Consider the following 72089-nt stretch of genomic DNA (forward strand, 5'->3'; position numbering starts at 1 on the left):
CTAGAGGCGTCTTTTGGTGGAATGGCCTGGATAGTTAGAAGAACTTCAGGGTTAAGCGTGCTCACTTGAGACAAATCCTAGGATGGGTGACCTACTGGGAAGTTCTCCATGCCACCTATGGGACAAAACTGTGAGGCTTATGGCCAAAGCGGACAATTCCTCTAGTGATTAGAACCCGATTATTACAATTGGTATCAGAGCTGCTTGCGTGTCCTCTTAGGCGATGGTGGGGCAAACCTCAGCGAGGACGCTGAGTCCCAAAAGGGGGGGAGAAAGGTCCCTTAGGCAAATCCCACATCGGCAAAGCACGAAGATGGTCTTGGGTTCAAAAAGTAATGATATAGAAAATGGGGAAACTAATCACTAGAGGCACCTTTTGGTAGAATGGCCTGGAGAGTTGAAAGAACTCCAGGGTTAAGCGTGCTCGCTTGAGAGAAATCCTAATATGGGTGACCTCCTGGGAAGTTCTCCATTCCACCTATGGGATAAAACCGTGAGGCTTATGGCCAAAGCAGACAATTCCTCTAGTGGTTAGAGCCCGATCATTACAATTCATACTTAGTACAAACATGAAACCAGTATCAAACTTAAACTACCTATATACAAGATAACCGTGTTATCTCAGATCAAGGGATTATATGCACTATTATAATATATATGATTATGTATTGACAAGATTAAACTCTATGTATATATCATCTTACGTATTTGGTTTGGCCTACTTATCTTATAAATGCTCAATTTTATTTGTTATATGGCATGAGACTCATCATTCCCTATCATTAGTATCTCATACTAATCGAAGGGAACAAACAAACAAACATGATAGTTTATATGGATAAATCTTATCCTTTGAAGTATCCAAAACTGCAAACCATAATTTATAGCACTTGTACTAGAATGTTCCGTCACTCATATTTTTAAAACTTTAAGAATGAAACATCTAATAAGTTACTAAAAGATTTTCAATTAAATTTAAACCATTTAAAGTTAAAAGAAAAAGATATATGCCATTAAAGAGAATAAAAATTTACGAGATGTAAATTTCATGATACGCTCTAGGACACACTACTAATAAATATGAAGATTCTACAATCATGCAATCATTAACACAACCATAAGTAACACTAATCTAACGTTTGTTACCATCAAAACTTCCTACATTCGCTAAGAACCAACTAGGTTCAACAATAGATATATTAAATTCAAATTTTTTACATTTTGAATTTTATTTATTTTGCAAATATCTGTTTTATATATTTTATCATTATTTTGATTTAATATATTTTATTGTTATTTTTATATTTATTTATATTCTATATTTATATTATATACCTATTATATTGCAATTTTTAAAATTTATATTCTATATAAATTATCTAGTAATATATACAATAGCAGCGTGACTGGTGAATCTCATAATACTTTAAAGTGCTAGTAGCGATGCTAATTAAGCTATAATTATATGCTGTTAATTTATAATGATTAGCAATATATGTACATTGTTTTATTCTCAATTATATTTAATGCCGATTTATAATTTTATCAAAAAGAACTTTATTATGTATAATATAATTTTTTATTCTCTGTTAATTCAATTTTTTTATATTTTAATTTTATATTATTATTTATTTTTATTATATCTTTCATATATTTTATTTTATATATTTATATATTTTGTTATTATATTATTATTTTAATATATATTTATCTTATTATTTATTTTACACATTATTTGATATATATTTATCTAAATAAATAAAAATTATTAAAATAAATAAAAAAATACAAAATTAAGTGACATATCAGATAAAATCGCATCACGAGTAAGTAAGATTACATGATGTATCGGTGGTGCTGTTGAATACATCATGATCGATCCGTGATGTAAACTTACACGACACTTCGCTTAATTTTATTGATACATAATGTAATTTTTTTATTTATTTTAATTTTTTTATTATATTATATTATATTTATTTATATTCATAATATATATGTATTTTTTATTTATATTTTAATTTATTATTATTATTTATTTTATTTTTTATTTTATATATTGTATTATTATTATTATTATTATTATTATTATTATTATTATTACTCTTGTAGGCATTCGTAGAGCGGTATTTGGAGGATACCCATTCAATAGGCAGCTAAATGGGATTAAGGAATAATTTACTATTATCAAAATAATTTTTAATAATATTAGATTTGAGAAAATAAAACTATAAAAAAATGTGAATGTTATTATTACATGAAGTACGATGTAACTTTACATCATGTATCAATAAGATTACATGAAGGATCAGTGGTGCTTTTGGAATTCTAAATTGTACATGAATTACTGGGTACTTAAAAGATTACATTTCTGTTAAATGTTGCAGTTAACGTAAAAATTAATGGGAATGATATAAATAATGGTGCATATATTTTCAAAATTAAATTACGGACAAGTTGATCATAAAAGGCATTCCTATCGAGAAATTGAAGAGAGTGATAATGCTACTGCATAAAAATTATTTTTACGTAAGTAAATTATCTCACAGATTTTTTACATTAAATAGAATGATTATTTAATTAAAATGTAACACCCCTATTTGCATAGCCTGGTACATTTCACTATTTCGGTGACTGGTGTCGGTTCGGATTGTTAAGGTGATTAGACCCACACTTAAGATAACTAAATAAGCCATAAATACAAATAATTAGTAATTGTCAATTAGTTAAGTATAAATAAGGAAAACAGAACATAAGAAGTTAAACGAGCCGAGAGTCACAGCAATGGGTGACCTCCTCAGGAATGATTGTGAGGTCGATTTAAACTTGAATTTCGAGCCGTAAAATGTGACACCGCGGTCCTTAGGACCATTACAAACACAGTGAAAAAGAGAAAATCACAAAAAAGAATTGTTAAGTAGGTCAAATAATTAGATCAATGATCTGGAAGAAATATTGAATTATTTGCAAACCGGATCGAACTGGCGAGGGGCAATTTGGTCAATTGATCCCGAGAGCTGACTCTTGACATAACTGTCAAATAAAATCAGAGAAAAGAAAATTTCGAAGTCGGGAATTAAATTAAAGAACTAATAGAAAAATAAATTAAAAAAAAAAAGAAAAGTTGAAAAAGTTATGACATCATGCATGACATAAGTATGATGCAATAAATTTTTATTTTTAAAATTTGAAATTTTGGGATAATTTCTAACAATTAAAAGATAAATTAAGAAGATAGGGAGTAAGTAAAATTTATGTTTGAACTTTGATAAGAAGATAGGGAGTAAGTAAATCAAGCCAAGTTTGAAGAATTGGAGATATAAATTCTGCTCACTTAAGGTAAGCTAATCCAACCTTTCTTTTTAGTATACATGATTGATTTAGGGTAGAAATGGATGAGATTATATGAAGAAATTGGAAAAAATTTCATGATTATGAAGAGAGGAAATTTTGGCCAGCCATGGTACCTTGAAGTTTTGATATGCTCAATTTAAATTAGACATGAATTTGACATTGATTAAGGTTGAATATGTGATTAGTATAGTAAATTGGGTATGAATTAATCAATTGCATGACTTAGGGTTTTGGGCACCTAGGGTTTGAAAGACGAAAATGTGAGAATTGGTCAAATGGTGTGTTTGACCTTGTTTGAGATAAAAAAATGGTCATTTGTGACCAAATGAAGTGTGTTGGAAGTGTTGGAATTAAGTTCAATTTTAGATTGAATGTGGTCATGCTGTAGGGACCAAAACTGAAAATTTACAAGTCCAATTGGTATGAGACTAATTGGGAATGAAAATAGACACAAAATGACACAATTTTCATTTAGGAATCATGCCCAAAAAGTGACCAAAACCTAGTGAACAAATTGACCAAATCTTGATTTTTGCAGTCTGACCTGTACAAAAATGACCAAATGAATAGTATTTATTTATTTGGCCATAATTTGAGCTAGGCAGATCTAAATAACCTGAAATTTTACCAATGGACAACTGAGATATAGACCTAAAACTTTCATGAAGAACACCAACCCAAATTATGCCCTTAACCAAGTCATTTGGCCACCCAAAATTGGTGACCTAAAATAGCCAGAACCAGAATTTGCCCAGAAATCTGGGTTAAGTCCAATCCGGCAACTATGATTTAAATGGCTATAACTTGAGCTACAAAACTCCAAATAGAGTGATTCAAAAAGGATAATAAATTTAAGATAATAGGAAACATTTTCTATGAAGAAATTTTACCAAATTCTAACAGAAAAATAACCAATGAAACAGTGCAACATAAGACACCAAAACTAAAAATTTGTAAATTTGCCTAAAAGACTTAGAATTTGAGTAAACAACCAAAACCAACAAATTTAGTTACCAAAATGTGGTATGTGGGTGAATTTGGAATTCTCATACCTATTAAGCCTTAGAAAGTCAATAAACTGACTTGAATAGTGTAGTGAATAGTAACTCCGAAACACAAATTTTAAAGAACATCAAGTTTAGCACATTAGAGCTAGGTAAAAGTGAAATTAAATTTATTTTTGGATTTATTCTAAGTTATGGTACTAAAACACTGTGAAACTGTGTGTTTCAGTTGAAAAGAACACCGGGAAAGAACCTGAGGAATCGAGTCAAGGCCAAGAGGCGACTCGCTTAAGGTTTGTGCACAACGTAGAATTTTTGTAAATTTTCTTCTGCATATTGTTTTGAATAATTTGAAATATTGAATTGTGACATCATTGTGATAAAATATTTATTATACTTTTGATTTAAATTGTTGAAAGTTATTTGTGTATATTTGAGATGGCATAAATGTTTAGTAAATTGATAAGATAAGTTTTGAAATTACAGTGTCATGACCATATATTTGAACACCTCACTAGCATGACTAGTGGGGTAATCAGTTTTGAATTTTGATTCCTTCTCTGGCTGAAGTATTGAGGTGTGTGCCAGTAGAATAATAAATTGAATGGATATTCATATATTTGAGCTAGCTAGCCTTGTGATGTGACTTCTCCTTAGCCTCTGGCTATTGAGATTATATTTGTTTCAAATGGCATGATATAACTGTGGGTTTTATGAAATTGGTTTTGACACTTCGAAATGAAATTATTTGGATTAAAATCTCATAATTCATGTTTTGTGTTTAACTCTCATATTCAGTCCAATTTTTTTTGAATAAATATGATTTAAATTCTGTATAAAGATTATTTTAGTATATTGTGCACCACTGAGTCCTAGTACTCAGTGATGGCTGTTATTGCTATCGCAGATTTAGAGACTAGAGGAGCAGCAGAGTGAGCTGCTGAGGATTGTGGAGCAACTTACCTTGAAGTTATATCGGGTATATTTTATACCCTGACTGTAGAAATTTATTTTGATGTATATAATGTATGTAAAGGTATAGACATGTAAAACTGGTCTTGAGCGATTTGTATAAAGTTTGTAATAAATTTTAGTTTAGATTTTCCTAATGTAAATTTTTAGTATGATGTATATAAATTGTTTTATCTTTAATGAAATATGAATGGAAATATCTTATTTTAATTTGAATGAAATTGATTGATAGTATTTTGATGATTACTGAATTTTTGGAAATTGAGAAATGATGATTGTTTAATTTTGAAACTTGAGAAATTGGTTGGGATTGTTGTGGAGTTGTTGAAATTGTTGAGATAAATTATCAGAAGTACTTTTTACAGGTATTTGAAGAACTGTTTTCTCAAAATACAGACAGCACTCTGCTGAAATTTTTATAAAATTTACGGAAAAATAAAATGGGCCAAAAATTTTAATTAGTTTTCAACTTTGAATAAATGATTTTAATACCTATTAGAAAATTCTCACCTCTTATAAAAGTAAAAAAATTGTTGTAAAATCCCTTGTAGGGTACTTAATGAGTTATCGGTAGGTGAAGTTCGGTAGTTCATTAGGTATTCTATGGGATCATGTTATGCCTTACAGAGGGGTAAGGTGTGACATATTTTAGTGGTATCAGAGTAAAATTTTTGAAGTATGTTTTAACTTGTGAATTTGTGTCTTTACTTGTTAAGTACAACTGCTCAATGTCCTTATATGTTACATACAGTGTATTACATCATAAATATGAACTAACGAAGGGAAATCTCCTTGTGTTATTTGTTCAGGAGATACCCTAACTTCATATTGAAATGGAAGAAGGAGATCGCTCAGTCGAAAAATCTGTTGAAGCTGAGGCACAAGGGGAAGCCCCAACTCTATAAAATGTCAGTGGATTAGTAGCACCAGCCTCACAAATGCCGCAGTTTCCTGCACAATTTGCACAGCAAATGGCTGCGATGTTTTAACAAATGGCTGGGGGTATGCCTGCTCAAGCTCCACCCTAGACAGCTGTAGTACAACCACTGCCTCCAGCCAGACAGTATGACAAGTTATTGAAGTATGGAGCTACTGAATTTAAGGGTACAGTAAACCCACTTGAGGCAGAGCAATGGCTTGAAAGAATGGACAGAGTGTTCAAGAAGCTGCACTGCCAAGATGAATTGAAGTTTGAATACTCTGTGTCACTACTGCAAGGGGATGAGTATGATTGGTGGAAGACCATCCCCCACAGCTTAGCTGAACCACCAGTACTGACCTAGAATGACTTCATCAGGGAATTCAGACAAAAATACGTCCCAGACGCATATGTGGATCAAAAGTTACAAGAATTTCTGAGTCTAATGCAAGGGAGTAGATCAGTGGCAGAGTATGAGAGGGAGTTCTCCCGCTTAAGCCACTATGCTGGGAGTCTCCTTTCTACTAGCAAGGAACGATGCAAGAGATTTGAGACGGGTTTGAAGCCCAGTTTAAGGATGCAAGTAGTGGGATTCAAACACAGCAACTTCTCTGAGCTCATCTCTCAAGCACTTGAGCTAGAAAGGATTGAATCAGAAGCGACACCTGTAAATGAAAAATCAGAGAGGACTGAGAAAACAGAGAAAGATAAAGGTGAAAAGTCAGTAGAGCCAAGTCCTAGTGGTACTTCTGGCAAAAAGAAGAAATTTGGTGGAACTAGCAGAGGTCGAGGTGGAAGATTTGGAAGGGGTAGATTTTCTGGACAAAGACCCCCTAGGTCTAGTCAGCAGTCAATCAAGGGTTCATATCTTGCTCGCCCCTGTGAGACTTGTGGCAAGATTCATGGGGGAGAATGCTATTGGGCTACGGGAGCCTGCTTTAACTGTGGAGGCAAGGGCCATTTAGCTAAAGACTGCACTAGTGCTCCTAGATTCGGTCCAGCTCCTACTACTGCAGAAGAATCTATTCAGAGTCCTGCTCCTAGAGGTTCATAATCAGTTGGCAGAGGAAGAGGCAGAGTTAGAGGCACTGCTTACGGCGATCGAGAATCGTTGGTCGATCGGCCAAGGAAGTGCTTCAGCCAGAGTCTACACAATGAGACAACGAGAAGAGGCTGAGACTTCTGATGTTGTAGCTGGTACATTCTCTATCTCTGATCAAGAAGTATTTGTGTTGTTTGATCCGGGTTCAACCCACTCATATGTTAGTGCTAGCATAGTCAGTTCACTTGATGTTCCGTGTGTCCAAATGGGTTTTGAAGTGCTAGTAACTAGTCCGTTAGGACAAGAGGTTCGGGTCAACAGAATTTATAGAGACTGTCCTTTGGTGATCCAAGGACATGTTTTTCTATCAGATTTTATTGAAATGCCCTTCATAGATTATGATATCATCTTGGGCATGGATTGGTTAGCCAAACATCATGCCATGATTGACTGTAGACTGAAGACAGTCACTTTTGGTCTCCCTTTGTACGATGATATGATAATACATGGGAAGAGGCATTTACTACCATCAAACATCATTTAGGCTGCACTAGCCAGAAGGATGATCAGAAAGGGGTGTGATGTAACACCCCGTTTGCATAGCCTGGTATATTTCACTGTTCCGGTGACTGGTGTCGGTCCGGACAATTAAGGGGATTAGAACCACACTTAAGACAACTTGAGAAGTCATAAACACAAATAATTAGTAATGTTTAATTAGTTAAGTATAAACAAGAAAAACAGAACATATAAAGTTAAACGAGCCGAGAGTCACAGCGATGAGTGACCTCCTCGGGAACGACTGCGAAGTCATTTTAAACTCAAATTTCAAACCGTAAAAAGTAACGCTGCGGTCCTTAGGACCCTTATGGACACAGTGGAAAAGAGAAAATCATGAGAAAGAACTGTTAAGTCAGTCAAATAATTAGGTCAGGGAGCCGGAAGAAATATGGAATTATTTACAAACCGGGATGAACCGGCGAGGGGCAATTTGGTCAATTGACCCCGAGAGCTGACTCCTGACCTAACTGTCAAATAAAATAGGAGAAAAGAAAATTTTGGAATCGAGAATTAAATTAAAGAACTAATAGAAAAATAAATAGAAAAAAAAAAGAGAGAAAAAGAATATGGGAAAAGTCAAAGGTGATGTCATAAAGGATTAATTAAATTACTTATTTAATTGGGATTTTTTTTTGTGGTCTTCCATAAGGATAAAAACAAAGAAAAGAAAAGAAAAAAAAATTAAAACCATCTCATTTCTTCTTCTTCTTGGACGTCTCATACCTCTCCCTCCCTCACCACCATTGATGAATGCATCAAGCTTCCATAACTTGATTTTAGCCTTTCAAAATAAACCCTAAACCCTAAAAAGCTTCCAATCTACACTAGAAAAGAAGATTGAGGGAGAAGAAGAAAGAAGAAAGTGAAAGGATTGGTGGATTGTAAATCAAAAAAAATTAAGGTTAGTGTTCTTCCTCATTTTCTCTTTGAGTCTATGTTTAAATAGTTAAGTTATACTTGAACATATGCTTGAATGAAGAGAAATCAATTATTGAAGGACCAAAATGAATTTGGCCTATTGAAGGGAGTATGAATTGCATGAATTTAATGGGTTTGAATGAGTTTAGAAACCTTCCTTAGTTGAATGATTGGCATTAAAACCATTAAGTGTGATTAATTACAATAATTAAGTGAATTAGGGTTTGGAGGCCTAGGGTTTGAGGCAAATTTTGAAGAAATGCATAAATGATATTTTTGACCAATTGTGGACTGAAAAATGGTCAATAATGACCAAAGGAAATGTATGGGAATTATTAGAATGGGAGTCAAATTCGTAGGTCAATTGCAGCATGACCAAACCCACTTTGAAGGACCAAAACTCAAATTTTACAAGTCCAATTGATATGCCACAAATTGGGGATGAAAATAGACATAAAATAGCACAATTTTCATTGAGGAACCATGCCCAAAAACTGACCAAAACTGGGTGAACAAATTGACCAAAGTGAAATGAGAGCAGGCTGCCATTGCACCAAACTGAGCAAATGAACAGTGTTCATTTGATCATAACTCGAGCTAGGAAGGTCAAATTGACCTGAAATTTTACCAGAAATTAGATAAGGTATAGATCTAAAACTGTTATGAAGAACACCACCCCAAATTATGCCATTAACCCATTCAAATTATTGAGCAAAGTTGAGTTACCAAACCTGCAACTCTGCAGAATTTCTATTGAGCAGTAATGTTTGAAGGGTTATAACTCTCTCTAGAAAACTCGGATTTAAGCGATTCTTGAATCGATGGAAACCTAAGACATAGTAGAACATTTCATATGAAGAAAATTAGGCCAAATTATGAACTTAACTTGATCAAATTACTGAACAAAGTTGGACCAAAAATCTGCCAGAACCAAAATCTCAGTATGAACAGTGCACGTGAACAGTAATCTTATTTTGGCTATAACTTGAGCTACAAAACTCCAAATTGGGGTGATCCAAAAATGAGAATACACTTAAGACAATAAAGAACATTTTCTATGAAGGAAGTTTTGCCAAATTCTAACAGTAGATTGACCAATGGAATAGTGCAACTAAGAGCACCAAAACCGAAAATTGGCAATCTTGCCAAAATGACCTAAGCTTTAAGAAAATGACCAAAACCAACAAGTTTAATGACCAAAATGTGGTATGTGGGTGAAGTTGGAGTTCCCATACCTATTAAGCCTTAGAAAGTCAACTATTTGACTTGAATAGTGCAGTGAATAGTAATCCAAAACACAAAATTTAAAGAACGTCGAAATTAGCACGTTAGAGCTAGGTATAAGTGAACCTAAATTTATTTTGGATTTATGTTAAGTTCTAGTACTAAAACATTATAAAATTGTGTGTTTCAGTTAAAAAGAATATCGGGAAGGAACCCGAGGAATCGAGTCGAGGCTAAAGGCGACTCATTTGAGGTTTGTGCACAACATCACTATGCTTTAAAAATTTATTGATTAAGTGAATGAAATATGCATTTTACTTTTGCTTTGAATTGGTGAAAGTATTGTAACCCTATTTATGATGTTTTGATTTAAATTGTGAAAGTTATTGTGTATATTTGAAATGACAATGTTTAGCAAATTGTTAAGATAAGTTTTGAAACCACAGTGTCATGACCATATATTTGAACACCTCACTAGCATGACTAGTGGGGGTAATTAGTTTCGAATTTTGATTCCTTCTCTGGAGAAGTGTTGAGGTGTGCCAGTAGAAGAGGATGTGAATGGATATCCATATATTTGAGCTAGCTAGCCTTGTGATGTGATTTCTCTCTAGCCTCTGGCTATTGAGATTCTATTTGTTTCGAATGGCATGATCTAACTGTGGGTTTTATGAAATGTGTTTTGATACTTTGAAATGAACTTGGTTTGCATTAAAATCTCATCATTCATATTTTGTGTTTAATGCTCATGTTTAGTCAAATTTTTGAATAAATGTGATTTTATTTTTGCATAAAGATTATTTTAGTATGTTGTGTACCACTGAGTCCTAGTACTCAGCGATAGCTTCTATTGCTGTCATAGATACAGAGACTAGAAGAGCAGCAGACTGAGCTGCTGAGGTGTGAGGAGCTATCATCTTGAAGTCTTCGGGTATAATTTATACCCTGCCTGTAAATATTTATTTTGATGTATGTATTACATATAAAGGTATGGACATGTAAAAGGGTCTTGAGCAGCTTGTACAAAATTTGTATGAAGTTTGTAATAAAATTTAGTTTGTATTTCTTTTGATGTGAATTTTGTAAGGATGTATATAAATTGTTTTGTCTCAAATGAAATGATTGTGGAATTATTGAAATTGATAGAGTTTGATTGTGAAATTGAAGTTGTGGTTGAGAAAATTTTTTTAGAAGTGCTTTTTACAGGTATTTGAAGAACGGTTTTCTCAAAATACAGAGAAAACTCTGTAAAAATTTTTATAAAATTTGCGGAAAAATAAAATGGGCCAAGATTTCCAACTAGCTTTTCACTTAAGTACATGTTTTAAATACTTATTAGAAATGCTCACCACTTACCAAAAGTAAGAAATTGTTTTAAAATCTCTTGTAGGGTGCTTAATGAGTTATCGGTAGGTGAAGTTCGATAGTTCATTAAGTATTCTGCGGGATCATGTTATGCCTTATAGAGGGGTAAGGTGTGACATGTGAAGCATACTTGGTACATGTGATAGACACCCAAGAGGGGAGCCCAGCACTCAGGGACATCCCTATGGTATACGACTTTCCAGATGTGATTCCTGATGAATTGCCAAGATTACCTCCAGAAAGAGAGGTGCAGTTTGAGATTGATGTTATGCCTGGTGTGGACCCAATCTCCATAACGCCATATAGAATGGCACCTGCAGAATTGAAAGAGTTGAAAGTGCAGTTGCAAGAACTGCTTGATAAGGGCTTTATCCGCCCTAGTGTGTCACCTTGGGGAGCGCCAGTGTTGTTTATAAAGAAGAAAGATGGCACTCTTCGGTTATGCATTGGCTATCGCCAGTTAAATAAGGTGACAATAAAGAATAAATATCCATTGCCCAGCATTGATGACTTGTTTGATTAGTTGAGGGGTGCAGCTGTATTCTCCAAAATTGACCTGAGATCAAGTTATTATCAGCTGAAAGTACAAGAGCAGAGTATTCCTAAAACTGCCTTTAGAACCCGCTATGGCCATTATGAGTTCTTGGTCATGCCATTCGGGTTAACTAATACTCCGGCTGCTTTTATGGATCTGATGAATACTATCTTCAGACCATACCTCGACCAGTTTGTTGTGATATTCATTGATGATATATTGGTCTATTCGAGGAGTACAAAAGAGCATGATAGACATCTGCGCATTGTACTGCAAACTTTGAGGGAGAAACAGCTATATGCCAAATTGTCAAAGTGTGAATTTTGGCAGAAGGAAATATCCTTTTTGGGGCACGTAGTATCAGTAGAGGGTATCAAGGTAGATCCAAGTAAGATAGAAGCTGTCCTTAATTGGAGGCCACCCAGAAATATCATGGAGATTTGTAGTTTTCTGGGTTTAGCTGGATACTACCGTCGATTTGTGAAGGGATTCTCCATGTTGGCATCTCCATTGACCAAGCTACTTCGCAAAGATGTGAAATTTCAGTGGACGGATAAATGCCAACAGAGTTTTGATGAATTGAAGAAATGTTTGACTGAAGCTCCAGTCCTTACTTTACCTACTCCGGATAAAGAATTAACAGTTTATAGTGATGCTTCTCACAATGGGTTAGGCTGTGTATAGATGCAAGATCGAAATGTCATTGCCTATGCATCACGCCAGCTAAAACCGCATGAGAGGAATTATTCGACATATGATTTGGAGCTTGCAGCTATTGTGTTTGCTCTTAAGATCTGGAGGCACTATTTGTATGGGAAGAAATGCTACATCTACACAGATCATAAGAGTTTGAAGTATTTGGGCACCCAGAAAGAGTTGAATTTGAGACAGAGGAGATGGTTAAAATTAATAAAAGACTATGATTGTCTGATAGAATATCAGCTAGGGAAAGCTAATGTTGTGGCTAACGCCTTAAGTCGTAAGACTATGGCAAGTCTACGGGTTACTCCTTTGTCTATGGTACATGAGTTAAGATCATTACATGCCAGCTTAGAGATTAATGATGAGGGGCAGACAGCAGTTGCGTGGCATGTACAGCCAGTATTGATTGATCATATCAGAATGGCTACTCAGAATGATGAAAGGTATCAGAAGCTGTTGGAAGAAGTTGGGCAGGGCAAGAAACCAGAATTCTCAATAAGAGATGATGGTCTAATGCTACACCAGGGCAGAATGTATATTCCTAATGATGTTGATTTGAGGCAGATCATTTTGAAGGAAGCACATGAGTCTTCTTTTACCATGCACCCTGGTAGCACAAAAATGTATAGGGGGATAAAGGAGCATTACTGATGGATGGGTATGAAAAGAGATGTGGCAGAGTTTGTTTCCAAATGCCTAACTTGTCAGCAAGTGAAGGCAGAGCATCAAGTACCCGTTGGGTTGTTACATCCACTACCAGTACCATAATGGAAATAGGAGAGAATAACGATGGATTTTGTGATAGGACTTCCGAGGACACAGAAGAGTCATGATGCAGTATGGGTCATTGTTAACAGACTGACCAAGTCTGCTCATTTTCTGCCAGTTCGGATGGACTACAGTTTAGAAAAACTGGCCAAGTTATACATTGATGAGATAGTAAGACTGCATGGAGTGCCAGTATCCATCGTATTTGACAAAGAACCTAGGTTCACTTCTAGATTCTGGGGTAGTCTTCAGAGAGCCCTAGGAACTAGATTGAACTTCAGCACGGCATTCCACCCACAGACCGATGGCCAATCTGATAGAGTAATTTAGATCTTGGAGGATATGCTACGGGCTTGTGTGATTGAATTTGAGGGCAGTTGGGATACACACTTACCTTTGATTGAGTTTGCCTATAATAACAGCTACCAATCAAGCATTGTGATGCCTCCATATGAAGCTTTGTTTGGCAAAAAATGTAGAACCCCATTGTGTTGGGATAACGTGGGTGAAAGAAAGATGATTAGACCCGAAATTGTTCAGCAAACTGAAGAGAAAATCAGGGTGATCAGAGATCAACTTAAGACTACATCAGATCATCAGAAGTCCTACATTGATTTAAAGAGAAGAGATATTGAATATGCAATGGGTGAGAAAGTATTCCTCAAGGTTTCCCCTCGGAAGAGGATTATGAGATTCGACAGAAAGGGGATGAGATTCGACAAAAAGGGGAAACTAAGTCCTCATTTTATCGGGCCATATGAGGTTCTGGAAAGAGTGGGTCCCTTGGCATATCGGTTGGCACTACCTCCAGAGTTAGAAAAGATACATAATGTCTTCCATGTGTCCATCTTGAGGAGGTATAGATCAGACCCATCTCATATACTACCAGTGAAAGAAATTGAAGTGAATCTAGACCTCACATATGAGGAAGAACCCATTGAGATTCTAGCTTATGAGGTAAAGCAGCTACGAAACAAGCAGATCCCGTTAGTGAAAGTGCTGTGGAATCATCATTCGGGCCAAGAAGCTACTTGGGAACGAGAGGAGGATATGAGGAGACAGCACCCACAGCTGTTCAGAGATTGATACCAGGTAAAATTTCGAGACGAAATTTATTTTAAGGGGGGGAGAATTGTAACACCCCTATTTACATAGCCTGGTATATTTCACTATTTCGGTGACCGATGTCCATCCGGACTATTAAGGGGATTAAAACCACACTTAAGACAACTAAATAAGCCATAAATACAAATAATTAGTAATTGTCAATTAGTTAAGTATAAATAAGAAAACAGAATATAAGAAGTTAAACGAGCCGAGAGTCACAGCGATAGGTGACCTACTCGGGAAGGATTGCGAGGTCGATTTAAACTCAAATTTCGAGCCGTAAAATGTGACACCGCAGTCCTTAGGACCATTACAAACACAGTAAAAAAGAGAAAATCACAAAAAGATTTATTAAGTAGGTCGAATAATTAGGTCAGAGATTCGGAAGAAATATTGAATTATTTGCAAACCAGATCAAACTGGTGAGGGGCAATTTGGTCAATTGACCCCGAGAGCTGACTCCTGACCTAACTGTCAAATAAAATCGGAGAAAAGAAAATTTCGGAGTCGGGAATTAAATTAAAGAACTAATAGAAAAATAAATGAAAAAAAAAAAAGAAAAAGAAAAGTTGAAAAAGTTATGACATCATGCATGACATAAGCATGATGTAATAAATTTTTATTTTTAAAATTTGAAATTTTGGGATAATTTCTAACAATTAAAAGACAAATTAAGAAAAGAAAAAAAAATTGGTCTTCTTTTCCATTCAACTCGTCTACCCTCTCTCTCTCTCCTATCTCTTTCATTTCTCTCATAAAGCCTCCATTGAAACCCACCTAAAACTCTCTTAAACCCTAAATTTTGCCATGGAATTCCTACATCCCTTAACTAAAATTTATGTTTGAACTTTGATAAGAAGATATGGAGTAAGTAAATCAAGCCAAGTTTGAAGAATTGGAGATATAAATTCTGCTCACTTAAGGTAAGCTAATCCAACCTTTCTTTTTAGTATACATGATTGATTTAGGGTAGAAATGGATGAGATTATATGAAGAAATTGGAAAAAATTTCATGATTACGAAGAGAGGAAATTTTGGCAAGCCATGGTACCTTGAAGTTTTGATATGCTCAATTTAAATTAGACATGAATTTGACATTGATTAAGGTTGAATATGTGATTAGTGTAGTAAATTGGGTATGAATTAATCAATTGCATGACTTAGGGTTTTGGGCACCTAGGGTTTGAAAGACAAAAATATGAGAATTGGTCAAATGGTGTGTTTGACCTTGTTTGAGATGAAAAATAGTCATTTGTGACCAAATGAAGTGTGTTGAAGGCGTTGGAATTGAGTTTAAATTCGAATTGAATGTGGTCATGCTGCAGGCAGCAGGACCAAGGTTCCTTTCAAGGACCAAAACTGAAAATTTACAAGTCCAATTGGTATGAGACCAATTGGGAATGAAAATAGACACAAAATGACACAATTTCATTTAGTAATCATGCCCAAAAAGTGACCAAAACCTAGTGAACAAATTGACCAAATCTGGATTTTTGCAGTCTGACCTGTACAAAAATGACTAAATGAACTCTGTTCATTTAGCCATAACTTGGGCTAGGCAGTCTGACCTGAAATTTTACCAGTGAACAGCTGAGATATAGACCTAAAACTTTCATGAAGAACACCAACCCAAATTATACCCTTAACCAAGTCATTTGGCCACCCAAAGTTGGTGACCTAAAACTGCCAGAGCCAGAATTTGCCCAGAAATCTGGGTTAAGTCTAATCCGGCAACTATAATTTAAATGGCTATAACTTGAGCTACAAAACTCCAAATGGAGTGATTCAAAAAGAAGAATAAAGTTAAGACAATAGGGAACATTTTCTATGAAGAAAGTTTTTCCAAATTCTAACAGAAAAATGACCAATGAAACAATGCAATATAAGACACAAAAACTGAAAATTTGTAAATTTGCCTAAAAGACTTAGAATTTGAGTAAACAACCAAAACTAACAAATTTAGTTACCAAAATGTGGTATATGGGTGAAGTTGGAATTCCCATACCTATTAAGCCTTAGAAAGTCAACAAATTGACTTGAATAGTGTAGTGAATAGTAACCCCGAAATAAAAATTTTAAAGAATATCAAGTTTAGCACATTAGAGCTAGGTAAAAGTGAAATTAAATTTATTTTTGGATTTATTCTAAGTTATGGTACTGAAACACTGTGAAACTGTGTGTTTCAGTTGAAAAGAACACCGGGAAAGAACCCAAGGAATCAAGTCAAGGCCAAGAGGCGACTCGCTTAAGGTTTATGCACAACGTAAAATTTTTGTAAATTTTCTTCTGTATATTGTTTTAAATAATTTAAAATATTGAATTGTGACATCATTGTGATGAAATATTTATTATACTTTTGATTTAAATTGTTGAAAGTTATTTGTGTATATTTGAGATGGCATAAATATTTAGTAAATTGTTAAGATAAGTTTTGAAACCACAGTGTCATGACTATATATTTGAACACCTCACTAGCATAACTGGTGGGGGGTAATCAGTTTTGAATTTTGATTCCTTCTCTGGCTGAAGTGTTGAGGTGTGTGCCATTAGAAGAAGAAATTGAATGGTATCCATATATTTGAGCTAGTTAGCCTTGTGATGTGACTTCTCCTTAGCCTCTGGCTATTAAGATTATATTTGTTTCAAATGGCATGATATAACTGTGGGTTTTATGAAATTGGTTTTGACACTTCGAAATGAAATTATTTGGATTAAAATCTCATAATTCATGTTTTGTGTTTAACTCTCATGTTCAGTCCAATTTTTTTTTGAATAAATATGATTTAAATTCTGCATAAATATTATTTTAGTATGTTGTGCACCACTGATTCCTAGTACTCAGCGATGACTATTATTGCTGTCGCAGATTTAGAGAATAGAGGAGCAGCAGAGTGAGCTGCTGAGAATTGTGGAGCGACTTAGCTTGAAGTTATATCGGGTATATTTTATACCATGACTGTAAAAATTTATTTTGATGTATGTAATATATGTAAAGGTATGGACATGTAAAACTGGTCTTGAGCAGTTTGTATAAAGTTTGTAATAAATTTTTGTTTGGATTTTCCTAATGTAAATTTTTAGTATGATGTATATAAATTGTTTTGTCTTTAATGAAATATGAATGAAAATACTTTATTTTAATTTGAATAAAATTGATTGATAGTATTTTGATGATTACTGAATTTTTGAAAATTGAGAAATGATGATTGTTGAATTTTGAAACTTGAGAAATTGGTTGGGATTGTTGTGGAGTTGTTGAAATTGTTGAGATAAATTATTAGAAGTGTTTTTTACAGGTATTTGAAGAACTGTTTTCTCAAAATACAGACGACACTCTGCCGAAATTTTTATAAAATTTACGGAAAAATAAAATGGGCCAAAAATTTTAACTGGTTTTCAACTTTGAATAAATGATTTTAATACCTATTAAAAAATGCTCACCACTTATAAAAGTAAAAAAATTGTTGTAAAATCTCTTGTAGGGTACTTAACGAGTTATCGGTAGGTGAAGATCGAGTTCATTAGGTATTCTATAGGATCATGTTATGCCTTACAGAGGGATAAGGTGTGACATAAAATTTAAATTTTAACTTTATTAAATTTAATAAAAAATAGTTAATTAATTAAACAGTGTTAAAATTTATTGAAAATTAAAAAAATAAATATTTTCTATGTTCTCTCTCCATCTCTTCTTTCTTACTTTATCCTCTGGAAACCATATCCCTCTTTTTTCATTTTTATGTCAATAAAATCAGTAAACAAACACAATTTTATAAGGTAAATTAAGGATATTGGCGGCCTCATTAAAAAGCTAATTCAAACAAAAAAAATTATTGTATTTATTGAATTATTTAATTTGCTTTCGAAATTGACATTAATATTATTAATTATATTTATAATTTTACAATAAAAATTATAAAGACTTCATTGCAAAATTGGATGAGAAATCAGTTATATATGATTATTTGATTACATATATTGAAAAGCTTTCAAAAAAATAAAAACTCATCGAATGTAATAGTAAATTTAATATTATAGTTATTTATTAATTTTTATTCTTTTTCTACTTAATTGTATATTGAAAATTTGAATTTTTTTCCTAATAAATAATTTATTATTGTATATAATTTTTTTTTTCTTTAAATTAAGCAACAAAAATTTTTGACCCAACTGAATCAAATTCCTAACTCTGCCTCTGCTCAAATGCATGCACTCAGAGAAAAACAGGTCAAGAAGACAAGAGAGTAGCTCATGACACAGGAAAATTTATTTTCAGATCCCATATCAAATACATGCATTCAGTGTAGGAAATCATTTCCTTCCCTCCATGTCAACTTGAATCAAGCTTATCCTTCTTCTTCACAATTTCTCTTATTTGTTCCTCAATTGTCCAACAACTCCTGATTCCCTTTTTCAATCCGAATAGATATGATTAATTGGGCTGCGATTCTAATAATCGTTACAGATCAAGAAAGTTTCAATGATTCAAGGTGCAATTTCTGGCTTTTGTCCCGCCACCATCACCATCATATTGCCATCGCTAACAACTAATTTATAATTTTGATGCAGCTCGTGCCTAGGATTTCTTCTCAATTCCTTCCTCTAGATGAATCCAAGATTTAAGTTTTGTTTATTTCACATTAATATTGCTACTCTTTGGGTTTTTTATGGGCATAGTGATTTGAGCACCAGTGTTCTCGATTCATGGAACGAAGAGGATTATTTTTGTAAAAAAATAAAACAAATTCATAACAGTTCTAAAATAGCTCTATTTTGGGAGCTTATACAAACTGCTGCAGTTTATCATTGTGTGAGCTCTCTATCAGTTACCAGCTAATTTTATAGAGATAGCAAACTGGTTTTAACAGCTGAACTAAGCATCCCTCAATGTGTTTTATAGAGATAGCAAACTGGTTTTTTATCTCTTAGTTTTTATAAGTTAAAAGGTTCAAATCGACTCTTGAAGTATATTCAAAATTACAATCAAGCTCTTTAAAAAAGTTCGAACCATCGAAGTTTTAATTAACATTAATTAAATCCCTCAAATTTTAATTTTGTTCAATTAAACCCAAATTTCATCGCTGCTAGCGCGTGATTAACGGGCGTTAAAAACACACATCCATCTATTTTTGTTGCTGCTTCTTCCATACCCACAATTCAAGCTTCCTCATTTGCAGCCATGAAAACCAATGAACTAAATATCTCTGTAGGAATACAACCATTTAGTCCAATTTGATTCTAATAACTCACCCCAAACTCAAAATTATGAATATACAGCGTTCCTCCCAACATCCAACACAAATTCCTCCATACAATATTATCAAAATTACCCAAATCGATTCCCTTGATAGCAAGGGTATTAATAAACACATTTGAACAAATGAATTTCTTGTGGCATCGAGAACTGGGTCTGTGTACTAGTGGTATGGCGTTGAGATGGGAAGACTCTAAAAATTGTCTCTATGGAAGGTGGTTTTCGTGGGTCTGTGGAGGTCTGGATGAGAAGCTGGGTTTAGGGGAAGGAACCGTTACAAGTGGTAATGAATCAAGGAGGAGCGATTAATAACAATAAAATTGAACAAAGGGCTAGAAGACGTACAACTTCTGGCGGTGCTCAGGAGTGTCGTCGGCGATTCCGATGGCATCAAGGAGGCGACGCGGCGTGCTTGGGGGGTCCTAATGCTTAACTGCTTGAAAGAGCAATTAGCAGCAGTCAGCGGAGCTCATATTTATGCTGAGATGAGTGAGCTGCATGTGTGCCGCGGTGTAAAAAGCATGAATGAAGTCATTCGGGTTTTTATAGCTTGTGGGTATTCTCATGGTAACGTGGAAAATCCATTTCGCCAGCCTAAACCTGGAATGTGGTGGATTATGGGGAAAAATTTTAACTTTGGCATTTCGATACTTTGTTTCTTGTCTGATACTTTATTTCATTGTTCTGTTGTCAAAGATTGAAGTATCAGGCAACATATCAACAAAGCTAAAATGCAGCTTTATTCACTTTGATGATCCTAGTTCCTATGAGTGGATGTGAAGCTTAAAAGTGATGCCAACGAAACCAAATTAAGTAGTAACATTTTTCAATTTAGCTAGCGTACCTACAAAAATAATCTTAGGAGTTGTATCCTACTTTTTGGCCAGTGGAAACTTATCTTCTATTTCTGTCTTTTTCTTCTGTACTCTGTGGTTAAGGGATGTTTCTTGGATAATATCTTTGAAAATCATCTAATCTTTATTTTTATATTTTGACATGGGAAACATCTATGATTGTGTGTCAAAAGTTTTGATATTGTTTTGCCTTCATATTCTGCTTATAAAAGAAAAATATCGATATGGATAAGAGATCCTTTTAAGTTGTGGATGCACTTACATGATGAGATAAATTGCAATGAAAGTGCATAATTGCACCTAAACTGTAAATTTGCCTGTGCTCATATGCTTTCTTCATTTATATGATGGGATTGAGATTTCATGTAAGCTGTTTGATAGAATGCAAAAATGAAACTCTGTTTTATGGAGTAGTGTTGGTGGACCTGTACATTTGAGGTTAACGGACCTATAATCTCGATTAACTTTGGGTCTAAATATTTTATTTAAAAACTTTGAAGGTTCAATTGAGTCCAAACCTTTTTTAAGGACTTAATTATACTTATAAATAAATTTTAAATTTAAAATTTAAACCTTTGACCAATTTTTATATTTGGAAAGATCAATAATGCAATAATTCATTCTATTGATTTTTCATATATATATATATATATTTTAACGATAAAGAAATATAAAAAATGCGGAAAGTATAAGAACCATAGCAATCAAGATTCATTGAGTAATTTCATCAAACGCTAAAACGCCATAATATAGATATTTCCAAAAAAGGAATATAGAGAATGTCATCAAACGCTAAAACGCCATAATATAGATATTGCCAAAAAAGGAATATAGAGAATGTGAAAAGTATAAGAACCATAGCAATCAAGGTTCATTGAGTAATTTTATAGCGTTCAAAAATCTGTATTATGATGTTTTAGTGTTTGATGAAATTACTCAATGAATCTTGATTGCTATAGTTCTTATACCTTCCACATTTTCTATATTCCTTTATCGTTACCAAAAACAAAGATATATATATATATATATATATATATATATATATATATATATATATATATATATAGCGTTCAAAAATCTGTATTATGACGTTTTAGTGTTTGATGAAACTACTCAATGAAGCTTGATTGCAATGGTTCTTACACCTTACGCATTCTCTATATTTCTTTATCCTTACCAAAAACAAAGAAATATATATATAGAATAAAAAATTAAAAAAAAATAGCTGTGTGAATTTACCCTTTTTTTTTTTCCTTTCGTTTTCAGATACTTCTGCAAAATTCAGATTTTGAACGTTAATAATAATATTTTTTATATAAAACATTTTAAGGTGATAAAAATAGTTGTTATTTATAAGTATAAATTTTAATATTTAGCTTAAAAGATAAATAAGGGTAATAAAGGAAATAAATTAATTTAAATTTATTATTAATTTATTTTGAATAAAAATTTTAATTGAATTCTATCATTTTAAAATTTATTCTAAATAAAACAATTTTATTATCAATAAAAATAAATTAAATATTATTAATAAAGTAGAATTCTTTTCTTGGAAGGGATTTGGCTTGGCACGCCTTGGTCTTATTATTAACTCTCGTGAAGCTTAGATTTCAAAAGATTTCAATTGCTATGAACAAGAAAAAAAAATTTTGATTTTCACTCTTGGGCTTTAATCACTCCTGCTTTCAGGTTTTTTAAATCTAGGCTTCATTTGTAGTAAAATATATGCAAGAAAAAGTTTCATTTTATATAAATTCAATTTAATCAATTTTTTTTTCTTAATTTTTATATTTGAAATGAAAATTTTTAATTTTTTTAAATTTAAAAAAATTAATTTAAAAAAATATATAAATAAATATGGTTGTGTCTTTTTCATGTAAATCATTCATTTAAAAAAAAGATAATTTTTTATATGATTTCTATTTTTTCTAAAATAAAACTTTTTAAATTAAAAAAATTATATATATATATATATATATATATATATATATATATATATATATATATATATATATATATATATATATATAAACTGAGGCATACACATAAGCTTATAAATAAATGCTACATATTTAAGTAATTAACTTAAAAATATGTCTTTTATGAGTCAATTGTCATTATTTTTTGCTGATTTACATTAGCTTAATTGGTAAAAAATGCCACTTAATAAAAAATATTAATTAATTGATAATGTCATGTGGTAAAAAATATTTATCAATTGATATGCAAATAAGAGTATAGAGATAATGATTATTTAAAAATTACTTGGGTTAATTTATCTTTTTAAATTTTAAAATTCAGATTAAAGAAAGATATTGAATGTTGATTCTGATTTTTTTTATTCGATAATATGTATATATAAACTAATTAAAATATCAATAATCTATTATTTATTAAATTAAAATTTTAAAATTTAATAAAATTTATTAATACTAAAAAATAAATTCATTTCACTTTTGAATGTTGAATATATTGCTTATTAAAATATTCTCTTTTTCACTGCTGATTTTGATAATTTAATTATTCTTTATATAATTATATTTTTAATTATTTTTTTATCAAAATTTTGATATTTGTGTTTGATATTGTTTATCAAATCTCATTTATTTATGTGCATAAATATATATTGTGTTTCAAAAAATATATATTTTTCTAAAAAAATTTAGAGTTTGATATCGTTTAATGTCTAAGAAGCATAAAGATTATAGCTAATCTCTGTTCATAATTTAAAAATAATATATTAAACACTTTATTTATTTATTCACAATTAAAAATTTTATAATTAATACAATTTTATAATATAATTATAAAAATATAAGATACAAAAATATATATATATATATATATAAATTTATATTATTAAAATGATAAACAATACAACCCATGGGATATATATGTGTGAAAGCTAAACACTAAAAAATAATTAACCAACAAGTAACACATGTATTTATGAATGATTGACACTTGGAAGCATTAAAAAATATAAAATGTTTATAAATTATAAATTTTAAAATATTTAAAATTTCATTTTAATTCAAGATTTTTTTTTTTTTTTTTTTTTTTTTTTTTATTGGAGTGAACGGCTATGGCTGTAACGCAGAAGCCGAAAATGAGAGCACATTCAGGAACAAGGTTGGAAGAAGCTCCGCCTCTAATCCATTAATGAGAAACAGACAATTTAACGTTGTGATTATATAGGCTATAGGCCTCTCTTTCTTCCCAAAAAAATAATAGAACTCGCAGGTCTGGATTTTAATCTTCCAATCTCAATCCAAATCAACCTATAAAGGCACTTGAATTTAGCTGTGAGAAGTTTAGGACCATTAAAGAAAAATTATAAAATTAAAGGCTAATTAAAAGATTATGCTTTAAAAATAAGGAGTATTGGAAAGTACATGTGCAACTCAAAAATTAACACAGTTGGTAAATGACTTTATTTTTCTATTTCAAATGATTTGGGTTTAATTTATGAGATTATCACTCAAGAGAGAATTTCTTTTTTTTAATATATTGGCTAAATATGAAATACGTCTTCAAACTAGATTTAAAAGTGTATATAATTTCAATTGTTATGTGAAGTGATTTGAGCAGCATATTTTAATTAATAAATTAAATAAATAAATATCCCATGATATAAAAAATTAAAGTTGCCTTTGTATTTTAAGATTTTGATTTGAAATTTAGATTTCAAGTATGTAATTTAAAATTGAAATTCATAAATTCGAAAATTTTTTATTTGATTAATTAAAAAAATTTTCAAAAAAGTTTGATTTTAATGAGATGAATTTGAAATAATAAGTTAAAAGTTGTTATTTGAAATCTTTAATTTTTAAACTTCTAATGAATAGATAAAATTTGAACCAAATTCAAATTTATTTTCATTTACAATTCAAATTTAAATTCATATAATTAAATCTCTTAATTCAAAGTAGCAAAAAAATTTTAATTCCAATATGCTTTTTTCAACTTTTAGGTCATTTGGAAGTAAATTTTATAGGTCATGGTTAACATATGGACACAGAATATGAGTCAGAGCAGCATTCCAGCTTGACCCTATCTATCATCATAAAAAAATTGTACAAAGTTGTATGGAGGAACATGGAATAATTGATCACAATAAGATGCTAGGCTAGCCAAAAGGTGTTATTAAATTGTATTTATGTTAGTTCCAATTGATTGAAACAGCTAAAAGCACTAACAATATTAAGAAATAAAATAGGCTTGCAGATTCAAATCATAACTTCCCTTTTAAATTTTAAATACAAATGAGATAAGGGAAGCTACGAAAAACAAATATGAATAGATATATGGTGGATTGAAACCAACCCTATCTGCTCATATTATTTCTTTTTTATTTTTTTTTAATTATTGCAAAAAAATGAAAAGAGAAATGGCTACATATGCAGGTTCAATCTATTGATAAGATCAATAATGCTTGTGGCTTCAGTCCCTAGTTGGACTGGTCTTTGGTCCAATTTCCAGTGCACAATAGTTTCAATTTTTGTCAGACTGGTACATATTTAGTTTATTCAAGTGCCAATTTGAAGAGAAGACACAAAATCAACAAGCTCTGAGCAATGGTTCACCTTCCAATGCCCTTTTCTTTGGGTTATTTCTGACCAATTTTTTGGGCTTCTGTGATAAAATGAGAACCAACGAAGATTAAAAATTGTTAGATTATAGTGTACAACACATAAAACAAAAAGAAATGAGCTGATGACCGATGCAAGTATTAAATAAATAGTACTAATAATATATAATGTCGCCCCATTAACTCTCTGCATCTTCTTTTCAAGCACTTAGTTAATATAAATATTATAAATTCAAAACCTAGCAGATCCCACCCATATATCATTCTGACATATTAAAAAAAAAAAAAGCCCATACGTCAGATTCCTCCTTCTGTACAGCTTGTTATGACTTATGAGAGAGAGAGAGACAGAAGGGGGTAGGTTTTGATTTTTGAAGAGCTGCAGCAGAGAAGGGCCTCTCTTTTCCTTTGTGCCTCAAACCCAGAACAAAGCAAAGGTAATTTCAATGATTCTCTACTTGGGGTTGTATACTTTAATTGGTTTTTAATGATTTATAGCTCTTCTTTACTTCATATGATGACCAATATTATTGACAGAGATTAACAAAACAACCTCCATACAGTTTCCAGTAAATCTGATTTAAAGATCATCTATTGTCTCAGAGCACAGCTTGAATGCTTCCCATCTCCAAGCATTAATGTGTGGACAAGAAGGAGCTATTCCCTCATATGTTAATAGTCTTTTAGTCAAATCCACCTCCAGAGGCAGAAAAATACAGTTATGGGTCTGACTGAGAGGGCCACACTAAGAGGTGATACAGGTATGCGTCACATGCAGATTCTCCTGCATAAGCATTACTTACTGTTGCATTCATCTGCTTCTGGGCTTTGGCCATAGTCTTTTGTCAGAACCACTCACTTAAATGTGTCTGTCAGCTTCAATGTGAGGAAGGAATCCAATCCAATGGAGAAACAGCCAAGCTTTTCTTAGCCAAAAATGGTTCCTGTGAAGCAAATAATGGAGCGTCTTTGTGACCTTCCAGTCTGTGACATTGTTCAGAGTACATCCACCGAGAGGTACTAAGTTTTCTGGTGGAGAATATTGTGAAGTTTAGCTTTCTAAAGAGAAGTGAGATCTACTGCAGATATCAAGATTTGAGAAGCTTCATTCATGGCCATGGATGAAGAAGCATCACTCTCTAGTCAACTTCCTCAGGAACCTCCAAATGGGCTCACCATCAAGATTTCAACTTCTTGCAGCAAAACTGGTAAAGGCATCTCAACTCTCCTTGCTTCTTCAAATTCAGATTTGCCTTCTCCAAACTTAAAGAACTCGATTGAATCATCCCCATTAAACTCTCCTTCCCTAGTGTCTCCACCATCATCAGCATTTGTTTCAGCCCTGCAATCACCATATATATCACCAAGAGCTATAACCCCAAAACCTACTCCACCAGAGAATCCAACACCGGTCACCTATCCATCACCACAGGTCTCATCATATCGGGGCTCACAATCAGATGACATACCAAGCAGCTCCTACACTCTCCCATCAGACCAATACGAATATTCTGATGACCCAGCTGATGCAAAGCTCAAGTACGTGACCTGTGTTCCAGTACCAGATCCTGCCCCACCACGCATCTCCTTCTCATTTCCTGTCCCTCGCATTTCCTTCAAAGGGTCTGTTTCCCCAGCTTCCAATGCCAAACTCAGGAGCTGTGACGTTTACATTGGCTTCCATGGCCAGAATCCTAATCTTATCCGTTTCTGTAAATGGCTTAAATCTGAGCTAGAGCTCCAGGGAATTGCTTGCTTTGTTGCGGATAGATCCAAATACTCAGATCAAAACCACGAGATTGCAGACAGAGTTATCAGCTCAGTCGCTTATGGAATTGTGGTGGTGACGAACTCCAGCTTCCTTAACCATCTGAGCTTAGAGGAGATTAGATTCTTTGCTCAGAAGAAGAACTTGATTCCAATTTTCTTTGGCACAGAGCTTGCAGAAATCATGGGCCTTCTCTACTGCAATTCAATTGATAAAGAATGTAAAGAAGCAATTGGACTATTGAAGTATCATGAGTTCAAACTGGAAACGAATGAGGCAAATTGGAGGAGCTGTGTAGCAAAAGCTGCTGGGCTATTAAGAGCTAAACTTGGGCGAAAGAGTGTGGCTGAGAAAGATGAAATAGAAAGATTGGAGGAGCTTCCATTTCCACGAAACAAATCTTTTGTTGGTAGAGAGAAGGAGATCATGGAGATTGAAACTGCCTTATTTGGATGTGGGGATACTCTTGAACATAAGTACTCAATTCCAATAGTACAAGGAGAAGCCCATGAGCAATCCGGGGACCTTGGAAATGATGAAAGTGAGACAGCCATCACCCAAGGGGAGAGATATATTAATTTGGAGTTCGGAGGTAAGTGCAAAGAACCAGCATTAGAGGCCTGGGTGGAACCAGTTATTGGAAGGAATTCCTGGAAGAGGTCAAAACACAAGAAATCAAAAAGTGGGAATTACAAGTGCCTGGGTTGCAGCAGTGTTTTTTGCATAAATGGCGTTGCAGGCATTGGAAAGACAGAGCTTGCACTTGAATTTGCTTACAGGTATTCTCAGAGATATAAAATGATTTTGTGGGTTGGTGGCGAAGCTCGATATCTCAGGCAGAACATACTAAATCTCTCACTTAATCTGGGGTTGGATGTGAGCGCTGATGGTGAAAAGGAACGAGAGAGAATTAGAAGCTTTGAAGAGCAAGAATTTGAAGCATTCAAAAGAGTCAAAAGGGAGCTGTTCCGAGACGTGCCATATCTACTTATTATTGACAATCTTGAGACAGAAACAGAATGGTGGGAAGGGAAGGACCTGTATGATTTGATTCCAAGGAACACTGGAGGGTCACACGTGATTATCACAAGCAGACTACCCAAGGTGATGAATTTTGACATGATGCAGCTTCCACCATTGCCATTGGCAGATGCAATGATCTTAATGAGAGGGCGAAGGAAAAAGGACTACCAACGCGATGAGCTAGAATTTCTTCAGAAATTTGATGAGAAATTGGGAAGGTTGAGCTTTGGTTTATGGGTGATTGGATCACTTCTTTCAGAGTTTTCAATTTCTCCATCAGAACTCTTCGAAGCAGTTAATCAAGTTCCACCTGAAGATGGTTCTGCATGCTCCTATATGAGCATAAATGATGAACAATACTGTAAAAACAATCCTTTCCTAATGAAGCTTCTAAATTTTTGTCTCAATGTTCTGCAGCAAAGCAATGGGACAAAGAACGTTCTTGCCTCCAGAATGCTTCTCGTTGGTGCTTGGTTTGCTCCAGCACCCATTTCAGTAACTTTGCTGGCAACAGCAGCTAAGGATATGCCTACTATTGGAAATAGATTTAAAAAATGGACCAAATGTCTAAGCCTTCCATTTGCCTGCTGCTCTGGTTGTGGATTAGCGCCCCAAAGTGAAGAAGATTCTGCCATTCTTCTTGTTAAACTAGGACTAGCACGGAAAGCTAACAGGCATCCTGCTTGCTGGATTCAGTTCCACCCCATAACTCAAGTGTTTGCAAGAAGAAAAGAAGGTTTATCAGCTGCCAAGGCCACTGTGCAAGGAGTAAGGAAAATTGGCAACCCGATGATCAACTCTGATCATTTATGGGCATCTGCATTCCTTGTCTTTGGATTCAAATCTGAACCCCCACTTGTCCAGTTGAAGGCAATTGATATTGTTTTGTACATAAAAAAGACAGCACTCCCACTAGCAATTAGAGCCTTCACAACCTTCTCAAGGTGTAATTCAGCACTGGAGCTTCTGAAAGTGTGCACTAATGTGCTTGAAGAAGTAGAGAAGACATTTGTGTCACAAATACAAGACAGGTGCCATGATTCACTTTGTTGGACGAAGACAATACAAGGACATCAAAGAGTGGATGAATATGTGTGGCACGATGTAACTTTGTTGAAGGCTACTTTACTTGAAACTAGGGCAAAGTTGCTGCTGAGAGGCGGGCACTTTGATAGTGGCGAGAAATTATGTAGGACTTGTACAAGTATCCGGACAGTGATGCTTGGCCACAACAATGCCCAAACCTTGGCTGCGCAAGAAACACTAGCAAAGTTAGTTAGAATGAGAAGCAAAATATGATATTCTCTTATAGCATGGAGAAGCTCAGTTTTGTTAACATTGTAATCATTTTAGGTAGAAGTATAAACATAAGTTTTCTCATCATTCAGTTGTCTTTCCCTTTGCACGTTACCACTTTCAAGTTCAAAAGCATAATTTTTTTTCCTATTTATGATACTTTACAAGATGTTTAATTGTGGATGTCTTGATTCTTTGAACTCTACCAATACCAACCATTCAAAGTAAATGATCATCTACAGGGAATGAAATGGACGAGCAGGAAAAATTAAGGAAAATGGTAGTTGAGAATAGTTAATTTCTTTATCTGAATCTGAATGATTAATAATGCAACAGGTCCCATGTAGGATGGAAAGTGCATGGAGGGTGTCTGTTCTAATTCTAACAATGACAGCTCCACAAGGTTCTGAATTTCATATAATTGGATACCATAAATAAAACAACACGTGAGGACACCAAAACTCAAATTCAAACATTATAGAGAAAAATTACATTTGCTGAGTTGAATCAAGAAAAAAGAAATAGAATTTGAGATCAACACAATCCACTAGATTCATCCCAAGAATCTCACACACTTGTACACACAAAAGAAGACTATCAGAAAAATTCACACCTCAGTAGATTGTTGAATATATTCTCTGTCTAAGAACAAAACTAACTTGCAGGTTCATCCAACGAAAACACACACTTGAAAAGTTCATGAAAGAATCAAACAATGGCACAATTTTAAAAGTAGGTTAGTCCGATATAGTAAATTCAACTCGATCGGATACAGGTACAGCTCCATATCCAGCTCCAGAAGCTGAACTGATCAAAGATCTTGATGCAGCCTCTCGTTCATCAAGAAATAGCCCATCTGCGTTCTTCAAAACGGCGTGAACACCACATATCAAAATCCCTATCACAATACCTAACACCAAACTCCAAAAGCCACCGCTCAACCAAATAGCCAAAATTGAGACCAAAACCAAACCTACTAAAACCAGACGATCACTCACTTGATAGCCCCAAAAGACCAGTGGATCTTCTCTGAAAAAGTAGATTAGCAACCAGAGTGCGAAAACGAGGGCAAATAGGATCAGTGCATATGGGGACCCCGTCAGAGACAACGCACCGGAGACGGAGACGACGATAGCGTAGTTGATGCGAAAATAGCGGAGGTTAATGCGGAGGCGGCTCAGGCCGGAGGCGAAGGAGTCGGGGCGGTTGAAGGTTCCGGATGCGATGAGTTCGGGCCACGGGCGAAGGCGGGAGACGAAGGCAGTGAGGTTATGAAGTGACCGAGATATGACATCGGCGGGGGAGATGGGGATGGTAGTATAGATGGTTGGGGCGGCGGGGGTAGCGGTGGGTGCCGACGGTTGCGTCATTTTTTCTTTTGACTTTTTCTTTGGAAGTTTGACCCGTTTGACCACAACTAACCCTTCAATTCTTGAGCTTAATTGATCAAGCTATCGAGGGAGGAAAAGGACGTGGCAAGCGTACGTGTAAGCCATGCATTGGACTTTGTGGGTCCCATTTAATACGGGGTCTGACCGTCGGAACCTCAACTAACCGCCAATAATACCTGAATTTTTGGAGGGTGTAAAAAAATAATCAGAGTATACTTTTTAAAAAATATATTACATATATTATTGTTTGTGTATATTTTCGTAATTTGAAATTGTTTGAGAGTCAAATATTTAAACTTAAATTTCAATAAAATTTAAAATAAATATAAACTTTTAAAATAAAGATTTAAAATAATGATTTAATTATAACACTGCAAATTCAAATTTATTTTAAAAAACTTTAAATTTAAGATATAATATTTAGATTTTTTTTTTTCGCTTCTACTTTTTCAATGCATGTTTTGCTTTATGTGATTTGTATGAGAGCAATGAAGTGTCTTTTGGTGGTTTAAAGCTATATAACAACTAAATACTACCTTGGAAGTTTTTTGCAGCATTCTTCCAGCTTTCATTTGCAGACATATGACTGTGGCTTCTTCTTCTTATTCTTCTTCTTCTTCTTCTTCTTCTTCTTCTTTTTTATATTCTAGTGACAACTCAAATCATATCCAGGGACATTGGATTCAGTTCTTTTGTGTTATCATATTTCTTATATATTCACTTAAAAATTATCTTTTATATTTTGAAGCAATTAATAGTATATAGGATAATTGAAGTTTGATTGTACTACTTAATTACAATCATTACTCATGTGCCTAATTTGTGAATGAGACAGTTGTAATTTTGTGAATTGCATAATCTTTTGGTGAGTTCTTTAACTTTCATGTCTTTTTTCACCAAAAGGGGTGAGAGGGGGAAAGGAAAGAAATGAAACAGACTCAGATTATATCATGGTTATCTTTTAATGATCATGTCCTGAAGCTTCATTTTATCACTAAGATTCAAAAAATAAACAATGTTCTGCTTCATTTCACCAGTTTGTCTCTCATTGTCAGAGTTATTGCTCTTCTGAGTTAATATCTGTTTGCATGAAGGTTTTCACCAATCTTGAATTTCTCTATAAATTCTTAATTAAGAATTCATTCTCTTTTCTACGAAGCGATGGCTCTTGCTTATGTCTATGAGGTTCCAAAATTTCTTATAGATTCCAAGTTTCTGGTCAAATGTTACAGTGATAACAAGGAGATGCTGAAATTTGCCGGAATGTCTACTGAACATTTCTTTGGCTACATATATGCTCTGGACTGGAGAGAATCATAGAAACAGAATATGATTTCTTTCCGGAGAACCGGGACTTGTAGAAATAACAAATTATTTTTGAAGATTTCCGCTCGAAGAATAAGCTGTCTTATGGGAAACTTGGAAGAATAAAATTGATAATTCTTGGGTCTGGTAAGCTTTATAATGGACTACATGAGAAAGTCATCATGAACGGTTTAAAATGGAATTCATCTTGGATAGACCTATTTCCAAGGATCAATGAAGGTACTCGAGATTACATAATAGCAGTTGAAGTGGACGCTAACAGCTTATGTAAACGGATAGAGCCTCTAGAAAATTATGTGCAAGGGAAAGGATCCAAATTCCCATCTCCAGTCATCAGTTTTATCACAGATGGGAACTCAAACATTAAGTAAAAATAGGGCTTCTTTTGAGCCTTGGCCAGCACAAATGGGAAATACTTGAAACTTTAAAATCAAAGAATCACATGGAAGAGATGAGAGAAGCCTTGATATAAATGATCCAACAGTGAAGGTAATTGCAAATCCTTAAATGTCTGACTACTTAGAAAACGAATGAATAAACTGAGGTAAGTGTTCGTAAGGAGAGTGAGATGAACTTATTCGGATTAGGACAATCATTATTAATTAATTAGCTTTTCACTTTTGACCACGCCCAAATGGTGCGTCATTTAGGAGGGAATGACCAAAAATAAGACTTTAACTCAATTATTAAAGTTAATCTGTCAATTTAAATGACTAATATTTAAAATTGGCCTGAAAAAAAATTTTAAGTGTCTAATCTGATTTGATCCAATCCCTTAAAATATAACATTCACCTAATAAACTTAAGTCGGAGCCTTCTACTTGAAAAAAAAAAAAAAAAAAAAAAAAAAAAAAAAAAAAAAGATAAGTAAAACCTTGAGTCAAATTAACAGTTTAAAATGAATAGTTAAAGATATCGTGGACTAAAACTGTTTATGGATTTATAGAACAAAAGTGCTCCTTTATCCGAAGACATTCTGGAAGAGCCACTTCTCCTCATATTCAAAATGCTGAACTTGGAAGACTATAATTACAAAATAATGATGAATTTACATATTACATCATATATGGTACTCTCCAAAGCATTCCCCACCACTCTTACGGAATCTACACAAACTTGGTACACCAGCGTAGAACCAGCATCGGTGCACTCATTCACGCAACTAGCCCAGCTTTATAGGTATTGTCCCACCAAAGCATGCAACCTCCTTTTTATAAACCATCAACCAAGAAAAGAATGAGTCTCTGAGAGAATTCGTTGCTGGATTCAATCAAAAGGCTTTGAAGCTTTTTGGTCTAGATCACAAACGAATTGTCGAGGCAGTGAACAACGGAACTTTGAACCGGCCTTTTTTCAACTCATTGTGGAAAATATGCTAACCATGCTGACAAATCTGATGCAATTGGCTGACAAATATATCAGGCAAGATGATACTTATCATATATCTAAACCGCCATTCGACTCAAAACCAATTTGTAATTGGACAAGTGGTTAAGTCAGACACAACTCATAATTTGAATAGATCCACTTAATGTTATTTATAAGTGATATAGTCTATTCCAAAATTCGGACTCCGGAGGTTTGGATTTGCCTAAGTCCAAGACCGGTTTGATGTGGATCGAACGTTGCTGTAAGTGGACATGAAATATAGAGATCTACAAGCTCTTAAGCTCAGCCCAGAGATCTCAGATCTTGAGAAGATCAATCAAATCGTCTTACTAAGATCATATGAATTCTTAACAAGTTGGTAATTAGGATATCGACGCTACGAAATAGAGATCAAAATGGCGTGGACACGATAAGAGTCATTGAGTATGATAGCGTGATTCTAGCCAGGAATCACACTAATTATATTATTCTGTAACGTACGCATGTACGAGAGCTCAGGATTGGCTAATAGGATCTCGAAAATCATGTTAGAATATCGTTTATCACTATATAAATAAGCCCCTAACGTCTACTCTCAGACAATTTTTACATTCTCTAAAAAAAATTATTTCATTGATTTTCTTCAAATACCATCATTGACTTGAGTATTAGAGTGACTATCAAATGGCAGTCCATTTTCAAATATTTAGTATTAGACAGCCCAAGATCCATAAAGATGACAAACGAAAGTAAATTTGGACTTAAGAAAATTGAGTTTGAATTATAATCATTAAAGTATTTTTTTTTTAATCATTTTAAGTTGCAGTTGATTCATTTAAAAATCTCTATTAAAATGAATTTCAAGTCAAATTTAAAAAAAAAATTGTGAATTATTTTTTTAATTAATTCAAACGAGTCAATTTCAGATCTAGTCATAAAATTCTTAATTAATTGTTTTTAATTGTGTAAATTATTCGTGTTCAAATAATTTTATTTTATATGAATTAAAATAAATTATGTGTAACTTTGATCAAAATTTGCACTCTAATTCCACATGAGATGGGCGCAAATTTGACATTTAACCTAATAAGATGACCAAAAATGACGACAAAATGGAAGATGAGGGAGACAAATATGAGTAGGCAATGTTTGGCGGTGGCAAAGTAATTAGGAGAAAAAAGGCGTTATTAACGTTTTTAAAACTCCAGAAGGATTAGTCAGTGTCATCATAAAATCTAACAGATTCTTCTTGGACACCAATTATTTATTTATATATATATAATTATTATTTTTCTAACTTTTTAAAGGACTACAGTAAAGTGATTAGGAGGATGACAAGGACAAATAATAATGGCTCACACACGCTAACCCAAATTCTTTTTTTTTTAATAGGTTATGATTGAGCTCATTTTCTTTCATAGTAAAAAAAAATACCGTAAATTTGAATAAATTTAATAATTATTAAATTAAATATTTATATTTATATTTAAATATTTTTTAAATATAATTTAATTAATTTTATAAGTCTAATTGTTATAAAGTTCATTCTCACATGTGAGAATAGTAAAAGAAGAAAGAGTGTTGCTTAAGTGCCCACCTTTCACCATGCAAAAATGCGCATTCCTACGTTCCATATCCCAACCCTCACGTTCCCTCAAAATTTAGGTAGAAGGATATTTGAATTTCTTCCATTTTTTTAATAAAAAAAATGTAAAATATATAAAAAAAATTATATTGGAAAATTGAAAATTAGATAAAATATTAATTGGAAAAAATATATTTAGAAAGTTACAAAACTGAGAGAATTGAAATTTTATAAAAATATAATTATTAAGTAAATATTATATAATTTATTTTTTTAATTTAATAATTATATATATATATATATAACTCTTTATTCCATGTGATATGCGGACATAAAAATCACAACTTTATTATATAATTTTTCCTGTTTTAGTTTTTATCCGATTAAAGATTTAAGAAGGGAAATGGAATTCGACTCTTAAGGGTCTACATTCTAGATTGATTTAAAATTGCAAGCCAATGAATGATTTCAAATTTAAATTTAACCAATTCAATTTTAATGCAAACCAAATTTTGAATCGGCCCAAGACAGCGTCTGAAGCTAGATATTGCCAACACAGAGCCCATCATCTTTTGTAGTTTAGTGCTCTTTGACCACACGCGCTCTCTGTCTCTCGCGTCGTCAAGTTCGTACTCTTTCTTCCATTAACAGTACGCACTTTCATACACCATAACGGCTATATTTCATGGTCTCTCAACCGATGCCTATGGCTTCTTGCTTCGAATTGTAAGTACCAAAGCAAAGAAAAAGAAAAGGCCGACGAGAATGACCAAAATCTACAGTGACTGTCATGTGATATTTTTTTTCGCTCTCTTTTTACCCTCTTCCTTTAAAAGGGTCCTACCATCTTTATGCAATTGTTCTTGTCTTACCCCACATCAAATTTATATAATAAACTCTCCCATTTCTTAGCTCATAAAATAACAAAAATATAGATATATATGTACTACAAAATAAAAGAAGAGACCATATAGATAGATAGGAAGAAGGAATATATATATATATATATATATATATATATATATATATATATATATATATATATTCTTTATCAAAGTTCATTAATGGGGAAGACCCCATTATATAGTTCATCTTTGGCTGGACATGATGAATATTAATAAAACGGGTAGAAAAGAATTACTACAAAGTGCATGGTTGGTTCGTGTATCTGATGTTGAACCACTAGTAATATATGACAACTCCATCACTATATTTTGCGTCTTTAGGCACGGTATGTGGCAATCTCTAGTCATATCATAACTCTACCATGCATGCACCTATATATATTGCTAAAATCATGAAGATGACCCTCAAACAGTGTTATTATTCTCATTCTTATCTATCTATCCACAGTGACCTGAGGATCAGGCTAAATGTGTACACAAAAATGTGGCCATATTCATTCCTCTTATAGCTTTAGACGATATCATCTTTTAACTTTGATTCTAAGTTCATCACCATTTCAGGAACAAGGAAGTACTGAAGTTTCATTAATCAGCTAGCTCAATAGAAATTGCCTTGCATGGGAAACCCACTACGCATGGAATGGAAAACAGTGTAGAAGTTCAGTTGAAGATTAAAAAAAATCATGTTACAGAGGTAGTTTTATGACTGATATGTATATTAATATGTGCATTGCCTGTAATAGCATGCATGAGATGCTTAAATAATGGAAAATAGCCCAAATAAAATATAAAAGGAGAAAATTATAATAAAAAAGAAAAAGGTGAGAATTTCTTTATAGGAACACCTGACTTTAGCTCAGATGAAAGCTATATGGGAAAAATGACATAAAATAAAAAGGAAAATAAGGGTGAGAACTTTATAGGAACATTTGACTTCTTTGTCTTCCAGCCAAGGTTCCTTATCAACTATTATTCAACGATTGCTTATACATTATCTAGTCTTGAGGAAACTTTGACATTGCCCAAGCAGAACCCCAAAAAAACTGCTTAAAATGAGACTCGACATTCAGTACATCAGAAATTAATACAAACTTTTCTCTGAGTTCCCAACTGCTTTGCTCATGCAGGGCATCTTCGATCAAACTGCCATTATTTCTGCTAGTCATTTTTAAACACTGAAAGTTTCTGGCATCTTGTATTCTGAGGTAGCAGCTCAAGTCCAACACAAGTTTGATTGATGAGCAACCTAGTAAACCACAATCTTTGCAGAAATGGCCATGCAAGCCAAAGTACCTTGACTATGAAAAGCCTGGAGAATAATGCAGTGCTGTAGATCTTAGATGACCAGGTGAGGATGATGCAGCTGCAAAAGGGCTCCGCTGCAACACAACTGAACCTTCTGAAGTACAACCCCACCTAACGGGACATGAGTTGCCTAGCTTTGCAGGGGTTGCATGAAAGCTGGCATTACGCACAATAGGTGATTCGCCAAGGACAGAATGTTCCTGTGACTGATAACATGAAAAAGGATGTGCACGAGTTGGGTTATAATTTGGAGCCACCGGAATCGGGATTCCAGAAGCAACTACCTGGTTTTCCCTCCCAGGTTCAGTATACTTCACAACATTTTCACTTTCAGGAACATCATCAACAATGATGATTTCTTTTACTGGATTTGTGGAGGAATCAGTATGCTGATAATGGCAGTCAGCAGTTGCTATAACTGTCTCCATATTATCTGTGGGTGATACATTTAACCTGTTCTTTATCCTACTATGTCGGCTTGAAATGTTGCAATCACCTTTGTACTCGTGAAACTCCCTGGATGACGCAAAACTGCAATCTGTAAGCTGGACTTGAAACATGCCTGCTGGTAGTCGAGCATGTACAGGTAATTGAGAATCAGATTGGCTTCTATAACTATTCGACAACCCCCCATCAAAGCATTGATCTACTTTATGAGAGTTCTGACCAAAGATGACAGAAGCTTGGGGCCCCATATGACGTAAGGGATGGCAGTCCTGATTCTCGATATTGCCAGGATAGACTCTGGAAAAGGCCAGAAATGGAGAGTTTTGATGGCTATTCTGAACACGAGGTTGGACCCCTCCAAGTGGTACTGAAGTATCTTCATCTTTGTTGACCACCATTAAGTTCTTTCCCATCAGCCGAAGTATAGGATTGGACGCAGATGGACTAGCAGAATCAGAATCAGTACGAGCTAAAAACCTCACTCCTGGATTGGAAGAATCCTTAAAAGGAATGGGACCTGCAAGGGGCTTAATAACTGGGAGAACCACCTTCTCTGATCCTGAATTTGTGCAACTGCTTGGAGGAACCAATTCAGGTCGCATATCCAAATCTGCAGGCCTTAGGCTGGAGTTGAAATCCATATGCTTTCCACTAGCAGGAACAGTCACTGAAGCCATTTTTCGTCGTCTCAATAGTTGTGAATTTTGAAAATTTAAAGCAACACCCTGAGAAAATCTCTCCTTCCTTTGGCAACAGCATGGCTGATCATTCCTGAAATTGAGAGAGCCCTTCTCAATATAGATTCTGTCAGGTTTCATATATTCTCCATCCAAAGTAGTTCTTTCCACTTCGGCACCTGTTGCCTGTGGAACAGCACCAGCACTTTGCACTGAAGGCTCAACACTAGCACCAGTTGACCCAATCTTCTCTTTAACAACATAAGGTCCCACCGATGATGATGGTTCAGAATGGTTAAAATCAGATCTACCTGCTGTAGAGTTAGAGATGGTGGATGCTGCAGACATTGGCGAATCAGATGAATGTCCATCAACCACATCATGCTGATCCAGAGAAGAATGAACCCGGCTTGTGGTAAGAGAAGAGTTGCCTTGAAAATCTTCTGAGCCAAAATCCCTAGGACTCGGCAAAAAAGACCCTGGTGGTCCTGGAATAGGTATTGGATCAACCTCTGGAAAAGAGCTCCCTTGCCCAACTTCTGAATCCAACTCCACCCCTATATCAGCATCTTGTGCCACCATATCATTGCCAATTTCATCAGCAGAAAATATCTCTTGATCATTGACAAAATCAGGCTCAGTTGGAACTCTTGGTGCTTCATTCCCACATAAAAGCCCTCTGTAATCTTCAACAGATTGAAGAGAATTAGATTGGACCTCCAAGGAATTGCTGGGCTTGTAAAATTCTGAGTCTACCGGCTTAATCAAGCTGCTTCCGCTCCTGCCATCAGAAGTTTTGGAAGACGGCTCAACAACAATGCACTCCGCACATACATGAACCTGTTTTCTACCAGAGTCTATGTAATCAACTTTCTGCAGCAAATCATTACCAATTCCAACTGAAGAATCTGCATTTGCCCGCTCATCATGATAATAACATGAAGTTGCAGATTTTGAGCTCCTCAAAGCCAATGCTTCCTCCCCTTGAGAAATACATGATAATCCTCTTGCTTGCCTAGTTTCCAGGACATTGCTTCTCTCATGAGACTCCTCATCAGCTATTTCTTCTCTTTCAACTTGATTTTCTGCATCCCCATGCATCAAATCATAGTATTGATCAACTTCAGAATCCCAAGTCACTGCCCCTTCTTCTCGTTTTTTCATGAAACGCACTTGAGAATTCTTAATGGCTGACCACTTCTTAATTTTACCAGGCACAGATTCAGTCACAGAAGACCGGCCCTTAGCAGACAAGTTCTTACTAAAGGAGGAGAATTTCATTGCTTTTGTTACAACAGCATGAGCATTCCGTGGAGATTTTGTGCTAGCAATGCAAGAAATGTCAGGATTTTTGTTTGTATCTTTGCAAGTACTAACTATCTTCTTGCTCAGCAAAAATGCATGATTCCTGGAGAAGCTTGAAAGTCCCAGCATACAACTAGCGTGCACTGAAGTGTCACTTTTGCCCAATTGATTGGAATTTGCTTTAATTGATGGAGAAGAGCTCTCCAAATTGTCACTGGTCCTGCCTTCCACCAAGAGATTGCTCACTTTGTTTCCACCAGGAGATTGCTCGTTCTTGTTGCCAACTTGGACTTTAAGAAATAACTTATCCATTCTCTCACTGTTTCCAGGAGATGTAGGACTCTCAGACTGATTGGTAGATTTCTGAACATGATTCCTCTCCGCAAGAGAATCACCCAAAAATGATTGACCATTGTCAACCAGAAAATCCCCAGGCAAATGCCAATTACATTTCACAGGTTGATGGCCCTCTTGACTAGTAATCTTCTTTGTAAAATCTCTTCGTTTGGAGCAAACCCATGGTCTTAAAGTCCCAGAATCACTGGATTTGGTTTGTTTTGACATTAGATGTTCTTTCTCAAAACTTCTAGCTTCTCTCTTACATTCTTGTTGACCTCCAGAAATCTGTTTACATTAATTTTGAAACCATATATAACTGAATATTCATTCTGCCGAATTTTCATTTAAAAAGAAAACACTAAAGACTAGTAATTTAAAGTGCAGAATGCCATCACAAGTAAGCACTATTAAAAATGGGCTCAAAGGGGAAAAGAAGTGATTATCATGTTGTTTTAGCTCCTTTGTGCACAGTCAGGAATAAGTATGGAACCAATCCAACGTTAAAAAGCTAAGGCCCAGGCATAACGGAGGCAATCCAAAACCACTGGATACGTCCACCATTTATTGCACTAAAAAATACAACATAATAAAATATCCCATACTAATAAACCAACAAAGGTAAATTAGCTGGTCTAATGAGTGCTCAAATTCTTTTGTCCATAAAATGGTTAAAGCAGTCCAAGAGGAAGATGCATAAATTGTTTAGAAAAAGGGAAACTAAAACATACGTAGAAAGCAAGAGAACTGTACCTGGGAGCCATGGGCCTTGTGGGAGAAAATTTTCTTGCTTTGAGGAGCAAGTTTCAAATACTTAAGATGTTTTTGTGCGAGCCGTTTTTTCTTCTTCTTTGCAATGTATTTGATTCCTTTGTCTCCTTTCAAAGGTTTCCTTGCTCCAATATCTTCCCCTACTTTGGAAACTGAAGGTTGGTCGCTAAACTTGGATAAAATCCTAAGTTTGGTGCCATTTGCATCAATATAAACGGGACCTACATCACCAGCATCCTCAGGATGAACTTGTGACACCCTGTGCTTTTTCCCTTCATTAGTAGTCTCAGTCTTCTCAGTTTCTTGAGTAGGCATGCTTGAAATTGTGGCCCAATTTGTACCATTTCTTCGATCAAGTTCTTCTAATGTACATGGTGTAGCTGTCATATAAATATCCGCCATCAACCTTGTTTTCCTCGGCTTAAACCTATGTCTTGTTAGCTTAGAATCAGCTGTCCATTTGGGTGTTGACTCCACTGAAAGACACTGATCGATGTGAGCATTCAAAGTAGTGTTAGATGTGGACGAGAAGGTTTTGCAAACAGGGCAAACTTTGGAAGCCATTGTTTCTGAGACAGTAGTAGAATTAGAAGCTATATCTTCAGTTGAGTTACGATCAGAGTTGCCACCAAATTTCACTATCAACCTGCACTTCTTGCTCAATGGCCTGGAGGTGCTCTCAGTCTTCTTATTCCCAGAAGGTCCCGCAGCCTCAACTGCAATTGAGTTTTTCCTTGAAGTCTCAATCTGTAACAGTGAGCTAGATTGCCTGTTATCAGGAAGCGACTCTATCTCAGATTGAGACACACTTGTTGTTGTAGATGGGAAATCATTTTCTTCTCCAGATCTACATGAACTAACGTCTAAGCAAGATTCTGCTAGCTTATTATTCAACTGGCCTTCATCAGATGAATCTAGTGCGACATGATTGTCTGGCTGCTCCTTATTAAAACTGCTTGTGTTTTGCTTCTCATGTGAAGTAGTTTCAACCGTACATCTCTTAAGGGACTGGTTCCTTACTGAGTCAAGAGGCTGAAATGGTGGTAACAATTCCTTCACGCCATGTTTCAAACAAAGCTGCAAATTTTTCTGAGAAAAAGGCCAATTCTTCCTGATATCTTTATTCCGGGCCGTAAATACATAATCTCTGCACAACAAAATCAAGTACTCGTTGTTATTTACTGCTATCAATATATATACCAAGACATATAAGCAATAATAAGCTACAATTCAGTATGTACAGCAGCTGAAACCGTGATAACCATGAGACCCTTTATATCATATGATAACATGAGAAGGGATCATATGGTTCATGGAACTCCAAGAAACTAAATGAACAGTGAGTATGTAGATAAAGAGCCAAGAAACACGCATGACAACTAGATTCGAAAATCTGGTGAAGTGAGAAAAAGGTCTGCAGTTTATTAGGGATAAGTACAGATTAGAGAGGGATTCTAAACACAAGCGTCAAGAAAGAAAGATCAGGTGAATATTGACCAAAATCGTCCAAACATAAATATACACCCAAGAAGCATATGCTTTAAGCTTGGTGCTTGTGCTTTAAGAGCCGTGAATGAGATCACCGGGCAAAGCAAGCAAAAGCTTTATCAGGGACCAAAATAGAGACAAGATGGAGTGTCAACAATTAGGCCCCATCTCCAACTGAACCACAAGGAAGATGCAACTCTGGATCTGACCCAACGAAAGATCATAACTTTGAGATCACCAGAAGAAAGAGAAGGGAAGCAGTTGGCTTAGCTAGAGAGCCATAACAAAAACAAAGGGAAGAAAGAAAAAAAATCTGGCACTATTCATCCTCAAGGGAGAGATTAACCAGAAAGCAAAGGAATTTTTACCTTATCGAGAAATTGGGAAGTGGGGTATGATGATCAAGGGGTGGGTTTGGTAGATCTACCTCTGGCAAGGGAAGCTTAAGAGAAGCCCTCTCATCACTACTACTATTCAGTTGCGGAAATTGGCAAGAACATGGGGGATCTGGTGGAGGGTTTTCAATGGATAACATCTGATGCTAAGCTTCTCTCTTCTTGTGCTGTTTTTGAAACAGTCACAAGCTTCACCGTAACTACTCTTACTACTATTATCTCTTCCACTTCCACTGGGCCTTATCTTTAACCTGTTAGCCTTCAGCATATATAACACTACTACAGGTATCTTACTCTCTCCTTTTATCTTTCTCTTTCTAATCCAAACCCCACCACAAAGCACTCTCACCACGCACAGCCTCCAGCTGCAACAAAGGAGCTAGCAAACTAGGTAGTTTTTTTCAAGATCAAGCAACCCCACTAGAACCTTCATCCATCAGCCTGCCTGCATCAGACATATAAAAAATATTATGAGATCAACAGACCCAGAAGTTGAAGATGGTGGACTAGCTAGCAGATTCTAGACACGTCATTTTATGTGATAAGAATGAGTGAAATTGAAGTATCTGCGTATTGATCGATCAAGCAAAGCACAAAATAAGCAAAAGAACAAAACCCACAAGCAAAGATGATGTTGAAACTCTAAAAGTATCCAGGTAACCGTTATTTTATGTGGGCAAGCCGCAGAAAAAGTGCTCAAAATTTAGACTTTCAGCAACCACAATCCACTACCATACCACCAGCAATCAAATCTACAAAGAGCTAAGCATATGATAATAGAGATTAAATGAAAGAATTTATTGGCATAAACAGAACTTGCAAAGAATAAAGGAGCTAGCTACCTAGGTTGTGAACGAAGCTATACAAGTAAAGAAAGACAATAATACAAACATAAATCAAAGCAGCAACCTCAAAGATTTTCAAGGTTAGAAAAAGCTTTAATCTAGAAAGCTGGAAGAAATCGAAGAAACCCAAATTTTTCTGGTCTCGTGATTCACATAGTAAGCGAACAGTTATAATGACCAAAAGAAATCTGAGTGAGAACCCATGACTAAGACCAGACTCTATCCTCCCATTTGACGATCAAAGAGCAAGACTTTGAAAAGTATTGAAACTAGGCACAAACTCAAACACAAAAAATCATGAAATCACACAAAAATTTTCTCCTCCATTCCTAATATCGATCTCTACAGACAAAACCCAGCAAGAAAGGAGGAAAAAGAAAAACACCCAGAATCAAAGAAATTGAAGAGCAGCTTCTGGTAAAACAAACCTTAAGCTGTTTGAAGCTTTTGTTTAGAGATGTTTTTGGGCAGAAAAAAAGAAGAAAATGAGGACTTGGGAGAAGGGGAAACCCCAAAAATTAAAAAACAAAACAAATAAAGAGAGAGAGGGCTATGGAGAGAAGGAGAAAAAGAGCACCACCCACTCACACATCAAAAGGCATCAAGTTCTTCTCTCTCTCTCACCAAAAAGCAACTTGTACCATTTTTAACACGACGATTCACCTCCCGTATGTGAATATGCATTGTAAGACTCGAAAACTCTACACACAGAGATTGGGAGAGAGAGAGTTAATTTTTCTTTTCTCTTGCAAATACAAATACGAAGCTGTCATATCCTATACCAACTCTACACATCAATTTCTTTCATTTCTTTATTCTTGATTTTTATCAACGCTTTGGGTCCATCATGAATTCTCCATTTTATCCCTCCCTTTCTTCCTAAATTCAAAACCCAAAAGCCCAATACCTTCCCATGTCGGCTTGTTGCCTTGCTACACGACAAAAAGAAAAAAAAAAAAAAAAAAGCCCTTCTTTCTCTCCCTCGTTCGACAATTAGTTATAGCCTCCTTTGATTTTATCTCAAAACAAATTTTTATTTTTTAGGCCCCTGAATTTTATAAATTTTATCTATTAAACCATAAAAATTTATTATGTATGAGGAAAATTCTTTTAACTTTTATTTTTTTCAATATTAACCTTTTTATAAGATTTTGTTTAATAGGGGTAAAAGAAGTAAAAATTTCTAAAATTCTCCCATTTAAACTTTTTATCAGGATTATATGATTTCGGTTCTAATTTGACATCAATCTAAAAATTGAAATCCAACTTCAATTTGATATTTTTTAATATTTTAATTTAAATTTGATTCAAATTAATTATAGATATTTCAATTTCAATTTTGATTTTTGACAATTTTATTTAATTTTTTTTTATAAATTTCATATATACTATGTCATATATATTTTAATTATATTTACTATTTAAATATATATATATTATCTTAATCACATATAAATACATTAATATGTTAAAAGTAATCAATTTTTTATTTAGTTTTGTTTTGATATGAATTCAATATGTTTTTTTATTAATTTCTAATGAAGAATTAAAATTGAATTAAAATATTAAAATCAATTAAATTTAACATAATTCTAATTGATTGAATATAATTTTTCAATTCAATTTGAGACTTTTAAAATTGTAGTGTATTTCACCTCTTTGTTTGGTATATGAGGAAGGAAAATAATCAAGGGGCAATACTTGCTACTTTTAGAGGTTAAGTGTTAAAAAAAAAGATTTTTTAAGAATAAATTTATTTATAGAATTATATTTTTTATTATAATATATAATTTTTAACTAATTTTAATTATATTTCCTTAATTATATATTAAACTTGTTGCAATAATTTTAACTTAAATTCCTTACTCCTTTAATTATTATTTTTGTAAATATCACTCATAAATTTTCACCCTAATTTTGTTTTCCGTAACAAATAGTTAAAAAATTGTTCATACACACCATGAATAATGTGGCATTCGGTTATTGGTGTTTGCAAAGAGAAAATGACTAGTTCTTAAAATTATTCATTAAAAATGATAAAAAATAAAAAAAAAATAATCTTAAAATTTTACGTTTTGATACTTAGAATATGTGATTTAAATTTTTAAAATATTATAAATTTTATTTTATTAATAATTTAAAGATAAATATTACAAAATCATTAATTTTATTATTTAAAAAAATGTCCTAAGTCCTATAAATAATATAAAATTTAAAAATTAAAAAAAATTGACTTAACAATTTTAATAAAAGAAATTTTTTATTTTATTTTCTACGTAATGTCTATGTCAAATAATTAAGCATTTATTATTAAAATATTAATGAAATAAATTTCAATTTCAATATCAATCTTGATTAGTCTTCTAATCAATCAAAATAGAAGTATCGGATTCGTGTATTTTTATACATTTATTATATTATTTTTATAATAAAAAAATTATTTTATACTGTATAACTCACCTATTATTAATTAATTTATTTATTTTGTCTCCATTAAATTAAAAAAGAAAAAAAGAAAAATAATGCTCAATCAACCATTTTGTTAGTAATTGGATCTCAACTCCCTAAATGTTAAATTACCAAATCTCGGCATATTTTTCGGAAAAAATTTGGTAGATTTGATCAAAAACCTCAACTTGCGTTAGCTATGGCAATGTAAATACAAATTTCTCAATAATAAAATAAGTAAATATAATATAATAAATCAATAATTATATAGTTATTTCAAAAACAAAATAAATGATATAATATATTAAATCAGTAATTATATATTTATTTTAATAATATAATAAATGATATAATATATTAAATTAATAATTATATATTTAATTTAATAATAAAACAAATGGTATAATATAATATAATAAATTCATAATTTTATATTTATTTCAATAATAAATTAAATTATATGATATATGTACTTAATAGTCATTTTATATATTAATAGTAATAGTTAAATATAATTTTATCAAATACTTAATATAAATCAACTATCATCAGTTACCAGCTATCAGTTGTCAACTAACAGTAACAATTCTTAGCTAATAGTTATCAGCTATATCTAACAGTTAAACTAAACACGCTCTTGAGTTCATAGCCCGAAAAGGGAAGAATTGGTATTTATAAACATTGGTTTGTAAATAAGGAAAACAATCTTATAAACATGGTTTACAATTTATATTTTAAAAAATAATAATCTTATAACAAATTTAAAATCTAATTATTTAAAATATAATATTTTAAAATTTATAAATATATTTTACAAATATAATATTAGATTTAATTATTTATTTATATAAACGGGTTCAAATAACAGATAGTTAAAATAAAAAACTCAAGCCCAACACAAATATTATCATTCAAATTCTAATTTATTTCAAATTCAACTGTAATTACCCAAACTCATTTTAATAGGATTTAAAAAATTAAATACTCCCAAATACCCAATTCGCTATTATTCCTAACTATAGTGCGCATTGTATCTCCAATATTTTCCTAATACACATATATATATATATATATATATATATATATATATATATATATATATATATATATATAATAGGAATATATTTTCATAGTGCTGTTAAGTGGCATTTTATTTAATAATATTATCACATAACGCTCTTAATTTAATTCTCTTTTGCTCCTTTTAACTATATAACAAAATTTTAATATTTAAAATAATAAAAAAATCTTATATTAAAATCAATTTCAAATGATTTTATATGTTTGAGCAATATTTATATTATATTACTATATTTTTATTATTTTTATTGTAAAATTTTCATTAAAAAATTAAGAGATAAAAAAATTAATAAAAAATTTGAAATAATATTTAATTAAGAAAATATAAATAATTAATAAAAAAGGGACAATTCCTTAGTTTTATAACTATAACACCCTGATTTTAGAATCAGAAGGCATATAAATAGAGCTTCTGACTCCCCTAATTTATATATTATAACCGTAACACATAATAATAATAATAATAATAATAATAATAATAATAATAATAATAATTTATGGAGTTTAGATAAATTGAAAACATATTTATATATAAAATATATTTATTATACTATATTTACGATATTTAATAAATATAAAATATTTTATTTTTTAAATATAAAATTTAAATCAAGGGAATATTTTATTATAAAACAAAATCTCAATAATTTAACGGTTTTTTTTTTAATTAATGATAATTTGAACAGAAAATTAAATGGATGTATTAATTTATATAAATAATAAAAAAGTGAGGGATTAAATAATCTAATTTTAAAAATACATGCTAAAACTTAGGGGGCTATATTGTATTTTACTCTTTAACTTTTCTAAATTCAATTTTGTGCTTTGATTATAATTGCACTCAATGTGCAATGTTGGGCTTTATTATCTAAAATTAAAATGTTAGCCCTAATGAATAAAAAAGTCTAAACATTTTCATGAATTTACTATTATAGCTAATTCTTTAATTTTTTTTTTATTATAGTCTAACATTTATGATTTGTTGCAATTATAGCTAAAGACCTTAATTGAATTTGTAAAAGTTAACAGAAAATTATAATATAGTTTATGAAGTTTTATTTGATTAATAAAATAATTCATTAATTTAAATTTTATATTTATTTTTAATTGAAATTTATACTAAAAAAATATTTTATTAATTGAAATTAACTTAATTATTCTTTAAATCAACTCAAACAAATTCATGTATAAAAAAATAAATACAAACCATTTTATAAAATAAATTTGATAAGAATATGTAATTAAAAAGAATATATTTCACACCAATTATGGCATTCATTAAATAAAATACACATGTTAATTTGAATTAACTGTATATTAGACATATAATTAATAAATTAATCTTCAATATGTTTCACGTTTGTTAAAAATAATAATTATAACTAAAAAAAATACCCATAGATAGCTAGTGATATATTCGAACATTTTTAAATTTAAAAAATGAAATGATTTGTTGGATTATATTATATGTTATGGAAAGAAAATTATTACCATTATATAATTAATATAATGTTTTGATATGATCATAGCAATTGGACATATTATAATCCATTAAATTATTATTTGTTTAATAGATTTATTTATTTATTATATGATCATAAGCGTAATACATATAAATAAAAACTTATGATATAAATTTTGAATGTTTATAATTTTATAGTTTATTATTAATTAATATAATTATTATTTTCTTAAGATTTTAGCTTTGTAATTAAATTATTTTCTTAACAAATTAAAAGGCAATTTTAATTACAATCGAAGAGTTATTCTTCATATGTTTAATATATAGTTCTCCTTAATTAATATGTACATTTTATTTAAAGGATGCCACAATTTAATTAGGTATATTCTTTTTAATTATATATTCTTTTTAAATTTGTTTTGTAAAATAGTTTGAATTTATTTTATATTTTATTTTTAAATATAAGGTTTTCTTTGGTTTTATTAAAAAAAATAATTAAATTAATTTCAATTAATAAAAATATATTTATTATAAAATTAATTAAAGATAAATATAAAATATATTTTATACAATAAATAAAAAAAATTTAAATTAATAAACAATTTTATTAATCAAATAAAACTTTAAAATCTATATTGTAATTCATCATTAATTTTTTTAGACTACAATCTCAATAAATTCTAAACGTTAGGATATAATATAAAAAAAAAATTAAAAATTGACTATAATTCGATGAAACGTTTTTAATTATTGCTTTTGATTTAAAGCACATAAGTATATGCGCAGATAAAATTTGAAATATATGAACGAATTTAATATTTTTTTTCTAAGAAACATTACCATGGTTTTCCAAAATATTTTAGAATTTAAATTTAAGATCAATTATTTTTGTTAAAATATCATGGTAAATTATAAAACCTTCTAGCATTTGATAAAATTCATACTTAAGTTCTCATTTTTTTTTAATTTAACAACTATTTATTATTTTGATTAAAATATCATATATTTTAGTTCATAAAATATACTTCAAAGAACTCTTAAATTTTTAAATAAAATTACATTTTTTTTTCATAAAAAAACAGAAGGTGAGGACTATAATGTTATTTTATCCAAAATCACATATTATAAAGTTAATTTACTTAAAAAGTAAATGAGTAAATAAGTGCATATTTTTAAAATTCAATTATTATTTAGTTTCATTTTTATGAAACTACAATAAAAGTATGAATTTTATAAAATATGAGGAAAATTTTTGTAATTAAAAGCTTCTACTTTGAAGATTTGAAGTTTTCAATTTTCTACTTTTGTTATTTTCTTTTAGGAATTGCTTTGACGTTTGAACTTTGAATGAAAACAGTTACTTAAGACTAAAAAAATTCTAAAAGTGAAAGTTTCAATTAAAAGTTAAGAGGTAAAAAGTTATTTTGTTTATTATAATATAAAGTTTAAAAATGTAGTAAAAAAATTAAAGTGTATATTTTTAAAAAAATTTTACTATTAAATAATTTTTAATAGTAAAATAAAATTTTATTTAATATTATAGTTTTTAATAATTTACTTATTTTATCTTGTTGTAACAGTTTGTTATATTAGAATATTTTATTTCAACTCATTGATTTTAGTTTGATGGGCAAAATCCAAGCATTGTTTTAACGTGTTTAAGATTTTAATACTCGTTTGCTTCACGAAAAATAATTTGTATATGAAATTTAGTTACAATATTAAATTAATTTTATGTATTTATTTCATATATATATATATAATAAGATTATTAAAATTTAGAAAATGAAAAATGACTTTCTCTTTTAAAAATTAATAGTTATTTTTTTTAAAAATGATTAGGTTTTCTTTTTTACTAAGAAAATATTTTCTGTTGATGAATTTTCTTGAGTGCTTCAAATACCAAAAAAATGTAGAAAATATTTTACCAAAAAAGATTTTCCGTAAAACAAATGAAATTATTTAAGTGTGGTCAAATTCTAATTGAATTAAGAAATGTAATAGATATTATCAAAAAACACTAGTTAGTCTTTATATAAATATATAAGTTTTGTCATCTCTAGTTAGTATTAATTGAGTTTCTCCACCTATCATAAGCAAGTTGACCGTAGAGAATAAAATATATAACCGTTTCATGAGAATGTATACATGGTAAATCTTTTGTTTATTGCATATTTAGAGATTGAGTAATCTTGACGACAAAACACACTACAGCCATACAGGAGAAGAAGAGAATTTGCAAGTTATCTAATTATAGTAGCTTTAATATATATGTATATGTGTTCAGTGACTTAATTCTTTTAACATGTTAAATTGCAATATATACAACAATAAAATATAATTAAAAGATCTCTATATGCAAATATAATTGATATATGGATTCAATTCCCAAATTATATAATAAATTTTAATTTTATAAATAAATTATGATTTTAAAAATTTATTATGTTATAAGTAATTTATATTTATTGGATCTTTATGTGTATACTCAATTAAAATTCCTTTTAGAATTAACTAATAAATGAAATCATTTCATCTATATAGAAATAACTTAATGTAAGGGTTTGTGGGGCAGATTGAGAATGGGTATAAGGTCTTAATTTGGTCAGCTAGGTGGATTCCTGAACCTTCCAGGTACATTCAGAATCATTACTTGAGCAAGGATTTTGCCAAAGGATACGAAGGTCTAAGTATTGATTGATAATGATTCTAGAACTTGAAATAGAGGATTGTTATCACAAGTTTTTTCTTTGATAGATATCGAGCGGATTCGGTCTATTCCTGTTGGTATGGTTGTTCAAGAGGATTCTTTGATTTGGCACTGCCATAAGAGTAGGTGGTATTTATTGAAGAGTGGGTATCGAATTGCTTGTGATGTGAAACGTCTGTTTGGTTATTGTTCACAGATTATTAAGGCATATGCTTTAGCATATAATGCTACATTCAACAACGCCCTATTTAATAATATCTTTTAAGGTAGCTACGTTTGATAACATCATATTCGATAATAACTTTTAAGATAACATTTAGTGTTTTCACTCTAATCAAAATACTATTTCTTTTATCTCTCTTATTTATATTATTCAGTAGTATGATGTTTATAATAGTTTTTAGAGGTTGAAAGAGTGGTTAATGAAACGTTTTCCTTTCTGGCTTGTAGAAGTTGAAAGAGTATTTTGACTAAAATAAAAAATATAATATTACTATTTTTATATTTAACGGCTACACTAACAATTATTTTTTTGAAATAATTTTGTTTTAATAGAGTGTTTGTCTTAGCTTATAAGCCGGTCAAACTAGCTTATAAGCTCTAAATATAGGTTAACCTACTTATCTATACTAATTTTTAAACTTATAAGTTGAGTTTATAAGCTAAAAAAAATAAGTTGAAGACTCAACTTTTCATTTTGGTGCTTATATGCTAATTTTACCAAGTATTTTATCATATTATCCTTATTTAATTTTAAAATTTCATTATAAATCTCATTTTATATTCCTTTTAGTTATTTTAATAATAAATGTGTTTATAAGCTATTTTTTACCAAACACATTAACTGTTTATCAGTCACTTATTAACACTTAAATTAAACATGTAATTGCTTAAAATTTTAAATATTTATAAGCTTAAATTAACTTGCTTACAAGCTTATGTTTATAAGATAAGTCAATCATTATATAAACAACTAACAACTAATAACTAATATCTAACAGCTAACAGTTAGTAAAACAACTGATAATTATTAGAACAGACCCAACAACTTTTAGAATAGTATTTAGTATTTTTTACTAGAATTAAAAAAATGATACCACTATTTTTACATTTAATAACTAATCCAATAGTTATTTTTACCAATTACTTATGCTTTAAACTATATAAATAACTAACCACAAATAACTATATGATTTAACAACTAATAAATAGTAAAATAGTTAATAATTACTAAAACAACTAACAGTTACTATAGCAGTTAGTATTGCCGGAGAAACTCAAGATAAAATTGGCATTTGACTTATGTTTCTAGTCAATTATTACAGAATTGGATTCCAAAGGTAACATATATAAACTTCAACAAGGAGAGACTTTTTGGAACAACCTGGGTAGATATAGCCTTATCGAACCACAATCTTTTAGGGATACACTTCATTTATGTAGTTGGTCCTTTGCACCATGAGAAGGCAACTAGGTAGCTCATGAATTGGCAAATTATTTTATCAGTGAAATTTCTAAATTTATTTATATTGTGGAGGTTCTTAATATTATTGAACCTCTAATTAATCATGATGCAATTATATTGATGCTACTTGCCTGAATTGTGCTCGCCCAACCACATTCTCCCCAATGGGTGATCCACTTATCTGCCCAACAACTGAAATGGGCGTTCAGACACAGCAAAAAAAGAGATCTTTCTCTCTTTGAACAGGATTCCGAAATATTCGCATGATTAGTTAGAATCCTAATCTAAAGATGACTCTTAGACCAACAAGGACTCTATCAACAGATAATCCAAGATATTTGGAGATTAACCTTCTACCATAACACAACACTCCTAATCCTAATGGGAGTCCAACTAATGCCTATATATATGGGGATTGATAGGTACTGTAACACCCCCGTTTGCATAGCCTGGTAGATTTCACTGTTCCGGTGACCGGTGTCGGTCCGGACAATTAAGGAGATTAGAGCCACACTTAAGACAACTTGAGAAGCCATAAACACAAATAATTAGTAATGTTCAATTAGTTAACTATAAATAAGAAAAACAGAACATAAGAAGTTAAACGAGCCGAGAGTCACAGCGATGGGTGACCTCCTCGGGAACGACTGCGAAGTCGTTTTAAACTCAAATTTCGAACCGTAAAAAGTGACGCCGCGGTCCTTAGGACCCTTATGAACACAGTGAAAAAGAGAAAATCATGAAAAAGAACTGTTAAGTCAGTCAAATAATTAGGTCAGGGAGCCGGAAGAAATATGGAATTATTTGCAAACCGGGATGAACCGGCGAGGGGCAATTTGGTCAATTGACCCCGAGAGCTGACTCCTGACCTAACTGTCAAATAAAATCAGAGAAAAGAAAATTTCGGAATCGAGAATTAAATTAAAGAACTAATAGAAAAAAAAAAGAAGAAGAAGATAGAAAAGTCAAAGGTGATGACATCATGAATGATGTCAATAAGAAATTAATTAAGTTATTTATTAAATGGGATTTTGTGGTCTTCCATCAACTAAAATAAATTAAGAAAAGAAAAAAATTAACAACAAAAAGTCATCTTCATCTTCTCAAAAACGTCACTCTCTTCTCTCCCTCACAAAACCACCATGAAAGCTCATTTTTGAGCTTGAAAAACTAAAATCCAACCATACAAAATTGTCCTACCATAACTAGACCTTGTTTGGGCAACTAAGAAAGAAGAAAAATTTGAAGAAAAGGAGGAAGAAAATTCTGCTCAAGGTATAGTACTATAAACTTCAATTTTTTTTGTTTAATTAGTGTTAGTGTGGCATCAAAAGCTTGTAAATAAACTTGAAATAAAACAAACATGGGAGAAGGACTAAACTGAAATTTCGGCCAGCCTAAAGAGAGTATGGATTGCATGAATTTAATGGGTTTGAATGAGTTTAGGAACCCTACTTAGTTGATTGATTATAGTTTAAAGTTTTGAATTTAGTTAATTGCACAATTTAAGTGAATTAGGGTTTGGAGGCTAGGGTTTGTGAACCAAATTTTGGAGAAATGCATAAATGATGACCTTGGTCTATTGTGAGATGAAAAATTTTCAATAATGACCAAAAGAGATGTGTGGGAATTGTTGGAATGAAAATCAAATTCGTAGGTCAAATGGTCATGCTGCTGGCAACATGACCAAACCCACTTTGAAGGACCAAAACTCAATTTTTACAAGCCCAATTGATATGCCACCAATTGGAGATGAAAATAGACATAAAATAGCACAATTTTCATTAAGGAACTATGGCCAAAAACTGACTAAAACTTGGTGAACAAATTGACCAAAGTGAAATGAGAGCGGTCACTCTTGCATTAAATCGACCAAATGAACAAGAATCGTTCATTTGGTCATAACTCGAGTTAGGAAGGTCAAAATGACCTGAAATTTTACCAGAAATTAGATATGATATAGACCTAAAACTTTCATGAAGAACACCAACCCAAATTAGGCCATTAACCCATTCAAATTATTGCGCAAAGTTGAGTTTCCAAACCTGCGATTCTGCAGAATTCTATTTGAGCAGTAATGTTTGAAGGGCTATAACTCTCTCTATGAAACTCAGATTTAGGTGATTCTTGAATCGATGGAAACCTAAGACATAGTAGAACATTTCGTATGAAGAAAGTTAGACCAAATTATGAACTTAACTTAATCAAATTACTGACCAAAATTGGATCAAAATCTGCCAGAACCCAAAATACCAGTATGAACAGTGCACGTGAACAATAAACTTATTTTGGCTATAACTTGAGCTACAAAACTCCGATTGAGGTGATCCAAAAATGAGAATACACTTAAGACAATAAGGAACATTTTCTATGAAGGAAGTTTTGTCAAATTCCAGCAGTAGATCGACCAATGGAAAAGTGCAACTTCGGAGCACCAAAACCGAAAATTGGCAATTTTGCCAAAATGACCTAAGCTTTGAGAAAATGACCAAAACCAACAAGTTTAATGATCAAAATGTGGTATGTGGGTGATGTTGGAGTTCCCATACCTATTAAGCCTTAGAAAGTCAACTATTTGACTTGAATAGTGCAGTGAATAGTAACCCGAAACACAAAAATTTCGAGAACGTCGAATTTAACACGTTAGAACTAAATAAATGTGAAGTTAAATTTATTTTGGATTTGTGTTAAGTTCTAGTACTAAAACATTGTAAAATTGTGTGTTTCAGTTGAAAAGAATATCGAGAAGGAACCCGAGGAACCGAGTCGAGGCTAAGAGGCGACTCGCTTGAGGTTTGTGCACAACATCACCATGTTTTAAAGTTATTGATAAAGTGAATGAAATGTGTATTTTACATTTGCTTCGAATTGTTAAAAATTTATTTGTGACATTATTTATGATGTTTTGACTTAAATTGTTGAAAGTTATTGTGTATATTTGAAATGAAAATGTTTAGTAAATTGTTAAGATAAGTTTTGAAACCACAATGTCATGACTATATATTTGAATACCTCACTAGCATGACTAGTGGGGGTAATTAGTTTCGAATTTTGATTCCTTCTCTAGAGAAGTGTTGAGGTGTGCCAGTAGAAGAGGATGTGAATGGATATCCATATATTTGAGCTAGCTAGCCTTGTGATGTGATTTCTCTTTAGCCTCTGGCTATTGAGATTCTATTTGTTTCGAATGGCATAATCTAACTGTGGGTGCAGCTCAATTGGTAAGAGGCGAAGCAAATCCGTGAGGTGATTTTATTGTCACACCCCGGCTTAGTGAGCTGGGGCCCACTAAGCCGGGGTGTGACATATGAAATGTGTTTTGATACTTCGAAATGAACTTAGTTTGCATTAAAATCTCATAATTCATGTTTTGTGTTTAATGCTCATGTTCAGTTAAATTTTTGCATAAATGTGATTTATATTTTGCATAAGAATGGCATGATCTAACTGTGGGTTTTATGAAATGTGTTTTGATACTTCGAAATGAACTTAGTTTGCATTAAAATCTCATAATTTATGTTTTGTGTTTAATGCTCATGTTTAGTCAAATTTTTGAATAAATGTGATTTAATTTTTGCATAAAGATTATTTTAGTATGTTGTGCACCACTGAGTCCTAGTACTCAGCGATAGCTTCTATTGCTGTCGCAGATACAGAGACTAGAAGAGCAGCAGACTGAGCTGCTGAGGTGTGAGGAGCATCAGCTTAAAGTTTTCGGGTATAATTTATACCCCAATTGTAAATACTTCTTTTGATGTATATATTGCACATAAATGTATGGACATGTAAAAATGGGTCTTGAGCAGCTTGTACAAAAATTTGTATGAAGTTTGTAATAAAGTTTAGTTGTATTTCTTTTGATGTAAATTTTGTAAGAATGTATATAAATTGTGTTGTCACTAATGAAATGTATTGCTAGTATGTTGAGAAATTTATTGAGTTTGATTGTGAAATTTGAAGTAGTGGTTGAGAAAATTTTTAGAAGTGCTTTTTACAGGTATTTGAAGAACGGTTTTCTCAGAATACAGAGGAAACTCTGTCAAAAGTTTTATAGAATTTGCGAAAAACTAAAATAGACCAAAATATTAACTAGTTTTAATTTCAACTAAATGTTTTAAGTACTTACTAGAAAATGCTCACCACTTGTCAAAAATAAGAAAATTGTTTTAAAATCCCTTGTAGGGTACTTAATGAGTTATCGGTAGGTGAAGTTTGGTAGTTCATTAGGTATTCTATGGGATCATGTTATGCCTTACAGAGGGGTAAGGTGTGACATGTTTTAGTGGTATCAGAGCAAATTTTTGAAGTATATTTTAACTTGTGAATTTGTGTTTTTCCTTGTTAAGTACAACTGCTCAATGTCCATAATTGTTACATACAGTGCATTACATCATAAATATGAACTAATGGAGGAAAATCTCCTTGTGTTACTTGTTCAGGAGATACCCTAACTTCAACCTGAAATGGAAGAAGGGAATCGCTCAATTGAGCAGTCTGTTGAAGCTGAGGCACAAGGGGAAGCCCCAGCTTTACCGAATTTCAGTGGGTCAAGAAAGACCCACAAATGTCGCAGATTCCTCAGACATTCGCATGCCAGATGGTCGCGATGTTTCAAAGAAATGGTCGGGTATGCTCGCTCAAGCTCCACCACAACCACTGTGGCATGACCATTGCCTCCACCAGCATAAAGATGACAAGTTATTAAAGTATGGGGCTGCAGAATTTAAGGGTACGATGGACCCTTTAGAGGCAGGGCAATGGCTTGAAAGGATGGACAGAGTATTTAAAAAGCTGCACTGCCAAGATGAACTGAAGTTTGAGTACTGCGGTCGCCATCGCAAGGGGATGCGTATGATTGGTGGAAGACCATCCCCACACTGGTGAACCACGGTGTTGACCTAGGATGACTTCATCGGAGAATTGCAGTAAATACATCCTGATGCATATGTTGACCAGAAAATTGCAAGAATTTTTGAGTGCAAACAAGGGAACCGATCGGTGGCAGAGTATGAGAGGGAGTTCTCCGACCGAGTCACTATGCGGGGAGTCTCCTTACTACCAGCAAGGCAAGATGCAAGAGATTTGAGACGGGTTTGAAGCCCAGCATAAGGATGCAAGTTGTGGGATTTCGACACAGCAACTTCTCAAAGCTTATGTCGCAAGCACTTGAACTGGAGAGAATTGAATCAGAAGCAACCCCAAGGAAAGAAAAATCAGAAAAAGCTGAGAAATCAGAAAAAGACAAGGGGAAAAAATCAGTTGAACAAAGTTCTGGTGCTACCTCTGGAAAGAGAAAGAAGTTTAGTGGACCCAGCAGGGGTCGAGGTGGAAGATTCAGTAGGGGCCAATTCTCCGGACAGAGACCCCCTAGGTCTGGTCAGCAGTCAAGCAGGAGTTCATATTCTGCCCGCCCCTGTGAGACTTGTGGCAAGATTCATGGGGGGGAGTGCTACTGGGCCACTAGAGCCTGCTTTAACTGCGGGGGCAAGGGCCATATAGCTAAAGACTGTACTAGTGCTCCGAGATATAGTCCAGCTCCTACTACTGCCGAGGGATCTATTCAAAGTCCTGCTCTCAGAGGTTCACAGTCAGTTGGCAGAGGAAGAGGTAGAGGTAGAGGCACTACTTCAGGCAGTCAGGGCACAGTTGGTCAGTCAGGACAAGGAAGTGCTTCGACTAGAATCTACACAATGAGACAGCGAGAAGAGGCTGAGACTTCTGATGTGGTAGCTGGTACATTCTCTATCTCTCATCAAGAAGTATTTGTGTTGTTTGATCCGGGTTCAACCCATTCATATGTTAGTGATAGCATAGTTAGTTCACTTGCTGTTCCATGTGTGCAAATGGGTTTTGAAGTACTAGTAACTAGTCCATTAGGACAAGAGGTCCGGGTCAACAGAATGTATAGAGACTGTCCTTTGGTAATCCAAGGACATGTTTTCCCGTCAGACTTGATTGAAATGCCCTTCAGAGAGTATGATATCATCTTGGGCATGGATTGGTTAGCCAGGCATCATGCCATGATTGATCAGAGATCAAGATCACTTTTGGTCTACCTCTGTATGGTGATGTGGTAATACACGGGGAGAGGTATTTACTGCCATCAAACATCATTTCGGCTGCACTAGCCAGAAGAATGATCAGAAAGGGGTGTGAAGCATACTTGGCACATGTAATAGACACCCAAGTGGGGAGTCCAGCACTAAGGGACATCCCTACTGTATGTGATTTTCCGGATCTGTTTCCTGATGAATTACCAGGATTACCTCCAAAAAGAGAGGTGCAGTTTGAAATTGAAGTTATGCCTGGTGTGGACCCAATCTTCATAACGCCATATAGAATGGCACCTGCAGAATTAAAAGAGTTGAAAGTACAATTGTAAGAGTTGCTTGACAAGGGCTTTATCCGCCCTAGTGTGTCACCTTGGGGAGCGCCAGTATTGTTTGTAAAGAAGAAAGATGGCACTCTCCGGTTATGCATCGATTATCGGCAGTTGAATAAGGTGACAATAAAGAATAGATATCCATTACCCCGTGTTGATGACTTGTTTGATCAGTTGAGGGGTGCAGCTGTGTTCTCCAAAATTGACCTGAGATCAGGTTATTATCAGCTGAAAGTACAAGAGCAGAGTATTCCTAAAACTGCCTTCAGAACCCGTTATGGCCATTACGAGTTCTTGGTCATGCCATTCGGGTTAACTAATACTCTGGCTGCTTTTATGGATCTGATGAACACTATCTTCAGACCATACCTCGACCAGTTTGTTGTGGTATTCATAGATGATATATTGGTCTATTCGAGGAATGCAGAAGAGCATGATAGACATCTGCGGATTGTACTACAGACTTTGAGAGAGAAACAGCTATATGCTAAATTGTCGAAGTGTGAATTTTGGCTGAAGGAGATATCCTTTTTGGGGCACATATTATCAACAGAGGGCATTAAGGTAGATCCAAGTAAGATTGAAGCTGTCCTTAATTGAAGGCCACCCAGAAATGTCACAGAAATTCGCAGTTTTCTGGGTTTAGCTGGATACTATCGTAGATTTGTGAAGGTATTCTCCATGTTGGCATCTCCATTGACCAAGCTGCTTAGAAAGGATGTGAAATTTCAGTGGACGGACAAATGCCAGCAAAGTTTTGATGAATTGAAGAGATGTTTGACTGAGGCTCCAGTCCTGACTTTACCTACTCCAGGTAAAGAATATACAGTATATAGTGATGCTTCTCACAATGGGTTAGGCTGTGTATTGATGCAAGATCGAAATGTCATTGCCTATGCATCACGCCAGCTAAAACCGCATGAGAGGAATTATCCAACACATGATTTGGAGCTTGCAGCTATTGTGTTTGCTCTTAAGATCTGGAGGCATTATTTGTATGGGGAGAAGTGCTACATCTATACAGATCATAAGAGTTTGAAGTATTTAGGCACTCAGAAAGAGCTGAATTTGAGACAGAGGAGATGGTTAGAGTTGATAAAAGACTATGATTGTCTGATAGACTATCAGCCAGGGAAAGCTAATGTTGTGGCTGACGCCCTAAGTCGCAAGACTATGGCAAGTCTACAAGTTACTCCTTTGTCTTTAGTACATGAGTTGAGATCATTACATGCCAGCTTAGAGATTAATGATGATGGGCAGACAGCAGTTGTATGGCATGTATAGCCAGTGTTGATTGATCAGATTAGAATGGCTGCTCAGAATGATCAGAAGTATAAGAAGTTGATGGAAGAAGTCAGGCAGGGCAAGAAACCAGAATTCTCAATCAGAGATGACAGTCTACTGCTACACCAGGGCAGAATATGTGTTCCCAATGATGTTGATTTGAGGCAGATCATTTTGAAGGAAGCACATGAGTCTCCTTTTTCCATGCACCCTGGTGGCACAAAAATGTATAGAGGGCTAAAGGAGCATTACTGGTGGATGGGTATGAAAAGAGATGTGGCAGAGTTTGTATCCAAATGCCTAACTTGTCAGCAAGTAAAGGCAGAGCATCAAGTACCTACTGGGTTGTTACATCCACTACCAGTACCAGAGTGGAAATGGGAGAGAATAACGATGGATTTTGTGATGGGACTTCCGAGGACACAGAAGAGTCATGATGCAGTTTGGGTCATTGTTGACAGACTAACCAAGTCTGCTCATTTTCTTCCAGTCCGGATGGACTACAGTTTAGAAAGATTGGCCAAGTTATACATCGATGAGATTGTGAGACTACATGGAGTGCCAGTATCCATCGTGTCAGACAGAGATCCTAGGTTCACTTCTAGATTTTGGGGTAGTCTTCAGAGAGCCCTAGGAGCTAGATTGAACTTTAGTACTGCATTCCACCCACAGACAGATGGCCAATCTGAGAGGGTAATTCAGATCTTGGAGGACATGCTATGGGCTTGTGTGATTGAGTTTGAGGGTAGTTGGGATACACACTTGCCTTTGATTGAGTTTGCTTACAACAACAGCTACCAATCAAGCATTGGGATGCCTCCATATGAAGCTTTGTATGGAAGAAAGTGTAGAACCCCGTTGTGTTGGGATGACGTGGGTGAAAGAAAGATGATTGGACCCAAAATTGTTCAGCAAACTAAGGAGAAGATCAGGGTGATCAGAGGTCGACTTAAGACTGCATCAGATCGTCAGAAAGTCCTACATTGATCTGAAGAGAAGAGATATTCAGTATGCAGTGGGTGACAGAGTTTTCCTCAAGGTTTCTCCTTGGAAGAGAATTATGAGATTCGACAGAAAGGGGAAACTGAGTCCTCGTTTCATTGGGCCATATGAGGTTCTGGAAAGAGTGGGTCCTTTGGCATATCGGTTGGCACTACCTCCAGAGTTGGAGAAGAAACATAATGTTTTCCATGTGTCTATGTTGAGGAGGTATCGATCAGACCCATCTCATGTACTACCAGTAGAGAAAATTGAAGTGAATCCAGACCTCACATATGAAGAAGAACCCATAGAGATTATGGCTTATGAGGTGAAGCAGCTACAAAACAAGCAGATACTGTTGGCAAAAGTGCTGTAGAACCATCATTCGGACCAGGAGGCTACTTGGGAACGAGAAGAGGACATGAGGAGACAGCACCCACAGCTGTTCAGAGATTGATACCAGGTAAAATTTCGAGACGAAATTTATTTAAGGGGGGGAGAATTGTAACACCCCCGTTTGCATAGCCTGGTAGATTTCACTGTTCCGGTGACCGGTGTCGGTCCGGACAATTAAGGAGATGAGAGCCACACTTAAGACAACTTGAGAAGCCATAAACACAAATAATTAGTAATGTTCAATTAGTTAACTATAAATAAGAAAAACAGAACATAAGAAGTTAAACGAGCCGAGAGTCACAGCGATGGGTGACCTCCTCGGGAACGACTGCGAAGTCGTTTTAAACTCAAATTTCGAACCGTAAAAAGTGACGCCGCGGTCTTTAGGACCCTTATGAACACAGTGAAAAAGAGAAAATTACGAAAAAGAACTGTTAAGTCAGTCAAATAATTAGGTCAGGGAGCCGGAAGAAATATGGAATTATTTACAAACCGGGATGAACCGGCGAGGGGCAATTTGGTCAATTGACCCCGAGAGCTGACTCCTGACCTAACTGTCAAATAAAATCGGAGAAAAGAAAATTTTGGAATCGATAATTAAATTAAAGAACTAATAGAAAAAAAAAGAAGAAGAAGAAGATAGAAAAGTCAAAGGTGATGACATCATGAATGATGTCAATAAGAAATTAATTAAGTTATTTATTAAATAGGACTTTGTGGTCTTCCATCAACTAAAATAAATTAAGAAAAGAAAAAAATTAACAACAAAAAGTCATCTTCATCTTCTCAAAAACGTCACTCTCTTCTCTCCCTCACAAAACCACCATGAAAGCTCATTTTTGAGCTTGAAAAACTAAAATCCAACCATACAAAATTGTCCTACCATAACTAGACCTTGTTTGGGCAACTAAGAAAGAAGATTCAAGGAAAAGAAAGAAGAAAAATTTGAAGAAAAGGAGGAAGAAAATTCTGCTCAAGGTATAGTACTATAAACTTCAATTTTTTTTGTTTAATTAGTGTTAGTGTGGCATCAAAAGCTTGTAAATAAACTTGAAATAAAACAAACATGGGAGAAGGACTAAACTGAAATTTCGGCCAGCCTAAAGAGAGTATGGATTGCATGAATTTAATGGGTTTGAATGAGTTTAGGAACCCTACTTAGTTGATTGATTATAGTTTAAAGTTTTGAATTTAGTTAATTGCACAATTTAAGTGAATTAGGGTTTGGAGGCTAGGGTTTGTGAACCAAATTTTGGAGAAATGCATAAATGATGACCTTGGTCTATTGTGAGATGAAAAATTGTCAATAATGCCCAAAAGAGATGTGTGAGAATTGTTGGAATGAAAATCAAATTCGTAGGTCAAATGGTCATGCTGCTGGAAGCATGACCAAACCCACTTTGAATGACCAAAACTCAAATTTTACAAGCCCAATTGATATGCCACCAATTGGAGATGAAAATATACATAAAATAGCACAATTTTCATTAAGGAACCATGGCCAAAAACTGACTAAAACTTGGTGAACAAATTGACCAAAGTGAAATGAGAGCAGGTTGCCACTGCACCAAACTGATCAAATGAACAGTGTTCATTTGGTCATAACTCGAGTTAGGAAGGTCAAAATGACCTGAAATTTTACGAGCAATTAGATATGATATAGACCTAAAACTTTCATGAAGAACACCAACCCAAATTAGGCCATTAACCCATTCAAATTATTGAGCAAAGTTGAGTTTCCAAACCTGCGATTTTGCAGAATTCTATTTGAGCAGTAATGTTTGAAGGGCTATAACTCTCTCTAGGAAACTCGGATTTAGGTGATTCTTGAATCGATAGAAACCTAAGACATAGTAGAACATTTCTTATGAAGAAAGTAAGACCAAATTATGAACTTAACTTAATCAAATTACTGAACAAAGTTGGATCAAAATCTGCCAGAACCCAAAATACCAGTATGAACAGTGCACGTGAACAGTAAACTTATTTTGGCTATAACTTGAGCTAAAAAACTCCGATTGAGATGATCCAAAAATGAGAATACACTTAAGACAATAAGAAACATTTTCTATGAAGGAAGTTTTGTCAAATTCTAACAGTAGATCGACCAATGGAACAGTGCAACTTCGGAGCACCAAAACCGAAAATTGGCAATTTTGCCAAAATGACCTAAGCTTTGAGAAAATGACCAAAACCAACAAGTTTAATGATCAAAATGTGGTATGTGAGTGAAGTTGGAGTTCCCATACCTATTAAGCCTTAGAAAGTCAACTATTTGACTTGAATAGTACAGTGAATAGTAACCCGAAACACAAAAATTTCGAGAACGTCGAATTTAACACGTTAGAACTAAGTAAATGTGAAGTTAAATTTATTTTGGATTTGTGTTAAGTTCTAGTACTGAAACATTATAAAATTGTGTGTTTCAGTTGAAAAGAATATCGGGAAGGAACCCGAGGAACCGAGTCGAGGCTAAGAGGCGACTCGCTTGAGGTTTGTGCACAACATCACCATGTTTTAAAGTTATTGATAAAGTGAATGAAATATGTATTTTACATTTGCTTCGATTTGTTAAAAATTTATTTGTGACATTATTAATGATGTTTTGACTTAAATTGTTGAAAGTTATTGTGTATATTTGAAATGAAAATGTTTAGCAAATTGTTAAGATAAGTTTTGAAACCACAGTGTCATGACCATATATTTGAACACCTCACTAGCATGACTAGTTGGGGTAATTAGTTTCGAATTTTGATTCCTTCTCTGGAAAGTGTTGAGGTGTGCCAGTAGAAGAGGATGTGAATGGATATCCATATATTTGAGCTAGCTAGCCTTGTGATGTGATTTCTCTTTAGCCTCTGGCTATTGAGATTCTATTTGTTTCGAATGGCATGATCTAACTGTGGGTTTTATGAAATGTGTTTTGATACTTCGAAATGAACTTAGTTTGCATTAAAATCTCATAATTCATGTTTTGTGTTTAATCTCATGTTCAGTTAAATTTTTGAATAAATGTGATTTATATTTTGCATAAGAATGGCATGATCTAACTGTGGGTTTTATGAAATGTGTTTTGATACTTCGAAATGAACTTAGTTTGCATTAAAATCTCATAATTCATGTTTTGTGTTTAATGCTCATGTTTAGTCAAATTTTTGAATAAATGTGATTTAAGTTTTGCATAAAGATTATTTTAGTATGTTGTGCACCACTGAGTCCTAGTACTCAGCGATAGCTTCTATTGCTATCGCAGATACAGAGACTAGAAAAGCTGCAGACTGAGCTGCTGAGGTGTGAGGAGCATCAGCATAAAGTTTTCGGGTATAATTTATACCCCAATTGTAAATACTTCTTTTGATGTATATATTGCACATAAATGTATGGACATGTAAAAATGGGTCTTGAGCAGCTTGTACAAAAATTTGTATGAAGTTTGTAATAAAGTTTAGTTGTATTTCTTTTGATGTAAATTTTGTAAGAATGTATATAAATTGTGTTGTCACTAATGAAATGTATTGCTAGTATGTTGAGAAATTTATTGAGTTTGATTGTGAAATTTGAAGTAGTGGTTGAGAAATTTTTAGAAGTGCTTTTTACAGGTATTTGAAGAACGGTTTTCTCAAAATACAGAGGAAACTCTATCAAAATTTTTATAGAATTTGCGGAAAACTAAAATGGACCAAAATATTAACTAGTTTTAATTTCAACTAAATGTTTCAAGTACTTACTAGAAAATGCTCACCACTTGTCAAAAATAAGAAAATTGATTTAAAATCTCTTATAGGGTACTTAATGAGTTATCGGTAGGTGAAGTTCGGTAGTTCATTAGGTATTCTACGGGATCATGTTATGCCTTACAGAGGGGTAAGGTGTGACAGGTACGTGAGATCCAACCTTATTCTCTCAACTCTTCTTTCTCATTCTCCAGTTTCCAAGACTGATTTAGGTGTAGACACCATATTTTGGCCGACCCCCTGAAGTCAAGGAACTTTTAAACCTTTAACTTTATTGACCGCTCTCAACCGATGTCCCCAATCACAAATAGCTTTTCCGAACTCACCTATTGCTCGTCCCTGGAACAAACCAATCTCACGCTTAAGTTAGATTGTTTTCCAATCTCATGGCCTTTGTCAGATGAGTTCGAGACAATATCAGGTCTCTGGGCCATCCAATCTTGCCTACCAATGTTTCCCAATCTCTCTATACAAATATTGCAGAACTTCATTTGGCTAATGTTATGATTGGGCCTCTCGCTTGAATGCCCCAAATATTCCTTAAAATGAAGTTAAGGTTTCTATCCGGTCTAATAATAGTTTCGATCTTAAAAGTTCAAGTCAATGTCAAATCTTTGCAATTTAATGTTCTAAAGTTTCACCTGGTATTTGGTCATGACTTAGTCCGATCTCATATTCACGTGTAATGTTTTTTCGATCCCTTATACTCTGATTAATAGTCGCTTTCAAGTTTAATGTTCAACTACGTTTAATCAATTAAGTACTCAGACAATTTGGACGCTTTCCGATCTCATCAAGAAATTGAACAAAAAAGGGATTCCAATTCATTTCAAAATAAAAAATAATATACAAGTCATTCAGTAGGAGGATCTTCCCCAGCTTGCTCCCCAGGTACATTATCAGCTCTCTGATCCTCTCCCTCTCTCTTAGGCTCCTCGTCGCTCTCCTCTTCGGCCTCTGGAATGAGCTGATTCATTCAGGATAAGTCCTCCTCAAGATAACGCTTCCTCAGCTCAGCCAGGAGGTCATTATGGGCGTTCACATATGCCCCAGCCTCTTTTGTTGTGCTTTCCTCTTCCTTGGCCTGGAGCTCCTCCTCCTTGGCCCGGAGCTCCTCCTCCTTCACGTGAAGTTCCTCAGCGAAACGAGCGAGATCGACAGATCGACCAGCTCGGGTGACTTCAAGTTCCTGCTCCACTTCGACTATCTTCTCTTCGCAACGCTTTATCCGATCTTCCAATCTAGCGATGTAGTCATTGGCAGAGGAGAGTTGAGCCTGTGCAGCTGAGGCATCCTGGACCACCTTAAGAATCTCCCTCCTTAAGGCGTGGGCTTTTCTCTCTGATTACATGTTGATTTGCAATAGCCTCCAAGCCCAAACTCATTGTCTGAGTCAAAATATCATTGATGCTCTCCTCTGCCAACCTGTTCCGATATTCTTGGAAGCAGATGGAGGCTCCCATGACCTTGGCTAGGCTAGGATTCCCTTGAGTGGAGCGGTTCCTTTCTAGTGATTGGATGAGGTGTTGAGCTCCCTGGGAAAGCGTCCTAACAGTAGGACCAGAAGACTCTCCTTCCACATTGGAAGAGATTGGACGAAGCAAACATTCAATCTGCCGAGGTGGAGAAACGGCGACCTCTACTTCAGGGACTGGCTGCTTTTGAGGTCGAGCAGGGGAGCTCGGTATTTCTACCAACTCTCGCTAAGGATTCTGAGCAGCAGTAACAGTGGCCTACTTCATCGCCCGCACCTTTCTGGAGACCTCCCTCTTTCGCTTGCAGCTCTCTTTAGAAGTGTCGCCACCCACCATACCTGCACAGAAAAGTAGTCAGTGAGTTCGCTAAGATTGAGAGACTAAAGATCGGGAATGTACTAGGACTGAGGTCAGAGAGCTGAAGCTCATTGTCTTCATCGGTGATTAGCCACATCATCCACCACTTCAGTTCGGCCATAACTGCATCTAAACATGAGAATTTGTGGGTGGACGCCTGAGTCTTTAACTCTTTCACCATGGCGTGTTCGTCCTTATTTAAAGTGATCTTCTTTGGAATTGAAGTGACCAAGTACTGGCAACTCCGTGGGATACCTTCGAAGCCTTTCAGAATCTTGCTCCTCAATATAAAAAATCGGTCCTTAAAGATAACATTCGATAATAACTTTTAAGATAACATTTAGTGTTATCACTCTAATCAAAATACTATTTCTTTTATCTCTCTTATTTATATTATTCAGTAGTATGATGTTTATAATAGTTTTTAGAGATTGAAAGAGTGGTTAATGAAACGTTTTCCTTTCTGGCTTGTAGAAGTTGAAAGAGTATTTTGACTAAAATAAAAAATATAATATTACTATTTTTACATTTAACGGCTACACTAACAATTATTTTTATGAAACAATTTTGTTTTAATAGAGTGTTTGTCTTAGCTTATAAGTCGGTCAAACTAGCTTATAAGCTCTAAATATAGGTTAACCTATTTATCTATAATAAATTTTGAACTTATAAGTTGAGCTTATAAGCTAAAAAAAAATAAGTTGAAGACTCAACTTTTCATTTTGGTGCTTATATGCTAATTTTACCAAGTATTTTATTATATTATCCTTATTTAATTTTTAAATTTCATTATAAATCTCGTTTTATATTCTTTTTAGTTATTTTAATAATAAATGTGTTTATAAGCTATTTTTTACTAAACACATTAATTTTTTATCAGTCACTTATAAGCACTTAAATTAAACACGTAATTGCTTAAAATTTTAAATATTTATAAGCTTAAATTAACTTGCTTACAAGCTTATTTTTATAAGATAAGCCAATCATTATATAAACAACTAATCACTAATAACTAATATCTAACAACTAACAGTTAGTAAAACAGCTGATAATTATTAGAACAGATTCAACAACTTTTAGAATAGTATTTAGTATTTTTTTACTAGGATGAAAAAAATGATACCACTATTTTTATATTTAATAACTAATCCAATAGTTTTTTTTACTAATTACTTATGCTTTAAACTATATAAATAACTAACCACAAATAACTATATGATTTAACAACTAATAGATAGTAAAATAGTTGATAATTACTAAAACAACTAACAGTTATTATAGCAATTAGTATTATCGGAAACACTCAAGATAAAATTGGCATTTGACTTATGTTTCTAGTCAATTATTACAGAATTGGATTCCAAAGGTAACATATATAAACTTCAACAAGGAGAGATTTTTGGGAACAACCTGGGTAAGTATAGCCTTATCGAACCACAACCTTTTAGGGATACACTTCATTTATTTAGTTGGTCCTTTACACCATGAGAAGGTAACTAGGTAGCTCATGAATTGGCAAATTATTTTATTAGTGAAATTTCTGAATTTATTTATATTGTGGAGGTTCTTAATATTATTGAACCTCTAATTAATCATGATGTAATTATATTGATGCTACTAGCCTGAATTGCGCTCGCCCAACTACATTCGCCCCAATGGGTGATCCACTTATCTGTCCAACAACTGAAATGGGCGTTCAGACACAGCAAAAAAGGAGATATTTCTCTCTTTGAACAGGATTCCGAAATATTCGCATGATTAGTTAGAATCATAATCTAAAGATGACTCTTAGACCAACAAGGGCTCTATCAACAGATAATCCAAGATATTTGGAGTTTAACCTTCTACCACAACACAACACTCCTAATCCTAATGGGAGTCCAACTAATGCCTATATATATGGGGACTAATAGGTACGTGAGATCCAACTTTATTATCTCAACTCTTCTTTCTCATTCTCCAATTTCCAAGACTGATTTAGGCATCGGAACTGTAATATAGTACTCTCTTATTTTGCAAATCTATGCCCGTGGAGATTCTTATGGAAACTGGATAATTACTCAATTATAATTTTTTTGCAATATATTAGGGATTGTATTATCACTAGATGCAAATTTTGGATTTAAAAAAAAAAATTATACATGTATATTATAGAACTTTTTTCAGTGCAAGCAAGAATAGGCTAGATTATGATCGAACATATAGAAATAATTGGATTCACAGAAAAAAAAAAAAGAGTTAATTAATGCATATGAATATAACAATTAAAAATCTAAGATTCCAATTTTCTATATATATTGATTTCATAGGAGTTAGAGGGTCATTAATTAATATATTTGACTTTAACAAATGTCATATTATTTAAAAAAAATAATTAATTAATTGCAAGAATTAGAGAGAAGTTTGATATTAATTTAAAAATTTTTGTTATTTTTGTTAATATTAAGACTCAATACATAAAATTTAAAAAAAAATCCAAAAACTTGAAACAGAAATCTAATTAACTATTCATCTACTAATCCATAATTACAAATTTATATATGATAGCACTCTTTAAGAAGGAGTGTAAAGCGTTACAACCTATGAAGTATGTATATATAATAATGTATATATTATAGTCTGTAGATTATAAATGTACAAAAATCAAGAGCAAGCAAAACCTAGGAAATTGTAAAGAGACATAACAAAATAGTCCCTCATATTCTTCTTTAACTTCTTTGCATTCCATCCCTTCTATTTTTCTTAATTTTTTTTCCCAAAATTTTCTTATGGGTCAAATGGTATCTCTTCTCTAAAATAAAAGCTTGCCATTCATTTCATGGAAAGTTAAAAAGGTACATAGAACTAGATAGTACCAAAAGATTGCATATAATTTCTTTATAGAAAAATGGAGAAAAATAGATATTATTCATTTTTCAGATTGTTTAGTGTAAAAAATAAATTAATTGCATGTAATTTTTAACTTATTCTGCTTTTTCTTTTTTAAATAAATCATTTGCCAGGCAATTAAGTTTAAATTCTATTTTTAAAATGAATTTATTAAGTTAAAAAAATTAATTTTTTTGTTAATTTCAAATATCAAAAATAACTAAAAAAAATTAATTAAACTAAATTCTCAAAAATTTTTAATTTTTAAATAGAAGAATTTATTATTGTATTTACAATAAAAATAAAGAGATGCATTCAATATAAATTTAGCTTTATATGAGAATAAATTTTATAATTATTAAATTAAATATTTATATTAAAATTTATATAAAAATAATTAAAATATTTATAATAAATACATAAATTTAATATAAATATTTAATTTAATAATTATTAAATTTATACTTATATAAAATTAAATTTACAGCAGGAACAAAGAAAGAAAGGGCTTATCCCAAAAGCCAATATTAATTACCAAACTGAATTCATTAATTAATATTGGCTTTTATCTTTATAATTTTTTTTTCCCTAATAGCAAAATGGCACTAGAAAACAAGTAGGGTCTTGAGCAAAGCTGAGTCATAATTAAAAAGAGCTGGTTTTGTGGGAGCATTCATGCACACATCCTATCACAAAAAGTTGGGCATTAGCTAGCAAATACCTAGCAATGGTTGTCATGGGGATGTCTCCGTAATGTCTCCTCATTTTTTTTTATCATTTTTTTAAAAATAGCTTTTTCATGAGTTATCTTTGTCCTGTTTGCATAATTATATATTATTATAATTTTAATAAATTAATTGTTGAATAATAATAACAATAATAATAAGGCCTAAAATCAAATTTCAATTTTTCTTTCATTTTAATGCTACTGAATGTCTAAGAAAATTATAATGCTAAATGGAAATACTCTTTTTATTAATTTCTAACTTAAATGATAAAAAAAAAACTTAAATTTTATGTGCAAATTTTTTTTTTATCAATTTAATCTTTAATTTTTTTATAAAATAAGAAAATTTTCATTAAATGTAAATGAAATATAATTTTAAAGTAGAAAACTTCATATGACTATAATTTTATATAAAATTTTAAGATAAATATATAAAAAAAAGTTAGTCTTTTGTTCAAAAGCATACTTCATTTAGTGACTATCTACCATTATTTGATTCCAACGTCTTTTTACGAGTATAATTTAATAATTATTAAACTTTAATCTCTTATTAAAGAGAAAATTTATGTCTCATATTATGCCACTCTCACTCATATAATAAAGCAATATACTCATTAACTCTATATGAAAAAGATAACAAACCCTCACAAACAATGAAACAATAAATCTTCACGAATGATAAAATAAAAATTAAAAATCTATTAATAAAAATAAATTTGAGCATAAATATATATCCATTCTAAAAGGATACAAATTTAAAATTAAAAAAATATAATATAAAATATTAAAAAAAAATTAAAAAAAAAATAAAAAAGGGTTAATCACTTGTGAAAGTACTCGTCAGTAGCTACACTAAAGAGCTTACAAGAGATTAAAGGAAATTTAATAGAAAAAGGAGAGGAATGAGGAAGACTTGCAAGGAATATTTTTACCAAAAAAAAAAAAAAAAGTAATAGAATGATGTTAGTCATTGTTTTCAAACACAGTCTAGTTATTCAACCGGTCAAGATAAAAATTAAGATTTAAAGTTTAATAAGGATCAAATAAGAGCTTAACAGGTATATTATTACATAAATATTTTAATTAATAATAATATTATATTATAATTAATACTTTTATATATTTTATAAATAAGTATTAAAATAATTTTACTTAAATTTTATATATGTAAATATATTTTAAAGAGTAATTTAAAATTTTAAGTAAAATTTTAAATAATAATATTTAATTATTTACAATAAAAATTTTTGTAATAATTAATTTATAAAAAGATAAAAAATTAATAATTCAACTTAATATATTAATAAAATAAATTATCA

The 72089-nt window shown here is 32.9% G+C and overlaps 4 protein-coding genes and 1 long non-coding RNA gene across 9 annotated transcripts; 1 reads left to right on the plus strand and 4 right to left on the minus strand.

Annotated features, from left to right (window-relative positions):
• Positions 1-19674: 19674 nt before the first annotated feature.
• On the minus strand, positions 19675-20460 carry LOC110666665 (uncharacterized). The gene is made up of 2 exons (XR_002497188.2): positions 20071-20460; positions 19675-19977 (listed from the first exon to the last, which is right to left on the minus strand). It is a non-coding gene; the product is annotated as an uncharacterized LOC110666665 (long non-coding RNA).
• A 4963-nt stretch (positions 20461-25423) lies between these two features.
• LOC110666641 (uncharacterized) lies at positions 25424-29344 on the plus strand. 3 transcript variants are annotated; one of them, XM_058136005.1, is made up of 3 exons: positions 25424-25607; positions 25708-25931; positions 26047-29344. In XM_058136005.1, the coding sequence occupies exon 3, from the start codon at positions 26282-26284 to the stop codon at positions 29258-29260; it is 2979 nt and encodes a 992-aa protein (XP_057991988.1). In that variant the 5' UTR covers positions 25424-25607; positions 25708-25931; positions 26047-26281; the 3' UTR covers positions 29261-29344. The 3 variants fall into 3 exon arrangements, with proteins under 3 accessions (XP_057991988.1, XP_057991992.1, XP_021682901.2); XM_058136009.1 differs by having other exon boundaries at positions 25734-25931; XM_021827209.2 differs by having other exon boundaries at positions 25774-25931.
• Positions 28212-30700, minus strand: LOC110666642 (PRA1 family protein G2). The gene is made up of 2 exons (XM_058136013.1): positions 29871-30700; positions 28212-29210 (listed from the first exon to the last, which is right to left on the minus strand). The coding sequence occupies exon 1, from the start codon at positions 30625-30627 to the stop codon at positions 29995-29997; it is 633 nt and encodes a 210-aa protein (XP_057991996.1). The 5' UTR covers positions 30628-30700; the 3' UTR covers positions 28212-29210; positions 29871-29994.
• A 5939-nt stretch (positions 30701-36639) lies between these two features.
• LOC110666640 (uncharacterized) lies at positions 36640-44182 on the minus strand. Of its 3 annotated transcripts, none has more exons than XM_058136018.1 (4): positions 43830-44182; positions 42530-43001; positions 40656-41820; positions 36640-40190 (listed from the first exon to the last, which is right to left on the minus strand). In XM_058136018.1, exons 2-4 carry the CDS (start codon positions 42694-42696, stop codon positions 37131-37133), a joined length of 4392 nt encoding a protein of 1463 aa, XP_057992001.1. In that variant the 5' UTR covers positions 42697-43001; positions 43830-44182; the 3' UTR covers positions 36640-37130. The 3 variants fall into 3 exon arrangements, with proteins under 3 accessions (XP_057992001.1, XP_057992006.1, XP_057992009.1); XM_058136023.1 differs by having other exon boundaries at positions 43990-44167; XM_058136026.1 differs by lacking the exon at positions 43830-44182 and adding an exon at positions 43177-43793.
• A 22137-nt stretch (positions 44183-66319) lies between these two features.
• LOC131177924 (uncharacterized) lies at positions 66320-67356 on the minus strand. Its single transcript, XM_058143103.1, has 4 exons — positions 67218-67356; positions 67095-67156; positions 66693-66998; positions 66320-66637 (listed from the first exon to the last, which is right to left on the minus strand). The coding sequence occupies exons 1-4, from the start codon at positions 67354-67356 to the stop codon at positions 66320-66322; spliced, it is 825 nt and encodes a 274-aa protein (XP_057999086.1).
• Between the last annotated feature and the right edge of the window lie 4733 nt (positions 67357-72089).

This window comes from Hevea brasiliensis, chromosome 2 (assembly GCF_030052815.1).
Source record: "Hevea brasiliensis isolate MT/VB/25A 57/8 chromosome 2, ASM3005281v1, whole genome shotgun sequence".
In the NCBI taxonomy this organism is placed as follows: Eukaryota; Viridiplantae; Streptophyta; class Magnoliopsida; order Malpighiales; family Euphorbiaceae; genus Hevea; species Hevea brasiliensis.

Excerpts from the sequence above, each read along its gene's own strand:
- LOC110666641 (XM_058136005.1), top strand. The coding sequence starts at position 26,282 with ATGGCCATGGATGAAGAAGCATCACTCTCTAGTCAACTTCCTCAGGAA.
- LOC110666642 (XM_058136013.1), bottom strand. The coding sequence starts at position 30,627 with ATGACGCAACCGTCGGCACCCACCGCTACCCCCGCCGCCCCAACCATC.
- LOC110666640 (XM_058136018.1), bottom strand. The coding sequence starts at position 42,696 with ATGTTATCCATTGAAAACCCTCCACCAGATCCCCCATGTTCTTGCCAA. Across the intron at positions 41,821-42,529 it reads CTTCCCAATTTCTCGATAAG|AGATTATGTATTTACGGCCC; the intron begins GTAAAAATTCCT and ends TTTGTTGTGCAG. Across the intron at positions 40,191-40,655 it reads ACAAGGCCCATGGCTCCCAG|ATTTCTGGAGGTCAACAAGA; the intron begins GTACAGTTCTCT and ends TAATGTAAACAG.
- LOC131177924 (XM_058143103.1), bottom strand. The coding sequence starts at position 67,356 with ATGGTGAAAGAGTTAAAGACTCAGGCGTCCACCCACAAATTCTCATGT. Across the intron at positions 67,157-67,217 it reads GCTCTCTGACCTCAGTCCTA|GTATGGTGGGTGGCGACACT; the intron begins GTACATTCCCGA and ends TTTTCTGTGCAG. Across the intron at positions 66,999-67,094 it reads AGAGGGAGGTCTCCAGAAAG|CCAGTCCCTGAAGTAGAGGT; the intron begins GTGCGGGCGATG and ends CCTCAAAAGCAG.